This window comes from Diadema antillarum, unplaced genomic scaffold, assembly GCF_040938485.1.
Source record: "Diadema antillarum isolate AM-2024a unplaced genomic scaffold, OU_Dant_1.0 seq00001166_RagTag, whole genome shotgun sequence".
NCBI lineage: Eukaryota > Metazoa > Echinodermata > Echinoidea > Diadematoida > Diadematidae > Diadema > Diadema antillarum.
The window spans coordinates 486,109-558,197 of record NW_027271973.1 but is presented as its reverse complement, the minus strand read 5'-3'; the positions used below and the strand labels follow the sequence as shown (position 1 = coordinate 558,197).

The 72,089-nt window shown below is 37.9% G+C and overlaps 5 protein-coding genes across 6 annotated transcripts; 2 read left to right on the top strand and 3 right to left on the bottom strand.

The window, feature by feature from the left end:
* Positions 1-6,000: 6,000 nt before the first annotated feature.
* LOC139744400 (carbohydrate sulfotransferase 1-like) lies at positions 6,001-7,086 on the bottom strand. Its single transcript, XM_071654841.1, has one exon. The coding sequence runs from the start codon at positions 7,084-7,086 to the stop codon at positions 6,001-6,003; it is 1,086 nt and encodes a 361-aa protein (XP_071510942.1).
* A 7,903-nt stretch (positions 7,087-14,989) lies between these two features.
* Positions 14,990-19,209, top strand: LOC139744395 (uncharacterized). 2 transcript variants are annotated; one of them, XM_071654837.1, is made up of 2 exons: positions 14,990-15,194; positions 17,193-19,209. In XM_071654837.1, exon 2 carries the CDS (start codon positions 17,202-17,204, stop codon positions 19,053-19,055), a length of 1,854 nt encoding a protein of 617 aa, XP_071510938.1. In that variant the 5' UTR covers positions 14,990-15,194; positions 17,193-17,201; the 3' UTR covers positions 19,056-19,209. The 2 variants fall into 2 exon arrangements, with proteins under 2 accessions (XP_071510938.1, XP_071510937.1); XM_071654836.1 differs by having other exon boundaries at positions 17,189-19,209.
* Positions 19,210-30,411: 11,202 nt separating this feature from the next.
* On the top strand, positions 30,412-32,476 carry LOC139744393 (uncharacterized). The gene has a single exon (XM_071654835.1). It carries the CDS (start codon positions 30,521-30,523, stop codon positions 32,039-32,041), a length of 1,521 nt encoding a protein of 506 aa, XP_071510936.1. The 5' UTR covers positions 30,412-30,520; the 3' UTR covers positions 32,042-32,476.
* A 3,877-nt stretch (positions 32,477-36,353) lies between these two features.
* LOC139744399 (carbohydrate sulfotransferase 11-like) lies at positions 36,354-42,555 on the bottom strand. Its single transcript, XM_071654840.1, has 3 exons — positions 42,501-42,555; positions 39,281-39,348; positions 36,354-37,256 (listed from the first exon to the last, which is right to left on the bottom strand). The coding sequence occupies exons 1-3, from the start codon at positions 42,553-42,555 to the stop codon at positions 36,354-36,356; spliced, it is 1,026 nt and encodes a 341-aa protein (XP_071510941.1).
* A 12,368-nt stretch (positions 42,556-54,923) lies between these two features.
* LOC139744404 (uncharacterized) lies at positions 54,924-69,148 on the bottom strand. The gene is made up of 4 exons (XM_071654844.1): positions 68,987-69,148; positions 67,412-67,683; positions 63,403-63,481; positions 54,924-56,597 (listed from the first exon to the last, which is right to left on the bottom strand). Exons 1-4 carry the CDS (start codon positions 69,014-69,016, stop codon positions 56,577-56,579), a joined length of 402 nt encoding a protein of 133 aa, XP_071510945.1. The 5' UTR covers positions 69,017-69,148; the 3' UTR covers positions 54,924-56,576.
* Positions 69,149-72,089: the final 2,941 nt, after the last annotated feature.

The window sequence follows — 72,089 nt, the reverse complement described above, 5'->3', positions numbered from 1 at the left end:
TTGTCTTAAGGCCTAAAACTGTAAGAACCGGGGGAAAATTATATTTAGGATCCACTGTGTCTTGCAGGGTTCTGGATATCAATTGTTTTTAATAGACACTGCGGAAAATTATTATTATACTATAGGAAGATCGCCAATATTCAGCTTATACATACAAATTCCAACGTGATACAACTCATACAAATCAGATTTTTTTTTTTTTTTTTTGGTATGATCCAAAAATGTGCACGATTTATAATCCGCAAGGCCTTTTCTGAATAAAAAATAACGAATCAATTTCAGTCTTGGAGCAATTCCCCCAGGCCAAAATTCTGTAATTCAAGTAACGTAATAGAGTTGATTCATAGAAAGAATGCAATATTGGCTTTGGGCAGAGATATTTCAGTTTGTGAATAGAGTCCAACATTTTTACGCAATAATTAAATAATCGACATAAACCTTCCATGAAAGATTGCTATCAACAGAAATACATTAAAAAAAATGTTGAAACTATTTGGTTTAACTGCAATCCTTTCATTAGTACTAAACCTGGAAGAGACCTTGTTGTGTTACTTTAAAAAAAATAGTTTTATTTATATTGAGCGATAATTTTGTTCGCCTGAATCCACTCAAATGCCAATTGCAGCTCAGCATTCGAGGAATTGAGCAATACGTAAGGATCTGAGTGAGAATAAAAAAGACTTGTGTCATCTGCGAACAGAAGAAAGGACAGCAAAGGGGATAAGTTCCGGAAATCAATTTTCAATCAAGACAGTAAGCATATATACATATATTATATATATATGTTGATAAGGTAGTCCACGTGTTGGCAAGATAAAAAGATAAGTAACAAAGCTGCAACAAAGTTCATGCTGTATTCACCAACGGTTTATTTCTTCACACAAATTTTCGAGCGTCTCGCCGCCCTTTCTCAAGTGTTGATACTGAGAGAACAATAACAAAATTAAGCCATAACAATATATTGCAACCGTGTTACCAAGGATGCGCGCTTTAACGTATCAATTCTAGGCATCCTAACACCCAGCGCGCATCCTGGCAACAGTGCAATGTTACGTCATAATGAAATGACAATGAGTATGAAGCATACATGAAAAAACTTGGCACGACTGATACAGAAGTAATTCCTCTGAATACGCAGCTGCGGTGGTAATGTAAAAGCAGTGCATTATTTCTTTCAAAATTCAACATACACATAAATTAACTTTAATTCTAGTGTATAGATAATCTTTACATAATCTGAAATTATCAGTTCGATTCAGTTTGATTTTAAAAAATCGAATGTTTATATTAATCATGATAATTTCAGATTATGTAAAGATTATCTATACACTAGAATTAAAGTTGATTTATGTGTATGTTGAATTATTATTATTATTATAATTATTTTTATTTTTTTTGTAATAAAATTTTTGTAATCGTTGGATCCATGGCGTACTTGAGACTCTTTCTTCTAATAATTACAACATTCGAAGTCCAACACGTGGAAAATTCCAAGATGATATTATATATATATATATATATATATATATATATATCTGTATATATATATATATATATATATATATGTATATATAAGGATATAAGTTGTGTTAAATTATTAAACTGCGATAAATCATGTTATTTACATGTTGCACGATTGTCTTATTTGCTATTAAAACCGAGTAGCTGGAGGATGTGATGGGAGGGAGTATCCCCCTCATTATGAGAGAGCTATATCATTTGCATTATGAATTGAATTCAACAATCTGGTGCACACTTAGAATGGCGTGTTTGGAAAGTTTTCAATGTGAAAAAAAGGACGATACGTTCGTTGGAGTTTTTGTACTTAAATTGCAAACAGACACACACACACACATACACACAAACACAAACAAACGAAAAGCACCTTGAATTCTTTGCTCCATTGACACAAAACAAAACAATTGTTCAGCGGACTCTTCCCGTTATAGTTACATTATACAACGGCGTATAATAGACATTGCAGGTCCGCAGCCCTATAGGGGTATGATTTGAGGCGATCACAACGTTCTGATGTTCAAATAACAACAACAACAACAACAGCAACAACAATAAAACACACACACACACACACACACACACACATAAACACACACACACAACGGAAAAAGAAAAAAAAAAGGAAAAGTGGCAGCTCTCCAATTTATGTATAGGGGGTACAGATATATTAATTTCTATTGATATTTTGTGGGGAACACTCGAGCTATATAATAAGGCAGCGAAAAGAGCGAGCGGGGGACAGGGTGCGGGAGGGGGTATCCCTCTTCAGCACGAGAGAGATTTTGCATTTTCAGCACTGAATGCAATGATCTGGTGCACATCTTAGGGGCATTTTTTTTTTTCAAAATTCTCAATCGAATAGGAGGAGAAACTAATATTCCAGGACATTCAAATGTATTATTGTGGTATCTGTTATCCGCGTGTGTATCTTAAATTTGTACTATGGTATAAGTCTATGGGATATGGATCAAAGGGGAGGGTGTGGAGCCTTTGCGCTTTTAAAACTGAATTTCTACGATTTTGTGAACACTTTTGGGGAGGTCTGGAATATTGTCAATTGAAAAGTAGGAAAAATGAACATTCAAGGCAATGTACAAGGCCAATGTGGTATAATAATAATGATAATAATAATGCAGTGCCTATATAGCGCATAATAAATCAATTATCTTAATGTCTCTATGCGCTTTAAAGAGAGGCATGAAAATGGAAAAAGAAATGTATACAGTTCAATGTCCCGTACACCAAAACTCATTCATAATACTTTTGAAACAGAAATGTCTTGAGCACAGTTTTGAACTTTAGCACTGTGGAAGCTTCCTTTATATAACATGGAACAGTGTTCCACAGTGTGGGAGCAGCATGTAGCATAAGCAAAAGTTCGCTCACCATAAAACTTAGTTGTGATAACAGGACATTGGAGAATATTTTTCTGAACCGATCTGAGATTACGAGAGGGGGCGTACCTTACCAAGGATTCACTGAGATATTCTGGTGCCATTGAGTGCAGGCACTGGTGAGTCAGTAACAGTATCTTAAAAATTATGCGTGATTGGATGGGGAGCTAATGTAGCTGCTTCAAAATGGCACTCATTTATATGAGTCTATTCGGAAATGGAAAGAAGGGGAGGTATAGGAGGGGGTATCCCTCTCCCACAAGATGGAGCTTTTGCATTTTTAGAACTGAAAATTCAACGATATGAATGGTGCACACTGTTAGGGGAATTCAATATTTGGACATTTTTTTAATCAAGAACAAACAATTATATTTAAGGACATTGCCTAATAGCTAGATTATGGTATCTGTGACCTCTTTTTCTGTGTGTATTTTCATTTTGAACTGTGTTTATGGAGCTGGAACAAAGAGGAGGGTGTGGAGCTTTTTCATTTTCAAAGTGATCATTCAACGATCTGGTGCATAAGGGAAATAAATCGAAAATGTTCAATCGCAAGTAAGAAAACGTAATATTCATGGAGTGTGAATGACTAAATTTTGTGCGTCTTTTCACTATAAAGTATAGCCTATCCTAATAAGTCTTTTTGAGATGGTCAAAAGGAGGAGGATGTGGCAGGGGGCCTATCCCCTCCCATGATGGAGCTTTTTTATCTCGTAGAACTGAAATTAAATTATCTGGAGCATGCTTCAGGGGGAATATGAAAAAGAAAATTTTTAAATCAAAAGTTTGAGAAACAACTATTGAGGTCAATCAGACATGAATGACCTGATCAAATCTATACGTTTGCGTCTTTTCGCTATCACTGACTGTGTAAATAGTTAGTTTATGGCACTTGAACTATAGCGGGGGAAGGTGTGGGATGGAGTTCCACCTCCTTCTCGAGGGAGTTTTTAAATTTTTAGATTCAAAATTCAACGATCTGGTGCACTCTTCTGGTTGAAGTTTGGGAACATTTTCATCAGAAAAGTTAGACAAATATTACCGTAACCAAACGGCTCAATTTTGTGCAGTGCTCTTTAAAGGGCAAGCGTTGACGCGCCCCTCAACTTCGCTTACTATGTGCTATAGTTTAAAAGATTACAACACAAGTAACAATACAGATAGTAATGATAACAATAACAGGAAGATTTATGCATCAAGCTCCATCTCCATTATATACCAGTACGTCTCTTGATAAATATTTATTGACACCGTCCCAGAAGAGGTAGAAGAAAATTGTATTTAGGGATCAGGATGGAAATAAAGACGAAGCGACGATGACGAAGATGACGATGAGGATTGTAATAATGAAAACAATGATGATGATAATGATTATGATAATAATAATGACAATTATAATAACTAGAAATGTCGCTATGGCGACTGGTATGCCTCCGCCATAATGCATGATTCTCCTAATAGGTCTATAGTACATGTGGACAATGTGTGATTACATTTTCACAAAATTGGCAAAATATTAAAATGACAAATTCGTCACAAATGTGTTAAATGTTCACCTTCCTTGACCTAGTTTTAATTGGATGAATAGGAGAGCATGTATTTGGGAATTCAAGGACTTTAACTTGACTTTGACCCATTAGTAAGTTTATGCATTGAGTAATTTTCAAGGTAGGGAGAAAAAGTGCAATTTCTGTATTGAATAGTAAATTGTTACCATTTTCATCTGGTCTCTGACCCTAAGATTCATACAATAATCACCGTCAGGCAGAAGATGCATAAATATGTAGTAAGTTTCAAGATAACTTGAGCCACTTCCGAGATATGGAGGAAAAAGCTAGTTCTGCACTTTCACTTGATCTTTGACCTTTTCACCTTTGAGGCAAAAAAAGAAAAGAAAAAAAAAAGAACTTTCCAGAGAATCTCTATTAGGTTATACATGCATACACCAAGTGTAAAAAAAAATACACAATCCTGCTGGCATTGCATAAATGTGAGGGAAATAGTAACATTGTAAAAGTGTTGCCTTGGACCCATGACCTTTGACCCCATGAACCCTAAATTCTCTAGATAATCACTGTCAGTCAGTACATGTATATATACTATGTTCCATGAAGATACCTTGAACAATTTCCAAGATACGGAGAAAAAAAAGTGAAGTTTTAATATTTTTACTTGACCGTTTGAACTTTGACCTTTGACCTCATGACCCCAAACTTTCACCAGAGAATTTAAATTGGGTAATACATGTATACACTAAGTTTCAAGAAAATATCTTCAGGCATTGTATAGATATGGCGGAAATAAGGAAATTTTACATATTTGACCTTGACCTTTTGACCTTTGACCTTGAGCATGTGCATGTGCATCCAGAAGTGTATAGGCACAACTTCACCCCCTATACACATACATGCCAAGTGTCATTAAGATACCTCAAAAGGCTTTTAAGTTACGTTGTCCACAAAATTCATTACGGACGGACGGACGGACAACCCGAAAACATAATGCCTCCGGCACCACTTCGTGGCGGAGGCATAATAATAATAATAATGATAATGATAATTGATAATAATACAAATGATAACACGTACCGACCGATACTATCATTATTATCGTTATATCAATGATAACGGTATTGACGATAATGATAATAATGATAAAAAGAAAAGAGATAATCATAATCACGATAAAAAAGAATACCACTAATCACCTGAGGGGGGGGGGGGGAGGGAAGGATTGCACAATAATTGTCATCTCCCCACCTTGTGAGGTGGGGGGGGGGGAGATGCATACCCCTATTCACCCTTCCTCCTCCCGCTGTCTACCATGTCTACGCCCCTGCATGTACGCAGGAAATGACAGAATGGTACCAAAGGATATTCATAGGTGAATGTTTCGTTTCCTAATTTTTCGAATTGACATATGTTATATTTGTAAGTCATATTCAAGAAATTTGCTTGAGTAAGTTTCCTACTCTGCCTAATCGCCATGATGATATTGATTGTATATATCAATGGCAATGACAATAACGATATTGATATTGTATAATGCAGTCACCACAGAAAACGTTGGTCACACTCTGTCAAGAAGATCATGGAACATCGTACGAGAGTTTCCTCATAACGTCTCTGCACTTTTTTTCGACATCTTTTTTCACCAAAGTTGGAATGCTGTCTTTCCATGCTGTAAGCACCGCTGAAGTGTTTCTCTGGCGGGAAAACGGGCTCGCCTTCTTGGGACTTTGGTGCGTATTTTGCTCAATCCAATCAATCACGTCTTGGTGAATGGGAAGTCCGAGCGCAGAGTATATGCGTCTTGTCTCCTCCACTGGGTTGCTGGCAATGTCCTCAAATCGAACCATAATGTATTTCCCTTTTAGCCACGAGGGAGGATTGTCACGATACTTTAAATTTCGCGCCATGTGCTGACACAGATCTACAATTTCATCCGCGCCTTTGCCCTTTCGTCGTTCGAGGTCGCTGTTACCTTCCTTCAGTTTCCGACGGGAGTTCATTACTGCACGTGGGTCTCGAATGAGGTGGAGGATTTTTGCGTTTAGCGTTGGATCCTCCAAGAAGCTACGCAGCTCTTTTATATCCATGACCCTGATTGTTTTGAGCACCGTGAACGAATGATCCAAACACAACTGAGAAATGACATGGCCAACATTTTCAGGAGAAGCACTGTGTTTTTCGCACAGCGAGCTGGATCTGTTCAAAGCATTACTCGCAACACACAGGTTAAGTCCTCCATTCTTTACCCACTTGGTTGGTTTCGGATAAGATGTCGAATAATTGCATCGCAATATATGGTTCCAGATATTCAGGGATTCCTTCACGGCATTCTTCGGTGAGAGACGATGGTATAAAACATCAAATGTAATACTAAATAAAGGTTCGAACATGTAGAAAATCTCTGGATTGGAATTGAAGAGTTCTCCCACAAAGGAAGAACCGGACCGTTTAGTCGTAACTATGACAACTTGAGTTCGTGGCGGTGAGCTGCTATCAGTATCACGTAGATCATATTGAGCAGGTGGTGGTAGAGACTTATGTGTTTGAGACTCGACCTGTGAGACAGGATGTCTGGGTTGTAGAGACGATACTTCAATGATGAATTTGGAGGTGCCGTCATGTTCAGCTGCTGAAGTAAGTTTTCCAAAGATGGCACTCGACATTTTTCGATAAAGGCCTGAATTTGTTATCCCATCCTCGTCTGGCGTTACAGAATTCACGATGGTGCTATAATCTTGACAAGAATAAGAAAGAAAATAAGTGGAAAAAGATATGAAAATAAAATACACACTGTCGTTTGTATTCAATACATTGGGGAATTAATCATGATGATTTGTATCTTTAATTACAATTAAGTAATCACGAAAAGCATCAAACTCTTACAATGTTAATTTCCACCACCATTATTCTCCCACTGTATGTCTATGAGTCGGTTGCCTTACCATCAAAATTGAATAAACTACGTCCTGTTGAATCTGTCCATTTGACAAGCTTCAAACAAAGTGTGCATTCGTGGTAAAAACTTTACAAAATGAAAAAAAAATGAAATTAGATCACTTTATATACTTATTTTGTCAGCCACATTTGGAGAAAATTACTCTGCAATGTGAAACGTCATATATACGGAGTCAGATAAGGACAAAGTAGGCCTACTTGACAACCGAGGATCACTACCTAAAAATTGTGATTTTTCAGCCAAATGCTATAGCTTTCTTATCAGTCTCACCAGAAAACACTGAGACTCTGATATGAGAATAACCTTGTGACATTCTCCACATCACCTGATATGAACAGTACTGTATAAGCTTTCTCCCATATGAGTTGACAAAAGGGCTTGTAACTTTATTCCAGTGAGCATTCGAGGACGAGAAAGCAAAAGAAAGTTTGCTATGGTATAGCAAACCCATTTCACGCTTGGCGTGTGCTAAGGCGATGTCATTATACTTTCAGATGAAATAATAGTAATAATAGTAGTATATGATAATGATAACTGTAGTAATTTCAGATGAAATAATAGTAATAATAGTAGTGTATGATAATGATAACTGTAGTAATGATAATGATAACTGTAGTAATAATGGTGATAATAATAATAATATTATTATTATCATTATCATCATCATCATTATCATTAACAATAATTGCATTGATATGGCGCTTTATACGGGTGGTTCTATAAGTGCACTGGTGCTATTTATAAAAGAAAAGTAAATGGTTGATGTCCTGATGTAACCTTGTCTGAATTATTAAAATACATCAACATGAATATACGCAAACAACAAAAAATGCATGTACAGAAATTGTGGTCATAGTGCGGTACGAAAAAAAAAAATCTTTCGGTTGTATTTTCACTGCTTTTAATCGAGTTACAGGAAATAGGCAACGCTGGGTTGTATGGTACTGCATGTGTAAATAACTTACCATGCTGGTACAAGATGAAGTAGAAAGAGACAAAAAATCCAAGGATGATGACGGGTGGGAGGCAGCGCCCGATGAAGCCCCGTTCGGAACTCATGATTATAGCTCTTGAATGCTGATCATGTAACCATCCTCGCTCTGCAATGCAGTATAAATAGAACAAAATGATCAATGTCAGGTCAAAACAAAGTGTGGGAAGAAGTATTTAGGTGAAATTCAGAGCATTCATCCATGCAACTATAAGTGTGTAGTTATTACTGTTTTGACAACAGGAGGAATTTCATTTCGTCGATATCCTGGCGAGGGAGTGGCATGTTCACATACCTCTTTTGCTTCCTTCTCTGCCCCTTCTCCTTTCTCTTCGTTCTTCTTTGGGTTGTAATTTCGCTGTGGTATAGTCTTTGATCTTAATACAATTTTACGTCTTTTGTCCATGTATGTATATATATATATATATATATATATATATATATATATATATATAGTGTATTTGATATATATGTATATATATCATTTATATATTTTGTTTGGGTTTCTTGAGGAGGGAGGTGTATTTTAGCGTGACCAACTGTGTGTATTCTATTCATATTGTTGTTTTATTACCATAATTTCCTGGTGTATAATGCGCATGGCTCACCAAATAGTGTCTGTTATATCTCACTTTAAGTTTGTATTTCCTCTCTGTATACTTAAAAAAAAAAACATGTATCCTATGTATGCGATGTGCTTTTGTTTACGTAATGTGTCTTACTTTTGTTATCAAGAATGCACTTACTGCATATAGATAAATTCGGGATGCATGTGTTCTTTACGAGTGGCCAATGTCTAACAAACTCCGTTTTTCAGTGCATGGGTCTCTCTTTTCTATCGCCCTATTATGTACTTTTCTCACTATTGCAAAATATACGTTGTTTCTCTCATTATCTATCATACTAATTGGTATTATCGCACTTTATGACTTGTGTAATGCTTACAATTCGTTAAACATTACAATTTGTCAAAATGTATACTTGTTACCCTGGTGGATAGGAATAAAATATGATAGAATTGGCGTGAATCGAATTGGAATCTATGAGGTACCTCACCCTATGGATGCAGTATTATAATTACAGTGAAAGCGTATTTAAAGTGACAGTTATTCGCAAAGACATACACACACACACAATCCTCCTGTAAAATTGTAGAGCAGAAGAAAAATGGCATACGTCGCGTATACCAGAGTATTTTTCTTCACGAAACGAAACCCGGAGAATCGGCAAAATAAGTACCGTAGAACAATTTTGAAGCACTAAAGCTGGGGTTTTGTTTCATCTTCAAACGGTAAATAATGCCCTCAATACATATTACAGTACTAGTATACGTGAACGTAAACGGAATACAAATCAGCATGGATAAACAGCCATATCATATTTGTATATAGGCTACTGGACAGCAACATAAATGAACAGGTATGTCCATATGTGCTGAGCATGTCCACTATTTCACTTCTTCAAGACTTACCTTAGTTTTGAAATGACTCTAACCAACCCCAGTTTTCTGTACTTCACTCTGTGTCCTCACGAGGACAAAATAGTATGCAAATTGTATCCTTCAGTCTTCGTCAGGATATATAATAATATATGTGCTAAGAGAGAAAACTGTCTTAGTCCCAGATGTTTTCTTCTTGAGATGTTACTTTCTTAAACTAAGTCATTCTGTCACGTCTGGATCTTTCCGAATATAATGGTGGAAATGAATACGTGGCAGACGAGGAGATGGAAAGGTGTACCCTTCTATCGACCACAGTATACTTTCCACTGGTCTTATCGATCGATACTCGGTAGCAAGTTATTTCAACGTCTAGTATCAGATGACGAAAACACCCGTTAGCACCTAGGAACCCGAGAGGTTTTAATTGGAATTTTCATGTGATTTCGTAGCCTGTAATAGCATAAGAGACATTTGAGCTGCTTATAGGGTCTCTACACTTTTTGTGTGTACATTCAAACAATGATTTTGAACATAATATGCTCTTGTATGTTTAGTAAAATCTGCGCCATATATTATTATGTACCATGAGGGTGGAAACGTTGCCTTGATTAATATAGCGCTATTTTGCACTTTTTGTTCATTCAACAACAAGACTTGGGAATCATTTTCTTATGCCGATGTATAATATCTTTACGATATTAAACATAGTGTAAAAAATCATGATGCTCACAAGTGCAACTTCATAGAACCAGTTATTACCACTTTCAACACTTATAGGTAATCATAACAAATTGATATGAGAGATAACGTACTCGATAATGCAATATAATCATAGTGAAAGTATCAGTGATGATGGAAACACAAATACAAACCTTCAGTAACATCGTCAAGCAGAATAAAAAGTACATAGTAATACCTGTCAACTTCTACCGGAAACGAAACCAGGGAAACCAGCAAAGACGTACATAATATACATACATAACATTATACATACATACATACATACATACACATACGCAGCTACAATGCATGTCACTGTAGTCGACCTAGATGTACACACACAAACACACACACACACACACTCTTATACACACACACACACACACTAAAGTGAGTGACACGTGGTGAAATAAAATAAACTCAACTCAATTCAACTCAACACACACAAACATGAGTTACATGACTCTTATATGTTTTTAATATATACATCAACATGAATGAACATACATGCATGTGAACATAATTATTACGCCGTGTCAGTTGTTTACGCCTTACCTGTATTTTATGTGGCACACACCAAGCCCAATTTTCTCCAGTTTACTCTGTATGCGTCCTCGCCCCGTCACTGTCAGACAAAATGTTACAAACAATATCCAACAGTCGTCACAACATCAGAAGAAAATTATCTGTCCTAAAATTGATTACTGTCTCAGCCCCCAGATGTTTGTTCTTCATACTCTTCTTTCTCAGAAGGTATAACGGTGTTATCTCGTCAGCTCCGTATCACTCTTGATAAAGGGGTACGAATACGTGTATGGCACACGAGAAGATGAAAGGTGTTCTCTTCTATACCATGGGCTTGTCTTCCAGTGGTCTTAGCGATCGATGATAGGAAAGTATCGATTATCTGAACGTGCTCAAAAGGTGAAATTTGCGTACGGTTTCTTATAGCAGAGTTAGACAGTACTTTACGGATCTGTGCGGGAGAAAGCACACAGCTGGCCTGACTCCGGAATACTAAGTGAATTTCCGCCGGTTTTAATGGAATTTTCGTCTTATTGCGAGTTGAGTGATTGTTTTACCGATTCTGTGGCTGGCTGCAAAGACAAGCATGCTTAGATGACACAACATGAAGCTTTCAAACGGTTGATATTGTTATACAGAATATGTTTGGTCAGAAGTACAAATTCGTGATTGAGCTCGATGTTTGTTGTATACTTGGAGCAGATTAAGACAATCACCTAAACCTTTCTAGCGAAGAAGTTAACACTTAGACTGTTGGTAGACTCCTATAATCTTGACAGTGCTAATAAGGGTTTTTGTCAATCTTTGACCAAGTACTTTGGATCAGTTCCAAAGGGTTCAAACCACCACAAGAAGTCTTTCCACAAAAATACTTTGCTTAAAAGAAAAAAAAAGATATCCATCTATATACATCAGTCTTGGTTTCAGATGTATTTGCTTTATTGTCCCTGCCCATATTTCCTTGAGTGGTATAACATATGCTTGTGAGAACAGGTACTATAATACAATGTATACCTTCGTCAAGTCAACCTTATTTGCTGTATGAGGGGCCGTTGTAATTCAGTAGATGAGACCACGGTTTCTCAAACGTGAAGTCCCAGATTGGAGTCTGCATGGCACAAGCGGTTGTGCCCCGAAGTATGGCCTAGTCTCATTACCTGCATGGTCCGTCGGAGAGGATGTAAAGCCGCCGATCCTAGTCTGCTCAAAATAGTTCAGATGCTGTCTTGCTTGCCATACAAAATAAATCCAAAAGACACATCAACACACACATTAATAGATTACACTAATATCATTCTTCTTGTGCCGAATAAGTTCTTCGTGTTCATACACGGTGCAGCCCATCAGTTGCAATGTAACTCAGAATCCTTTTGATTTGATTTGATTTGATTTGACTTTATTTCAATATTCCACATCTCAAACACAAATAACATGATACAATCGATTGAACATAAGACCAGACATAGCGTCGTAATTCAAAAAGAAGACTAGAGAAGACAATTTATACAAACACGAAATGTGGGGGACCTATTAAACAGCACAGCTTGATGAAAATGTTCGTCTTGTTATAAACAAACAACCCAGTAACGAAAACTATGAAAGGAAGGAAAGGGACGTAAAGGAAATGAGAGCAAAAAGAGCAAGAGAAACAACTAACAAAATACATAAAAAAATAACGAGATAGCCACCTGTAATACGCTTACAAAAATCTTCGTCACCCGAGCAACAATGCGCAAGATGTACATGACACATAATAATTATTATTATTGATTATTATTTCTGAAGAAGCAAACAATAGAAAACCAAACCCTATATAAACTGTAAAGGTCGAAATTTTTAAGAAATGTGGACGTGCTGTTGAAAGGGATAGTATAGTTTCGGTTGAGACCTAACTTCAGGTTTTTAACATTAATTGGTGAGATAATGAGAAACCTGCAGAAAGCTGTAGCACTTTCCAAACTTGTGTTTTATTTTATATAACATATTATTGATTATGATAATTATGATGTAATTTGTATCAAATCCAGAAGCTCTGCCCCTAACCAAACTCCAAAATTCTAAACAATGAAGAATGTCTATTTTAGCAGACATATACGGGACCAATTTTATTTACAATTGAATTCTGTAACGTTCATGATTAGTGAGTGACAGTGACACATACTTTTTTTTCCCATGAATTGCTACTTGTGACCATTCCTCTTTACAATCACAGTTTATCAAGTTGACATGATTAGGATGAATGAAGGTCAAATTATTTATCATCTTTATTCGATCAGCCATCCTTTTAATTCTTTACTCACCTGTACCGCACGATCTGGCACTTATACCTCTTGTAACTTTTGGCACAACTGCTCTGTCGCCAAGTGCATCTTTCAGCACAATCACAGTTTCTTTTTATACATGTATTGCATTTGAGATACTCACTCTTAAGCAGACATATTGTATGTTTACTAATAAACGCTCGCTAGTCTGTCATCAAAAGAAATCGTTGGACGGATACAACCGGCTTGGCTAGTTGGTTTGTTTATTTTTAACGGTGTATTCTTCCAAATTATATGTTCGCTGGGCCAAAATATGGTACTTAGCCATTATTCGGGAATTTGTTTGTTTGTTTGTTTGTTTGTGTGTGTGTGTGTGTGTGTGTGTGTGTGTGTCTTGATACATATTACGGTTTGGTATGTCTGTGAATCTTAGTAGAATTTCACAATACACGTACTTTAGATATGATATACTGGCCAGATTTTAACACGTGTGCAGTACACTCGTCACCTAAGATTAATTGACACTTCAATTTCGCTGGTCACACAGGAATATTCAACACCGGCAAAACAGTGGTAATCAAATATGAAATACTTGAAAGCAAAGATTTTCTAATTCTATTCACTGCGTTATATATTTTATCTTATCTACGGACGAAGAAGGAAACATACAGAATGTGCAGTACGAAGCGTTTGAAATGTACGAGGGAAGTAATGTATTAAAAAGCACTTATGAAATATTATAGAGACTTAAAAACCTCCTCTACCATAACCGTGAGGGTTGAACATGATTATTTCCGATATTTTCATATTTTGAAATTGTCTCGAAGTATTGTTATGAAAACCGGTGTATACCGAATTATTTGGCAACTATTAAGCCGTTGTGTCATATATTGGCAAGATGCTTTCCATGTAAACAGTGCAATGAATGCACCATGTACAGACAATACGCACGTCCATTTCAATTGATGTTTGTTTGTTTGTTTATTTTTAACTGTTTTATATTCCACGTGTTAACAAATAAACCATGAACATAAAGCCCATGAAAAAAAGAAATTATCGTAATAGATATAAATTCAAAAAGTAAATTTGAGTTTATGTTATCAAAGTAACCATCGTAATTGTTATAATTTTCGAGAGCATTATAAAACGTGTTAAAAATCACTTTCGCTTTGATTCATTCTTATTTCATATCAGGGACTTAGAATTTGCACAGGCCTTCCAAGACATAATTTTCATGCAAGCTGAAAGAAAGCAAAATATTAATAATATATTTTTTAAAAAATCTGGTGTAAATCAGGTTGCTATAAATGAAGGCAAAGTCCAGAATTGATATTATGAATGGTGTATATATTAAATTAATACTCTTAACACAATCAAACGAAAATAGTTTTCTAAATGAGTTGATCTCAGTTTCCTACTGTGATGCCTGTCCTGATCGTTGCTGTACTCTTTTTACATAACGACGGTAACTAACAACCGTAATTCATAAATCGTTCTCTTTCCAATGAATTTGCAAAAGTCAATGTCCCCAGCGTACCTCGCTTTATACGAGGCGATACATTACATGATGGGCTCTGACTTTCAGGTAGAGACAAACAGTGGGGGAAAACCCGCTGCTATAATTATCATAAAGGTCACAGTGAAAAAGGTCATGATAAGCAGAGGTGCTCATTTCATAGCTTTGTAATGATATGTCCTCCGTTTCTCTAAACTCTAAATACTCTGTCCGGGTATTTAGAAAGTAAGACCACATTCAATCGAAGCTGTGCTCGCCTCCCTTCAGGCTGAACCGATTACAGGTTGTGATCTCATGCCTAGTTATACTTCAGAACCAGACATAAATCAGCAAGATCGAACCCGGAAGTACGGCATACTTGGTAAGCATAATCTAGATAAAACGATAGCCACACACGTACCCGTGTATACTTGTGCGTAACACGTATGGTTTTACAATGCATGAGATTACTAGATATAGGCTAAGAATTATTGATTCTTCCTTGTTTGTTGTTGCTAACATTTCTGTTATGGTTTTGCAGTTTGATTTAAAATGTTTAATCCCTCAACCTACATTATAATTTGTAATACATTTGTGAAACAGAAAAACTGGAACATTAGGCTTTCAAGTAAATACTATTTGAATAGAGATATTGCTCACTTTCTCCTTTGGAAATAAATCAATGTCTAACAATCTTATTACAAATCTATGCCAAAAAAGAGGTTAACGAATTAGGAGACACGAGTAGAACTTGGCACAAGTCAGAATTCTTTAGGACCTCCTTATTCTTTTCTTTTTACTGTGTTAACATTACGACCTGCTAAATCACTTTCTTTTCCTAACTTAGACTGAAGCACGCGAGAGAGATGACTATTCATGCTTGTATTTGGAACTCGATCGTAGTGTCTGCAGATAAAGAACAAAAGAAAAAACTTAGTCTGAATGATAATGTTGTTAGACACATTTTCTTTCCTAAAATGCACTTAAACGTTAGATAGCCTCTCAGAGGTTTTTAACATGACAGTGGAAAAATTAGGAAGGTTATAAACACAAGGCTGTTGATAATTTGTACACTACATAAAGCCAATGTAAGATAGCACATATTATTTCAGCTTGTATGGGGAAAATTGTTAATAGAGTTACATCTTGGGACGTTTATATCCATAGTGCTTAATGGCGATATCCATCTCTTCATCCTTATTCTCTTTCTGTGGGGACTTTGGTATCAAGGATGTAATTGCTTTATTCCTCAAAGAATAAATTGTGGAGATTTCATGACCTAAAAGAGAACATCAATTTGCTTCAGAAAGAGGAACAACAAGGATGTTGGGTGAGAGTGCCACTCTTTCCCTGCTCTGTCAATATTCTCCCCCCCCCTCTCTCTCTCTCTCTCTCTCTCTTTGCTCTTTTGTCGGGGGGGGGGGATGAGTCAACTTCTATTAAGATAAGTATATATTCTAATCACAAATGAAAGGATGCTCTCCTAGACCTTAATGACGTAAGCATCTCTTCATAAAGTTCGCACAAGACAGCACTAAGTGTTCAAGCACAAATAGGGTTATTTACCGATAATGGCTGCAAAGAGAAAAAAAAGAAGCTATGACGATCAAATTTTCACATAGTCTCATTTCTCTCGACGGCAAATAAAAATGGCATGTGCATAAACCTAGTTATGAAATTAAGTCCACAGTAACTATTGACCGCCTTCCTCTTCTCAGTCACTTTATTCTGTTTTTCTCTGCACCATTTGTTGATACAATTTCTTTAGTATCGAAGGCTGTTACACTTTCCTATGAAAATACTGCTTCCGGCTTTGTTTCTCAACTCGTATTTGTTTGATCCCGGGATATATTATTTATTCTGATATTCTCTTTGTACGTATATGGCGACTCGCTGGAGGACAAATATTGCGTTATACACAGGGTCATGATTAAATGAGCCATCCCTCAAATAGCAACTCAGATCACCTCATCACATTTTTGTGAGTGCATTTGTGAGGCTTTGCTTCTTGTTTGACTAATGCTCATTTCAGGTCTCAAATAGTGATACTAAATTATAGCATATTTCTAAAGTGGTACAATTGTATGACAGACTCACGGGATAGCTGGCTGTGGTCTCATGAGACATTGTGGGGTCCGCTTAAATTAGCAGACATAAATCAGCAATATTGACCCCGGCAATAAAGCATGGTTGGTACATGATAAATGGTATTCGCAAAAGTATCTTAATTTATTTTTCATTACTTTTTTCGGTCTTACGAATGCAAAATTCTGTCGACATGCCTCTCATTCACTTTCCTTTTCTTTTAATGCTGATATTATATTTCGGCTTGTCCTTGTTGATGTGTTTACCTCTTTGGGTTCTTGTTGCTGTTAGGCAGACAACGACCATGGCAATGTTTCATCAAATCAGCAGCCAGAATCTGGAGTGTCCTATCTGCCTGTCACTTTTCAACCAACCTAAATCACTGACATGTTCTCACACCTTCTGCAAAGACTGCCTGGAAAGTATCTTTCAAACTCGGCCAAACCAACAAACTATAGCATGCCCTGTGTGCAGGAGAGAAACGCCCTTACCCAGGGGAGGTGTGAGTAAGTTACAAACAAACGTACCCCTAAGTTCTCTCGTCGACGAAGTGAAAACCAAGAGTCCAACGTGCGCAGTTTGTGAGATGGACGAAAAGCCACCAGCTGTGTCATACTGTCAGGACTGTGGGAAATATATGTGTAAAGCCTGTGAGAAAAGCCACTCTACCTGGACACCGTTCTCCATCCACACAATAGTAGCCATGAGCGAGGTGCTCTCGGGAAAGTTTCCAATTAAGAGGCGACGGAAATGTAAGAAACATCCTAATGAGGATGAAGACTGTTTCTGCCCCAATTGCCGAGAGTACACGTGCAGTAAATGTTGGATGCTGATGCATTTGCAAGAGGGACATAAGCTTGAAGAGGCAGCTATCCATGAAGAGCGATTAATGAAAAATATCGAGGAATTGAAAGAAAGAACAACTTCAAAGAAAACAACCTTTGAAACCCATATCGAGTTCATAGAGACACAACGCAACGAAATAAACACTATGCTGAGAAAGCTCAATGATGACATCGACAAGACGTACGAGGAATACATGAAACTACTGTCAGCCAGAAGAGAGGCCTTGAAATGTCAAGTGAAACGATTGTCTGATAAATTTGAGAAGGAATTACAAGCTATGGAGGAAGAGAGTCGGCAATTAGTCTGTCAAATGGACGCTATGGAAGAGCTTGTTAGTAACGGCATAAAGGTACCGCTGGAGAAAGACGCGTTATTTGCGCACGACACGCTGTGCGAGAACTTGAAGAGCTTTCTTGGACGAGATGATCCTGACGACCAATCACCGAGAGGTGTGACAGAACGAGCTCAGAAGATTTCATTCTGTAGATACGTGAAGGTCAATGAACTTTTGCTTGGAGATCTGAAAAGGTGGGATGTCAGAGCAGACGTAGAGCTCCCAGTCAATAACAGCATGCTCTGTATGACTCGTGCACGAGACGGTAAGATGATGGTGGGATCGGTTGAAGGTGGAATCCATTTCTACTCCCCTGATGGCGAGTTACAGCAGACCGTGTTGAAGGATGTCAGTGTGGCTAGCATTGGATTCCTGTCTGATGGTCGAAGTGTTGTACGAGACTTAAAACACAAGCTGTCACTCTACACTGCACAGTGGAAGAAGCTGCACGTCACGTTTGAGAAGATGAGTTTCAATGAAGGAGGAATTGGTGGTCTTACTGTGGATAGAGATGATAATATCTACATAGGTTATGAGATGGCCAAGAAGGTGCAGGTATTTACCCCACAGGGAGGTAAGACAGTCAGGGAAATATCGTGTGATGGACACATGCCTTTGCAATTATTCTCCTGTCATACTACGGGGAAACTGATTCTGACAGACACATCAGAAGTCGTGTGCCTTGATGGTCAGGGGAAGAAGGAGAATGTCTTGAAGAAGAAGGAGGGTATGGTTGCCTGCCCAGCTGTTTGTCGAGATGATTCGGTCATTATAGCCTGGGTGAAGCACAAGGAGGGTCTCGTCAGTATCGATCGATACACGAAAGATTTGGCGCACAGGCACAATATCATCACTGATTTCAAGATACAAAAACCAGAAATAGGTTGGTACTTTCTACAAGAGTTTGAGAGTGGTGAGATAGCTCTCTGCACTCCAGATAGACTATACATATTTCAATCGCTATCATGTCAAATTTAAATCTCGCAATCGACGTTATTAATTTTGCTTCCACATTTCTTTGGAAGAAATAATCCATATAGAGATGACATATCTGAATGGTAATACATTAACACTCAAATTTTATGGCTATTGGTTTTACATGTACCCCACCTACCTTCATGAATGATCATTCATATATATTTTTCATACTGTTGCTAGGTATTTCGAGAGGTACAAGTAATGATAGGATGATTAATATTTCCAGAAGTCAATATTTAGTAACATCTCATGTTTCCTGATGTAATTTCTCATTACATAAAGCTATAATTCTTTTTTTCCCCCGGGCATGACATTGTTTTGTTTTGTTTTTATTCAACATGTAATAGGGTATATGTCTGTTTTATGCCATGCTGAAGTATGAATACAAACTGTGAAATTATGGAATGGTGTATACAGACCACATTGACATGTACATTATATGGTATAATGAAATATATATATATATATATATATATATATATATATAATGAATAAGGTTTGTAAAAGATGCTCTAAAACATGAATGTACAAATTTTCTTTACATTACGATGTTGAACGTAGCGTTTCCTCCCTTTAAGTAGGCATATCTTTCAAAGGGATCGTATAGTTTTGGTTGAGAATTAACTTCAGATTTTTATTATTTTGTGGTGATAGTGGAAACCTCTTATGAAATATGAAAGAGCATGTAATTCCATTAGGATTTCAACGTTCATTTGATGAAAATTGAATTTGAAATGGCTGAGATATAAAAAAAAACCCAAAAGAGAGTGATCCTAATAAAGTGTGGGACCCACATTTTAATTTTTATTACGATCGTTTTGTTTTAGTTTGTTTTTGGATGTTTAGGCTATTCCAAACCCGATTTTCATCAAATTAACTTTGAATTCCTCTTTAATTATGCTATGTATTATTTCATTTTTTTTTATCTTGCAAAAAACAAAAAAAAAAAAAAACAGTTAAAGCCCAGTTATCATCTCCACCAATACTGTACCATTCTTAGTTGAGGAATTTCGTAGCAGAAATTTCCATTGTGTCATGCTGGCTATATGCTGGCAGTTTTATAAAGAACGTTTGTATCCCACCTCCCTCCCCCCCCCCCCCCCCCACCTCCCTCTCTCTCTCTCTCTCTCTCTCTCCGTCTCTCTCTCTCTCTCTCTCTCTGTTGTCACTTGTTCATGTATATAATTGTGTGTGAATTTTGAGAGTGAACTTATGTTTTCGCAAAACACAGTGTCTGAGAAATTGTACTTGCATTTCAAGCCTTTTATTCGATACTAAAATACACACAGTGTACTACAAGTACGCACACCCATCAGTAATAATGTCGAGGTTTACCATGTACTTAAAGGACCAGTTGACCTTTGGGAACATTGATTTATAAAAAAAGTTCAAGATATCACATTTGATGCATATGTGTAGGTTTGTTTTATCACAAAACATCTTACCACGTAAAAGTTATGCAATGAAGCCTAAAATGTAAGGAGATATCAGTATTTTTCTCATTAACCGTAACTGTAGACTGTTAAGTCTGGAAGCATATCTTTATAACCATTGTTCACATTTTGTACATTTAACAATACATAGCATCGATTATACAGATTCAAATATTTACAGTGGTTGTTTCTATCCTTAACTCACATTTTAGAACTATTTTAAAGCAGTAATGCGTGGTTTTTGTTTCTTCTGCAAATGGTAAATTATGCCTTTAACAAGCTCTATACGGTGGACCGTTGACGTTAACTATTGTACCAATTATTGTATAAGTTCCAAAGTAGCCACCATTAGAAGGATTTCAGTGTCTACACCATGTAGACGTGTCATTTCGTGAAATACAAGGTAATATTATGCAATAATAATAATAATAACGAGACATGAAAACTCGTCACATTGAGGACGAGTTAGGTGATACGCTTGTGGTCATCAGATGACAGTCATCTGTGATCGACAAAGAAAAGAATGTGATATAGGCACCTTGAAGTTATATTGAGCGTGCATGCGAAACCGTTTCTGTAACCACTCGGCCACGGGTCATCCACGGAAATGGTAAGACAAAAAAAAAAAAACAATGTATAGATATAACAGGGGGAAAGTCAATGCCCACTCAACTAACGTGGCCGTGTGAACATCTATTGCATTGCTAGACGGAAAAGCGGCCTTGTAACGACTGAGGTCGCTATGCCATTTCTGGCAACTTGGGAAAAATACGTCCCGCAGACATAAAACCTATAATCGGCTGGTTTTGATACCTTGCCTTTAATCACAATTTTCAGTGTAATGACGTCATCAAATTACAAAACAATGACATCGTCTTGAAAGACAATTGTTCAAAGTACAACACCTCAGTCGTCGTCATTACATACTATGATCGGTTTGACAAAGTCAACCTGCAAAATGTTGCTGCAGTCGAAGCAATGTGGTCTCCAACACACAAAAAAGAGGGATATGGCGTGTGTGTGTGTCTGTGTGTGTGTATAGGTGCGTTTATATACGAACGTGATTTCTACATGGACGAATATATAATACAAATTGAAGAAAAAAAAGTAAAATAAAAAAAAATTGTTTCGTGATCTTGTGGGGTTCGAACCCGCAACCTCACGTCTCTGAGACGGCGCCTTTAACCACTCGGCCATACGTCTCGACGAGAAAATATGGGGAACGTAAACTTATGTATATGAAAGATACATGAGGAATCGTTTTGTCCACATTCCATTTTCATTTTCAGTTTTAAACTGCAAAATTGTCAATCTGATGAGGAGATTTCAAAGAATAAAATGCATGATTACTGCAGCTTATTGTCTCAGCTACAACATACTAAAGTTTCAGAGGAAATGAAGCAAAATCAGCTGAGATAAAGGTGCTTAAACGTTGTTAAGTCAATGCATGCTTTTAAAAAAAATCACCTCCCATAGACATAACACGTAAACTTGTCCGATTTTGCATCTTTACTTTTAATCACAATTTAAAGTATGATGACGTCATCAAATTTCAAAACCATGACATGGACTTGAAAGGCAAATGTTTAAAGGACAACATATGTGAATTTGGGATAATATTGAGCTTAAACAACAGAGATACGAGCAAATGAATGTCAGAAACAGTACCTCAAAAAAATCAATTCCACTTTTTTTATTCAAAATGACGATATGATCACTTCATCGCGTTTTCCTGGCAATATTGATACTAGGAATGTTATTTACAATTCATATGCTTTTGTAATATGCAATCGAAATATCGGGTCAACGGACGATTTAAAGAGCTATGGCGAAATAAACAAAGACATGTTTTTTCACTATATTTGCAGAAAGACGCGCGCGCGGAATTTCAACTTTGACGCCAGTGCATTCCTTTGTTATAGGTCAACATCGATCGGAAATCAGTGGATATTGTTACTCAAAGTATCAGGAATCCAAATCAGTCAAAAAAATTGCATTTTCATGTTGGTTACGCCCTCTGCGCGTGAAATTGCGCGGACGGACGCGCACGCGAGAAAATGTTTGAAACGCTTAAAATTGTCTGAAACTTCGAGATTTCCCATTGGGAAGTCGTTTTGAGCCTTTTAAAATTTTGACGCGCGCGTAGGCGCGCGTAATGAAGACCTGGGTAACTAGCGTTAAAAAGTAAGATAGAGCGTGACCTGAACTTTATGTCCACCGAAAATGATGCAGAAATGACATCTAGTTATGAAGTTATGATCGATCATGTGACAAGGTCCGAAAATCACAAAATGGCGCCTAGATGACGTCATAGATATGTTACTGTCATGAAAACCTTATTGTGGCTAGATATTGTTATGAGACATGTTGACTGAAAATTTCATGTCATTCCGTAATGTCATTGTTGAGATATTGACGACACAAAATTGTCCAGAAAGAAAGAAGAATAAAAAAAAATAAAGAGAGATTTTGACAATCACAATAGGTGATACGCTGATAGCGTATCACCTAATAATGAAAAGGTCTCATTCACCCAGGGCATAGCCTCTTCAGTGTTGCCAGTGCTCTGCCAGAGGGTTCTGCTATTATTATCATCCTAGTTGTGTTCCACCCCGGGTACCCATTTATACACCTGGGTCGAGAGGGACGTGGTGGGTAAAGATATCTTGTCCAAGGACGTAGGCACTACGCGGAAATCGAACTCGGTTTCTTCGAACGGGAGTCGGGAGCCCTATCTACTATGCAACAGCGCAATGATAGTAACAGCTCTACCGTAATACGAAAGGACTACGCGTATCTCCACCTCATAGTGAATCGATTGGAAAGGTGAAATCTTCATTTATGAAGTTCGATTCATTAATGACGAGTGTCATTACTTTGTTCATCATGGTAAAAATTTTAAGATACATTGTATAACATTTGCAGTGTTCGATTAATAAAACCATATGAAGAATACCCGAGGAAATACAATGCTATACTTTTCTCTCTCTGTCCGAACGGTACAACACCACAAAGAAAATGGTGTCAAACATATACTTTAGTGACGTCGCATAATTATTTTGTAAGCTACTCATACTCTTCCTCATCTTGAGGACGATGGAAAATGCCTCGTTCATTGTTACACAAAAACGTGAGAAAAGATATAGTTATAGAATGGAACTTTTTTGATGTTCACTGTTTGTTTGCATATTTCTCGTGTAAAACACAGAAAGAGAATTGAAATGAAACATTTATCTTTTTGTTTTAAGTCAGTGTATTGAAAGAGAAGTGTCCATTAATTCCATACTTCTCGTATTACATGGTGTGGGGAGAGCTACTCAAAACGAGAATGTAGTATAAAAGGATGTGGGTTGAACATGATTATTTCTGATATTTACATATTTTGAAAATGTCTCGAAATATTGTAATGGCAACCGGTGTATACCGAATTATTTGGGAACTATTAAGCCGTTGTGTCACATTGGCAAGATGTTCTCCATGTAAACAATGAATGCACCATGTACAGACAATACATTAGACAAGTACTCCCACTTCTTAAAGGCCGTGTCACACCAGCCTTGCGTGCGACTTGCAAAGAACAATTTTGACTACCCGCAGGTCCCCGTAAATGATCCGCACATGACAGTACCTAGCATGTATCTCAAAAGTAGTCGCCCGGAGGTGCGCACGCATATTTTTTTACCCGCAACCGTGTTTAGGCCCTGTCACACCTTTCCGGGCAAGCCACTCGGGCTTGTTGCGTGTAGGGATTTTCTAGCATATCGGATATTCCTGAGGGCGGAAAAGGATTTGTGCGAGTCAGCGCATGTGTCTTACTTGCTGGACGCGTTATACTTGCGAGTATACTGTGTGACCTTTGTATACCAGTCGCGTGGGGGCTAACAACTCAGTGAAGGAATTCCTCTCATGGAATGGCTGAAATCTCACAGAATTTCATTATCTTGGCTGCATACGGGACTGCGAAGTACCTGCGTGGGAATTGCCTGGGAAGTACTGCCGCTAAGGGTCTCCTACTGGCGTTCTGCATGGACCTCTACGGGCATTCCCTCGACTCACCCGGAAAAAGTTTTGGTCATGCTCAAAACTTGGCTGCGGTTAAATCGGACTTGCGTGAGCACCTCCGGGCAACTACGCGCTAGATACTGTCAGGTGCGGACCAACTGCGGAGAGCTCCGGGGAGTATTTTTGTTTCCCCGCAAGTCAAGCCGCAGAAATTCCCCGTACGGTATGACAAGGCATGAATGAAAATTGCAAACATTCTTGTTCGCCCGCTGAAAATCTTCTACGTGCTGGAAACTACCTCCTCGCCACAAGCCCGCGTAGCTTGCCCGGAATGGTGTGACACGGCCTTAAGGCCGTGTCACACTGCCTTAAGGCCTTACGTGCCTTACGTGCCTTAAGGCCGTGTCACACCTTTCCGGGCAAGCCTTGCGTGCGACTTATGAAGAACAATTTTGACTACCCGGAGGTCCCCGGAATGAGCCGCACGTGACAGTACCTAGCACGTATCTCACTCGTAGTCACCCGGAGGTTGCACGCAAATCTTTTTACCCGCAACCATGTTTAATTTGTATGATGTACTTAAACTAGAAAGACTTAGTGTGCGTTGGAGAAAACACTCAGCATGCATTATGTACCAGATAACCCATAATTTTTGTCCGTCATATTAAAAGCAGTATGTTTCATGTGCGTGAAACCCCATATGTAACGAGATCTGGCAAACATAAACTCAAACTCCCCAACCCAAAACTAATTAAGGTATACGATCTTTGATCTATCGTGGCGCAAAATTATGGAATGACGTAGATATATATGGTAAATTTGTTTCAGTTGAGAGTTTTAAACGTTACTTGAAGACCATTCCAATTGCGTGGGATGCTTTACATTATTGAGTTTATGGCATTTTGATTTGGTATAATGTACGAGATATTATTTTTGTTTAGCTTTTTTTTTTTCTCTCTCTCTTCTTTTTTTTTTTCCTCCCTACCTCTGATTTTTTCCCCTTATTGTTTGAGTTCGTTTTTTCCTTATTATGTACCTCGCGTATACTTATATTTGTTTACTGTTTCAGCTAAATTTGTGTATTTCTTGTACAGTCATTTTTTTCATTTGTTGTTGTTTTTTTTTTTTTTACAACTCTCCCCTATTGAATGTTTTGTGTGTTATTTTTACTTTGGTTGGACCCAAAAACAGCAATTTGCTGAAAGGGCTATCCATCCCACAAGTGGTAAATAAATAAATACAAATACAAAATACTCGCAAGCATAATTTAAGTAGAACGCGTCCAGCAAGTAAGACACATGCGCTGACTCGCTCAAATCCTTTTCCGCCCTCAGGAATGTCCGGTATGCTAGGAAATCCCTACACGTAACAAGCCCGAGTAGCTTGCCCTGAAAGGTGTGACAGGTTGCTGGTAAAAAATATGCGTGCGCACCTCCGGGCGACTACGGTTGAGATACATGCTAGGTACTGTCATGTGCGGATCATCTACGGGGACCTCCGGGTAGTCAAAATTGTTCTTTGCAAGTCGCACGCAAGGCTTGCCCGGAAAGGTGTGACACGGCCTTCAGGCCCTGTCACACCTTTCCGGGCAAGCTATGCAGACTTGTTGCGTGTAGGGATTTTCCAGCATACCGGAAATTTATGAGGGCAAACAAGGATTTGCGCGAGTCAATGTATATATCTTACTTGCTGAACGCGTTCTATTCTAATCGCGGGTATACTGTGTGACCTTTGTACCAGTTGCGTGGGGGCTGACAACTCAGTGAAGGAATTCCTCTGAAGGAATGGCAGAAGTCCCACGGAATGTCATTATCTTGGCTGCATACGGGGACTGCGAAGTACCTGCGTGGTAGCTGCCTGAGAAGTGCTGCCGCTAAGGGCCTCCTACTGGCGTTCTGCGTAGACCTCTCCGGGCATCCCCGCGACTCACTCGGAAAAAGTTTTGGTCATGCTCATAACTTGGCTGCGGTTAAATCGGACTTGCGTGAGCACCTCCGGGCAACTACGCGCTAGGTACTGTCAGGTGCGGACCAACTGGGGAGAGATCCGGGTAGCAAATTTGTTTCCCCTCTAGTCAAGCCGCAAAACTTCCCCGTCAAATACGGTATGACAAGGCCTTGAGCATGTTCAAAACTTATTCCGAGTGAGTCGTGGGGTTCGCTCGCAGAGGTACACACAGAACACCAGTAGGAGACCCTTACCGGCAGCACCTCACAGGCTACTCCAACGCAGGTACTTCTCAGTACCCATAAGTCGCTCGTAACAGAAAACGGATCGGTTTCAAAGCTCTCAAGCAGGTCACATGTAATGCACGCAATTAGAAGCTAAGTAGCACGCGTCTAGTAGGTAAGAAACAAGTGCGAAAATTGCAAACATTCTTGTTCTCCCGCGGAAAATCTCATCTGGATACTATATACCTCCTCGCAACAAGTCCGCGTAGCTTGCCCGGAAAGGTGTGACACGGCCTTTAATTAATTATTAATTTTAATTGATTTTTTTTTTTTACTGTTCTATATTCCACGTTTCAACAAATAAACCATTAACATGACAAGAAACTCCATGAATGAATCGTCGAATGCAACAAGTAAGATAATTAAGACATGTGAAATATGAGGAATCTATACATAAGCATTGCTTGTAGGGTGTAGACTTCCAGAAGCTCAATAATAAGGATGAATTCTTATAGGAAATTCATAGTTGAAAGGAATGACATAATTGTTATGAAAGAAGTGCAAAGTATGCACAAGTATAGAAAACCCACGGAAATAGAAATTATCGTTATAGATGTAGATTTAGAAAGTAAATTTTAGTTTATGTTATTAAAGTAACCATAGTAATTGTTATGATTTTCGAGAGCATTATAAAACGTGTTGAAAATAACTTTCGCTTTGATTTATTCTTATTTGTATTTCATATCAGGGACTTAGAATTTGCACAGGCCTTATGAGACATAATTTTCACGCAAGCTGAAAAAAAAGCAAATAATTAAAAAAAAAATTCTGGAGTAAATCAGGTTGCTATAAACGAAGGCAAAGTCCAAAATTGATGTTATGAACGGTGTGTGAACGACCTAGGACGCCATATTACATTCATACTCTAAACACAATCAAACGAAAATAGTTTTCTAAATGAGTTGATCTCAGTTTCCTACTGTGATATACCTTTCCTGATCGTTGCTGTACTCTTTTTACATAACGACGATAACTAACAACCGTAATTCATATGTCGTTCTCTTTCCAATGAATTTGCCAAAGTTACTGTCGCAAGCGTACCTCGCTTTACGAGGCGATACATTACATGATGGACTGTGAGTTTCAGATAGACACTGCACAGTGGGGGAAAACCCGCTGCTATAATATCAGTATAAAGGTCACAGTGACTCTAAAAGGTCATGATAAGCAGAGGTGCTCATTTCATAGCTCCAGACCGTTTTGGGGGTGCTTTGTAATGATATGTCCTCCGTTTCTCTAAACTCTAAATACTCTGTCCGGGTATTTAGAAAGTAAGACCACGTTCAATCGAAGCTGTGCTCGCCTCCCTTCGGGCTGAACCGATTACAGGTTGTGATCTCATGCCCAGATGTACTTCAGAACCAGACATAAATCAGCAAGATCGAACCCGGAAGTACGGCATAATTATTACTTGGTAAGCATAATCTATATAGATAAAACGATAGCCACCCATGCACGTACCCATGTATACTTGTGCGTAACACGTATGGTTTTTGCAATGCATGAGCACTAAATATATTAGGCTTAGAATTGATTCTTCCTTGTTTGTTGTTGCTAACATTTCTGTTATGGTTTTGCTGCTTGATTTAAAATGTTTAATCCCTCAACCTATATAATAATTTGTAATACATTTGTGAAAGAGAAAAACTGGAACATTAGGCTTTCAAGTAAATGCTATTTGAATAGAGATATTGCTCACCTTCTCCTTTGGAAATAAATCATTGTCTAACAATCTTGTTACAAATCAATGCCAAAAAAAAAGAGGTTAACGAATTAGGAGACACGAGTAGAACTTGGCACAAGTCAGAAAACTTCAGGACCTCCTTTTTCTTTTCTTTTTACTGTGTTTACAGTTCGACCTATTAAATCACTTTCTTTTCCTAACTTAGACTGCAGCACGCGAGAGAGATGACTATTCATCCTTGTATTAAACAGAACTCGATCGTAGTGTCTGCAGATAAAGAACAAAATTAGTCTAAAAGATAATGCTGTTAGACACATTTCCTTTCCTCAAATGCACTTTAGCGCTGGATAGCCTCTTAGAAGTTTTTAACATGACAGTGAAAAAATTAGGAAGATTATAAACACAAGGCTGTTGATAATTTGTACACTATATAGCCAATGTAAGATAGCACATTATTATTTCAGCTCGTATGGGGAAAATTGTTAGTAGAGTTACATCTTGGGACGTTTATATCCATAGTGCTTAATGGTAATATCCGTCCCTTCTTCCTTGTTCATTTTCTATGGGGACTTTGGTATCAAGGATGTAATTGCTTTATTCCTCAAAGAATAAATTGTGGAGATTTCATGACCTAAAAGAGAACATTTGCTCAGAAAGAGGAACAACAAGGATGTTGGGTGAGAGCGCCACTCTTTCCCTGCTCTGTCAATATTCTTTCCCCCCCCCCCTCTCTCTCTCTCTCTCTATCTCTCTCTCTCTCTCTCTCTCTTTGCTCTTTTGTCGGGGGGGGGGGGGTGAGTCAACTTCTTATAGATAAGTGTATACTCTAATCACAAATGAAAGGATGCTATCCTAGACCTAAATGACGTAAGCATCTCTTTATAAAGTTAGCACAAGACAGCACTAAGTATTCAAGCACAAATAGGGTTATTCACCGATAATGGCTGCACAGAGAAAAAAAAAAGAAGCTATGACGATCAAATCTTTCAAATAGTCTCATTTCTCTCGACACCAAATAAAAATGGCATGTGCATAAACCTAATTATGAGATTAAGTCCACAGTAACTACTTAGGTCACAACTGACTGCCTTCTTCTCTTCTCAGTTACTTTATTCGGTTTTTCTCTGCACCATTTGTTGATACAATTTCTTTAATATCGAAGGCTTTTACACTTTCCTATGAAAATACTGCTTCCGGCTTTGTTTCTCAACTCGTATTTGATTGATCCCGGGATATATTATATTCTGATATTCTCTTTGTACGTGTATGGCAACTCGCTGGAGGACAAAATTTGCGTTATACATAGGGTCATGATTAAATGAGCCATCCCTCAAGAATGGCAGCTCAGATCACCTCATCACATTTTTGTGAGTGCATGGCTATGCTTCTTGTTTGCATCTTTGACTAATGCTCATTTCAGATCTCAAATAGTGATACTAAATTATAGCATATTTCTAAAGTGGTACCATCGTATGACAGACTCACGGGATAACTAGCTGTGGTCTCCTATATATGACGTTGTTGGTTCCACTTAAATGAGCAGGCATAATCAGCAATATTGAACGCTACAAGAAAGCATATTTGGTACATGATAAACGGTATTCGCAAAAGTATCTTAATTTATATTTCATTACCTTGTTCGGTCTTACGAATGCAAAATTCTTTCGACACGCCTCTCATTCACTTTCCTTTTCTATTAATACTGATATTATATTTCAACTAGTCCTTGTTGATGTGTGTTTACCTCTATGTGTTCTTGTTGCTGTTAGGCAGACAACGACCATGGCAATGTTTCATCAAATCAGCAGCGAGAATCTGGAGTGTCCTATCTGCCTGGCACTTTTCAACCAACCTAAATCACTGATATGTTCTCACACCTTCTGCAAGGACTGTCTGGAAAGTATCTTTCAAACTCTGCCAAACCAACAAACTATAGCATGCCCTGTGTGCAGGGGGGAAACGCCCTTACCCAGTGGAGGTGTGAGTAAGTTACAAACAAACGTACCCCTAATTTCTCTCGTGGACGAAGTGAAAGCCAAAAGTCCAACGTGCACAGTTTGTGAGACGGACGAAAAGCCACTAGCTGTGTCATACTGTCAGGACTGTGGGAAATATATGTGTAAAGCCTGTGAGAAAAGCCACTCTACCTGGACACCGTTCTCCATCCACACAATAGTAGCCATGAGCGAGGTGCTCTCAGGAAAAGTTCCAATCAAGAGGCGACGGAAATGTAAGAAACACCCTCATGAGGATGAAGACTGTTTCTGCCCCAATTGCCGGGAGTACACGTGCAGTAAATGTTGGATGCTGAAGCATTTGCAAGAGGGACACAAGCTGGAAGAGGCAGCTATCCATGAAGAGAAATTAATGAAAAATATCGAGGAATTGAAAGAAAGAACAACTTCAAAGAAAACAACCGTTGAAACCCATATCGAGTTCATAGAGACACAACGCAATGAAATAAACACTATGCTGAGAAAGCTCAATGATGACATCGACAAGACGTACGATGAATACATGAAACTACTGTCAGCCAGAAGAGAGGCCCTGAAATGTCAAGTGAAACGATTGTCTGAAAAATTTGAGAAGGAATTACAAACTATGGAGGAAGAGAGTCGACAATCAGTCAGTCAAATGGACGCTATGGAAGAGCTGGTTAATAACGGCATAAAGGTACCGCTGGAGAAAGACGCGTTATTTGCGCACGACACGCTGTGCGAGAACTTGAAGAGCTTTCTTGGACGAGATGATCCTGACGACCAATCACCGAGAGGTGTGACAGAACGAGCTCAGAAGATTTCATTCTGTAGATACGTGAAGGTCAATGAACTTTTGCTTGGAGATCTGAAAAGGTGGGATGTCAGAGCAGACGTAGAGCTCCCAGTCAATAACAGCATGCTCTGTATGACTCGTGCACGAGACGGTAAGATGATGGTGGGATCGGTTGAAGGTGGAATCCATTTCTACTCCCCTGATGGCGAGTTACAGCAGACCGTGTTGAAGGATGTCAGTGTGGCTAGCATTGGATTCCTGTCTGATGGTCGAAGTGTTGTACGAGACTTAAAACACAAGCTGTCACTCTACACTGCACAGTGGAAGAAGCTGCACGTCACGTTTGAGAAGATGAGTTTCAATGAAGGAGGAATTGGTGGTCTTACTGTGGATAGAGATGATAATATCTACATAGGTTATGAGATGGCCAAGAAGGTGCAGGTATTTACCCCACAGGGAGGTAAGACAGTCAGGGAAATATCGTGTGATGGACACATGCCTTTGCAATTATTCTCCTGTCATACTACGGGGAAACTGATTCTGACAGACACATCAGAAGTCGTGTGCCTTGATGGTCAGGGGAAGAAGGAGAATGTCTTGAAGAAGAAGGAGGGTATGGTTGCCTGCCCAGCTGTTTGTCGAGATGATTCGGTCATTATAGCCTGGGTGAAGCACAAGGAGGGTCTCGTCAGTATCGATCGATACACGAAAGATTTGGCGCACAGGCACAATATCATCACTGATTTCAAGATACAAAAACCAGAAATAGGTTGGTACTTTCTACAAGAGTTTGAGAGTGGTGAGATAGCTCTCTGCACTCCAGATAGACTTTACATATTTCAATCGCTATCACGCCAAATTTAAATCTCGCAATCGACGTTACTAATTTTGTTTCCACATTTTCTTTGGAAGAAATAATCTGTATAGAGATGATTTGTCTGAATGGTAATACATTATCATGCAAATTTTATGGTTATTGGTTTTACATGTACCGCGCCTACATACATGAATAATCATTTCGAAAGGTATAAATAATGATAGGATGATTGATCTTTCCAGAAGTCAAGATTCAGTAACATCGCGTTTTTCCTGATGTCATTTTTCATTACATAAAGCTATTTTTTTTTTCTGGGCATGACACTGTTTTGTTTCGTTTTATTCAACATGTATATAGGGTATACAGTGTATGTCACTTTCCATGCCGTGCTGAAGTATGAATACGAACTGTGAAATTATGGAATGGTGTATGAAGACCACATTGACATGTACGTTATGGTATAATGATATATATATATATATATATATATATATATATATATATATATAATATTATATAAGGTGAAGCGGGCATGGCCTCGTACGTTGTGGGTGCTGCGTTATCTTAATTTGTATATGATATGGACACGCCTTTGTAATAAGGTTTATAAAAGATGCTCTAAATCATAAATGTACAAATTCTTTCTTTAAAGTGTTGAACACAAGGTTTCCTCCCTTAAATAGGCATATCTTTTAAGCTATTGATACGGGATTTCGTAGCAGAAATTTCCAGTGTGTTATGCTGGCTATGCTGGCAGTTTTATTCTCTCTCTCCCTGTTTCTCTCTCTCTCTCTCTCTCTCTCTCATTCTCTGTTGTCACTTGTTCATGTATATGATTGTGTCTGTATTTTGAGAATGAAATTATGTTTTCGCAAAACACAGTGTCTGAGAGATTGCACTTGCATTTAAAATCTTTTATTCGATGATAAAATACCCACAATGTACTATACAAGTACGCACGATCAATTACCTATCATCAAATCAGTAATATTGTCGAGGTTTACCGTGTACTTAATCACTGGGCAGCATATACGAGCTCTACGGTGGACCGTTGACGCTTACTAACTTGTACTAATTGCATAAGTTCTCATTGTCACTGAAGGATATTGATAATCGCTCATGCCATACTACAAAGTAGCCACTATTAGAATATTTTCATTGTCTACATCGTGCAGGCGTGTCATTTCATAAAATAATAGCAATGATAATTAGTAACAGCTATACGAATGGGTTAAGCGTAGCTCCGCCTCATGCTCTAGTGAATCAATAAAAAGGTGAAATCTTCACTTATCATTGCTTATCAAGCCTCAATTATATATATCGAGTATCTTTACTTTGTTCATCATAATAAGAATTATAAGATATAACATGAATAGTATTCGATGAATGAAACTAGATGAAGAAGTCACGAAGAAATACGATGCTATACATTTCTCTCTCTGGATTAGCGGCATAACACCACAAAGAAAATGGTGTCAAACATAACGATGGAAAATGCCTCGTTCATTGTTACACAAAAAGATAAGTTTGACCTCTTGAATTTGATGTTCACTGTTTGTTTTCATATTCCCCGTGTAAAGCACAGACAGAGAATAATTAAATGAAACATACTATCTGTTTGTCTTACAAACAGTTTAAACGAAGTCATAGAGAAGTATCCATGGCACAATGTGAGGACTCCTCCACAGGAAAATGTATTAAACTTCGGATTCCTGATTTAGTTCTCACTGTTTAACTAATCTTGCTTAACCACTCTTTAACGTGTAATACACCAAGACAAGTTTAATAACAGAGACAAAACAGTACCTGCTAAAATGCCATTGATATTCCATGCTTTGAAGCCGGTTTCTTTCAACTGGTGAAATTCAACTTAAGGGCTATACCTCAGGTTGATGTAATGAAGGAGTTGCACCAACAATACAATTCAGCATCATGAAAATACGATTATAAAGTTTATCTTATTGAATAATATAGCATAGACTGTCAACTTCAAGCGCATTATCGAATACCCTCTCTGATGTCTGGCTCCTTTGTATATAGTATGTCTTCTTGAAGAATTTAACATAAGCTGCCTTACTGAAGAAGACAGCACAGTCAGTAAGATTAACGGCTCTTTAACACAAAAAGTGTTTGATTGAAAACAAAACTGCAACAGGGAAAAGCTATATGCCTTGGCAGTATACTGGTATAAGCATACTTGTGTATGTCAAGGAATTGGTTAGAACTCAATTCAAAATGCAGCATTCTCAATTTTTACGAAACTACTTAAAGACATGCATAACAACATAAAACACCTCAATCTCGTTATGGAATGTCATATAGTTCGAAACCTATCCAAGTTCTGTCAAAAGTAACTCTAACATGCCGTTTATACAGTTCATTCAGAGCGCTACATTCGTTAGGAGCGCTCCTGAACCCATCTAAAAGCTCTGAGCTCCGGAGCACTCCTGAACCGCCCTAAATTCTGTATGAAATGGTCACCAACGCTCCAGAAGTGGTATGCGTCTCGGCAGTGAATAGAGTTTACAAGTAATATCGTCATGTTCATAATCATTAGAACAGTTATGCCCCTCTCAGCTGCTTCGCGTGTGTGTTTGTCGGATAAGATACAGAGTTTTTCTATGATGCCCCATTAATTAGTTATCGCGTGTCTATTCATGTGACAATTAGAACGCTCGAGGAGGGCACCCTATTGGGGAGTGGCACTTGTTATCCCCTCTAGTAGTCGAATAGCATGCCCAGTTTCCAGTTGGACCATGGAGGTTTCAAGAACACTTTTTTCCTATAAGACACGGATTGTCCATATCCTCCAAAGTATCTTACACCCAGTAACTTCTCTTACCAGCAGCTTGTTCGATACCTCAAATTTAACTATGCAAATGAGCAAAAACGATACTGTCGTCTCTCATTTACCTCTTTCCGGTGGGAAAATTGAAATGCTTTTACACATACTTTTCATTACTTTACCCGAATTGACTGTGTTGAGGCTTCGCTCATCAAGAAAATATACTGGAGTATAAGTGACGCTTATTACAGTTACTATTATGAAGATGTGTTATTCCATTTCTAATTTGATATAGTATAATTACATTATTACATTATTAATGTCCAAAACGATGTATTAATATAGACATGCATATAAAGTTACACAACTCTCGGATAGTCTACCATTTTTTCCTCAAAAGGACAAAGCAAGATAATGGCAAATAAATTGATATAGCGTCAAATCACGTTCCTATAGCGGAGTATAAGTTTTAAATAAACATGTCAGAAAATTCCTCAATCACCTCAACTGATTTTTTTTTTGCCAGGAATGTTCTTCCCTTAAATATATTGCACGCTGAAAATTACTGGAACTATAGAGTTTTGAATTTAGACGAGAATTCACCATGCATTAAGAAAGGGCAAAAGACTCTTCACTTTTCCATATGGTCAATCACAAGGTTTACTATCACATGCAAAACCTTTTCTCCTTCTTCCCTTCAGTTGCAGGTGCAAGGATTAGCACGTATGTTTTATGTGCTCAAGATGTTAAAAATGGCTCCATTGCTTTCCATAAATTCTAGTTGGCCATTGAGTCTTCATCCACTAAAATTCCGAAGCATTTCAGACCTTTTGTCCCGAACAAAATCTGACCCTCACTTTGTCAAAAGTGTCGGTGAAAGTTAAATTTTCCATTTAGGACCATTGTGATAACACAATGACATTAAAAGCAATGATTGGCTAGATCACTTTAGAATTTCAATAATGTTTACTCGAGTCGAGCACGAAAAATTATGTGCACAATGTCACCGTTGTCAACAATACCGAACTTTACCTTTGTTGCCTGTGTATTATAACTGTGTGACAAAATTGTCTGTTGGTATAAACTTAAATCCATCAACATGATAATTGTGTACCTGACAAGTCGTTAGACTAAAAAGTCGTAGAATAGTCAAGGTTTACATCTCAAGGATAACATTCCCAAATTCCAGATAGGTCTATATGATAATGATATTATCTGTGATCCTTATAGTATAAGTATCAATGTCAGGTGTACTGATTAAACTTAAATCGAAGTTTTAGATCCCTATGACTTTGAAAAGCAAAACTACATTGCTGAAAATCGTTAAGAATATAGTTACTGACAAAACATACCTTGGCTCTTTATATGAGACCGTAAAGTGAAAGATCACAACATTAAAACGTTCTTCATTTATTTCAAGGTACTAAACTAATCTGTCAAACTCTATTTTCCTTGTTATGGAAGACAACAATTTTCAGTTTTTCAGTTGGAGAACAAGTTAAGATGAAGCACAATGGTTAATTTCGAACACTTCTAATTCATTTCGTTCCCTGTCATTTAGGATTGATATCTTATTAAGTGTTCACTTTAGAAAACATTTCAGCGGAGTATCCAAATAGTTTGAAATCCATGAAGTATTTGTCCCAGTACAGGCGTTTCATATCAGTCGTCGACACAGTGTCGAAATATGCTTTGACAATGTCGGGAACAGAACTGTTCGTGCTAAGACGCGTTCCCGGCCTGGGCAGAGGGATAGAAATGCCAAGCGCTTTCAAGATGTACGTCGAATCACTTTCAAGCATCTCATATTTGCCGATGAAGTCGTAGTCGATGTCGCATGGGAGGCAAAGGTCGTGTACTCGCATCCAGTGTCTGTCGTAGTCTCTCGACTCCGCCTGCACAAGATAGTGGACAAAATCTGCCAAAGTCATGTTGTAGCGAGACATGTTCCGGCTCATTTCTGTTGCCCTCGCATCCCCGTACAAATCGCGTGTGATTTGGAGTGCCACGGCTGTGTACATGTCGTCTCTACCTACTAAAGCTCTTCGGGATTCGGGAGAGAGTTTGTTACGGAAAGCTGAAAGCAAGCGAGTGAACGGATGGCGGACAAAGAGGAACTTTTTGTAATGTTGGAGAACGTAACGTCGATGCGTCACATTTGTGTACTTATGAACGTAATTGAGAAGCATTTTCCCGCTTTTACTGACTCCGAGATGACTAAGCGTCTGATTGTGAAGCATGTCGTAGCCGGCGAGGGTGAGAAAGAGGCTTTTCCAGCTGGAGCAGCCCACCTTAGGCACGTTGCAATATATAACTTTGTACTTTTCGTCGACGATAAGAAACTGGCTTGGATCCTGCGCCACGTCCCGCGGCCTGCGGGATTTCGGGCCATACCGATTGCACGCCGATTTCACTAGATCGAGTCGCGAGCGATACCTTTGCAACAACCTCTCCGTTTGGTCCTCATTCTCTGTAAGCTGCATGAAGAAAAAGAAACAATAAATGTTTGATAATATATTGTAAAATTAACTGCAGCAAGCTAATCGCAAGGGCGAAAACGATGTTGTGCCACCAGTGAAGTTGCACACTAATCTGAGCCGGCATGTCTTGTGTTGTTGTAATTGGATAAGAAGAGGGACAGTCTGAAAGCTTGGAAATACTTTCCCTGGAGCTGTGGTTTACTCCCCATATTTAACACACAGAAGCTAGGATTGTCTGCTTGAATTCAAGTTAAGATATACCCCTCTCCTTTAAAAACTTAAGAAACCACTTTGTATTGCCGTGCTTGAGTATTGTACTATGTTCATAATAAAGACGGTTTGCTGACATTACCCTGCTTTGGATATGTATTCGAATAGGAGGGTAATGTAAGTATATAGAGATAGGCTGAAACAATCCTATGGTGGCGCCTAATGGAGTTTTCAAAATATCCCGCTTATGATATAGACCCCCACATGCTTTGAAAGATATAAGACGTTTTTGTTCGGTTGAGACAAAATCCTATTTCAGAAACCTATATTAAGAATTTTGGCTTAGAGCAAGAAGTATTCTCTCATTTACCCCCCTAAGTAAAAACTCTCAATCACAGATTTGTTGTATGTTGTAATAAGCATGCCTACAAAGAATGCGTAAATCCGGAATATAGCTCCAAAATGGCAGTTTTGAGTCATCCTCTAAAAATAACTAAATATTACTCTCTTCTCTGAATATTATATATTCTCCCTCTCGCTTTTCATCTTTTTTTTAACCTATGAGGTGTCAATCTGTTGAACATTGCCTTTTGTTGGCTGGTTAACGGTCCGTCTTCCGTGCATAGTGAGGAAGGTAGGATGGTTGGTGAACGCTGCCTGTTTAACCATGGAGCTATACAGTTAATCTGGTTGCACTGGCGAAGACTGGCGGTTTGCTAAGAGGGCTTCCGAAGAGTTTGGTTAAAGTACTTCCATGGTTTGTTGTTCCTTGAAGGAGGTAAAGTTAGCATGGCGTAGTAAATGTCAGGGTAAAGATTTCACTTCTTCTGACAGACGGAAAGTTATCCTATTCGAGATCCTAAGCTCTCTGTACTCTTCCTCTCTTCCACTTTACAGTCTTTTTTTAGGACTCCTCGAGAGAGAATGCTCTCTAGGCTTTACTTTCTGCTTCTACTTCTACCTCTTCTCCTCATATCTTCTCATCCACCTTATTCTGCCTTTCCTCCATCTAACAGACCTGGGTCCCATTTTACAAAATCTGATATGATAGCAACTCTTGCTGGACACTGGAATGACAATCGTCATGGTAACGACAATAATCCTCAAGGTTCCTGATTGGTTGTTGCTACGAGGTGTTGCTATTCTAGAAAGAGTTGTTATCCTAGCATCTTTAATGAAATGGGCCCCTGAGCATAATATATTTCTTATGACTTCCAAGAAAGAATTCTTCCTTCATTTTCTCCCTCTTCTCCTCCCCTCTACCTTTCTTCCGTCTTCCACAATTATTCCTCATCTCTTTCTCTCTTTTCATTACCCTTTTTTCTGTTACCTTTTATATCTTCTTCTTATTTCTCTTTCTCTATACCCAAACAGACCTTTTCAGATCTACACCCATGACGAACCGTAAACTCTAAATACATTTACCTTAACATTAATTACGCCATGCAAACTAACTCCTTCAAAGAATTTGACTTGTCACAGAGAAATGCTTAGATGTAACATGCTAAAGTAATCAGCATTAGGAGTTTGTAAAATACGGCGACTGGTCGAATTTCTGCCGAGGTTGCTTTGATAATTCAAAGCAAGAGTTATTTCGTCTGAACAAAAAGGCTAGATATCGATATGAATTAATAACTATACTAGCGAAGAAAACCTCACCAATCAATATCAACAAATAAGTTATGACATTATGCTCATTTTCTTTTAAAGAGTACATGAAACGAAAAATCTTATTCATGCTGATAAGAATATTGCAATTTGTAAAGCAGCGTATCGATCTGTCATTGTGACGTCATTGTGATTCCACTTACTGGAGCGTGTCGGCTAACGTGGACTACAGGTTGAACTTGAGAGTTCTCCGTGGAAAATGATTTTGTGACTGTGGACAAAAGAGAACATACAAATTAGTATACCGCAGTAAGTGAGGACATACATTCTTGTAACGGTGAATAGAACGTTATCATCTAAGTTTAGACGGGAGTACTTATAATGGGTATAATATGCAGACTTTTCATGGTACCTTCAAATTTGTTCAAGATTTATAGGGTTAAATATATATATATATACATTATACATACAATGTATATATACATATACATAATTATGACGAAAATAACGTCTCATGTACTAAGCGACAATGGTACATTAAACCATGATAATAGAGCGAAGGGCAATAATACCGAATATGTCCAAAACATATCTAGGAAATGGGAAACTCTGTAAAACAAATATGAGGTCAATTAAGCAGTCATTATCAAATACCAAGTGTACCAACTTGTATGGTACACATCACAAACTGATGTTCTTTGTTTTCATATAACTGCAGTCTACGCTTTCATATCAAGAAGTGCTGCTATATCATACATCGATGTGTGACGAGGTTGTCACAGTTATAACACATTTACTCCTTTTACTGTATACAGTTACATATAACACTTTTATTTTTACTCCTTTTACACAATCTGCGTATCCTGAACAAGGATGAATCAAAGCTCTTAAAATCTTCTTGTTTTCGTCTTTAGTCGAACGACCGATAGTCTATCAATCTTCCCCTCCCCTGCCTATCCTGTCGTTTTTATCTCTGAATAGTTATCAACGGAACTGCACAAGAACGATTGCAGCGACGCGTCGCTCCAAATGCGAGGGAGCGCTTTTCACCTCACGCCGCGCGGCGGCGCCGTGTCGCCCCAATACTGTACATTGTGGAAGGTTATGTCTCACGAGGCTGCCAGATACCGTTACCTGTACGATAGCAATGTACGAATCCTGGAGCTGGCCACGTAGCTCATAGTAGTCTTTAATAGCACGACTTGTTATGAAATACAAAGATTTCTGTAATGCTCTTAGCCTTATGTAAACCTTCGTGCCGCAGCGTTGGGGATGTTCTGCTTTTGCTTATAGGCCTACGCGTGGTAAAGCAAAACAGCAACAGACAAACTTGACGAAACGAGAGGCAATAAAATCATATTATTTCGTAATTGCTTGGCTTCCATTGCATGTCTTCCTTATCTGATCTATTTAGACATTTCAGTGAATGCCGATGCACGTGTCTGTGTGTTTATTTGTGTGTCTCTGTGTGTCGGAGTCTCTGTGTGTAAAGGTACAATGCTTGATATCAATACTGCATTTATGCACTTTATTTTTGTTGTATATATTATACTCCATATACATCAAAGTATAAAGCACAGTGTGCTCAATGTCAAATCAAACTGGTTAGAGGTCATAATATCATTACTTTATTTATGGGAATCTAACTCACACGATTGCCTTGTTAAGACGTGTTACACTTAAAAAATATATTTTGCTGTGCTGTTGACTTCACTCATCTCATCAAATTCAACGCGAAATCAGAGCGGAGTAGGAGAAGATAAAAGGTATAAAGGAGGGCTAGAATCAGATAGATGCAAGATTTTTCTTTCTAGTATATCGTTTTACTCACTTTATCTGGTTTACTTGAAAGCAATTGTTTTCCAAGATTCAGTTAGGTATAAGTTGACGAGTTATTGTTTATTTGAAGCACGTACTGGAGGTATAGTGTGTAAAGCCAATTAGTTTGTGTGATCACTATGTGTTGCTGGTTTTTTAGATGTGAATGATGACAATGTTTTATTATTTATTCACACAGTATAATTGTCATCTATTCAATATTTATTATTGAATTAATTTCAATTTTCAATTTTCAATTCAATTCAGTTTATTCGATGCATGTGGGAAGCGGTCATTTCAAATTACTGAAATGATAATAAATACATGTGTAAAACGCAGAACCTGATAGGACGCATATTTTGCGCTGCAAAACCTGATGATAACCCCCAAGGGGAATTCCAGACGATTTTCGTAAGTTCACATCATGTGCCGGTAGTACATTGTACATAAATCGATAGTTTCCTGTATAAAATTGTAAAATTTATTGCAGTTCTTGAGCAGATAAAACAATACTCTTAAAAAACCCAAAACAAATTACAATGAGCAAAGGCTGATGAGATAAAGGAGGTTCACATATTCGAGGATAATGCAGCAATGTAATTCCACTATAAAAGCATTTGCTTATAACAAGTTCACCAGTGTAGAATTTATGTATACTTTCCTTTTTTTTCCTACTTCCATGGGCACCCAATCATGCATTCTGATGTGAAGCTGCCGTGTCATCATCCTTGTGCACTGTGATTTGTTATGAATTCTGAAAACATTCCTATTTCTTATCCCATGCAATCACTATAAATTCTGTATCTGTAGTCGATCAACATAACTTCTATGAAAATATACAAATGCAAAAGATTGAATATCACTCGGAATTCTCCTTGAAGCAATCGTGAACATTAAAATGAAGATATTTCATCAAAGTCTATAGATACCGAATATAGATAAAAATACTCACGACTGCTTCTCTGTGAAATTGTTATATCAAACATGGTAAAGGTGTATAGAGCGATGAGGAGGCATGATGAGAAGATCATTCCGCCGACAAACACTTTACTCTTTTTCACATTCATGACGTCAGACCAGTCAGTCACCCCGATAGTGCCTTATGACCAACTGTTTATCTGTATAAAAAACAAACATGATGATAATAAAAAAAATCAAAATGCACAGAAAAAAAATATAGTTATGCACTCCAAAACATATCAACAGTTACTCAATTTTCTACAATCAATGCTTGCCAACTTTATAGCAGCTATACGGCACACTCCCTTCTCGTGTAAGCTACTCTACATTCACCTTTGATCTAACTTAAAAATGAGACATTAAGACATGAGAAATTAGACAAAACGAATAAACGGTAAGGAAATTTTGCCTGTTTTGTTATAAAAGATTAGATGTTGCCGCAAGACGATGGAAAAGCTCGACTGAATAATTACAAACTTTAATGAATAACAAATTTACTGCGAACGTGTCGCATTTGTGGCTGGACGGTTTCTTGACCATGTTTTAGCTTTCATACTCGGCAGCTTCCGTTTAAAGTTGGGTTTCACTTATTAGCGCAAGTAAAATCCATAGACGGCAATTATTTGCGTGTCCACTAATTCTTACCCTTGGCAGGTTTCACTGCATCAGACTCAAAGCCGCAAGATTGTCCAAGAAACATGCCTACAAAGGTGACCTTGCACGGAAAGATTAGGGATTACGCAGAAAGATTTAAAGCACCAGGACCTTTCCACAAGGACTGTTGGATGATGATTCAAGTAGATTAAGTGAGAAGCCACATGACCTCGCGTAACCACGCCTGATTGGCTGGTTCTGTTCTTATCCCTATTGCGATTCCTTAATCTCTCCCAAACCCAAGGCCCTAAGGACAAGTCTTTCACTTTAGGCTACCCACTCAAAGACAGATTACTTGTTGTCTCTCTGTCTTTCTGTTTCTCTCTTTCTCGAGTGTCTTGTCGATAATCCTTTACTCAGCTTCAGTACATGCTAACGTATCATCAAATTCAAAATCGCGTAATTTTACCTTTTCGTCATCCTTCATAACATGGGAAAGAAAGCACAATTGAACTTAACATTTTAAACAAGTCATCAATCATATTAAGTTGGATATCAACATAATAGCTAATTCAATGATTGCCTCTCAAAACTTACTATGTTTCACACACACACACACACACATACACACACACACACACACACACACACACACACACACATGGATTCTAAACCTGTGAACATGCACTTGTCACAGCATGCAACCTCCTATGACTGTAGACGAATGGGAAGATTTGGCAACACGTTTGTAGATCCATTCGAAACATTTCGACAATTTTCTTCTTAGACAATAATAACTTCTAATTATAGCTTAAATTACCGAAAGGTTGGATCGGTATTTGCCATTTATTTAATGGTTTGTTACACTGCGGATTTTATGTAAACATCTATTTTGACGTGTAATCTAGACTTATTCACTGTTGATTCAGTTCAAAACTACATTTTTAGTTAATCTAATAAATTTTTGAAAACCGAAATGAAGCCAGAATGTTAACAGTTTAATGGAAGAATGCGTGAAATGAGAAAGTGTATCACAGTTTTAATAACATGCCACACATACTCCAAGATAGGTCACTAACCAGGAGTCTGGAATTTGCAATGAATGTATTAAAGGGGATAATATTGTGCAAGTATGATGGCTTAAGGTAAGTTTCAACTGACAATCAGGAATATACTGGAGGCTGCAATATTGCGATAGCATAATTACTTTTAGTATAGCGTTTCTGATATTTCTTCTGCAGGGGCAACAGAACTATAATGTTGGCTCTTACAACCAAGCACGCCTTTCAAAGTTGATTACCAAAATCTGTTATCAACAAAACAATACAAAAAGACGACACTTAATATCTGTCCTTTGTTGCTTTTAATTATCTCCCATTTGTCGCAGTGTATCGACTGATAAGTATTTCATAGGTCAAGAAAGACAGATTCGATTTTTTACAAGGGTTTGCCGAAACAAGAGCATTTTCGATCGACGATGACCAGAGGGGAAAAAACAAAAACAAAAACAAAAGCAAGCAAACAAACAAGCAGAGGGAAATATTTGATCAAATTGCCTCCTCGTGAAATTTGGAAGACAGTGTCGTTAAAGCGGAATAGCTGTGAAAATGAATCAATAATGAAAATAATGGTAATCACTCGATCATTTTGAAGTGTTTTTGGTATGTCTTTGTTGATCATAATGTATCATTTTTTACACACGTTAATTGACACACCATCCTTAGTAATGTGGGTTTGAATTATATGTTGTTGAGTATCATACTATTAATGCAGAATTTTGGTCACATGTTTTAGTTGTTTCCATCCACAATATTACTCTATGTCTACGATGACACATACAATGGTATGTTGTAAGCTCAATTTCAACGCGTGTAAGGACGGTGAACACCGTTAAGCACTGTTGAACGTTCTACATGAAGGCGATTGTTTTTATTTCATTCTATTAGTTTCGGAATAGGTCTATTTAATAGCAGCAAAGAAGATTTTGACTTGATGGTATATCAAATATGTTGCAACGAAATTTGTTGTTGATATCATTTATCATCTTTTATTGTAAAGATTCTCGATCTACATTTTGCGAACAAGGTGGTATAACGAAACCATGATCCTGTATAGCCTAATAGTAATAGCCTTAGTATTCATTTTCAAATGTTTGAATCGGTGTACAGTGATTTTTCTCATACCGAATTTTTGAATTGCAAGTTTCATCATGAACACTATATCTTACTTGTTAACTTTATCGGATTATTTGCTGCTTGTAACAGCTTTCTTCTTCTTCTTTTAATCTATCGCTTTCTCTAGAATGACATTACTAACGTCGTGAGTTTTGTTAAAGGACTGAATCCTGAGATCTCTGAAATATTCCTTCGTCTAGACGTGAAGACTTAAGCATTTTCCCGCCGCGCGAGTACCCTCACATTGCTCTGTTTACATTTCACGATTCCCACGAACGAACATTTTATGCTTCCATGTTGTACTGTTTCGCTTGCTATGACGTTTACAAAGTCCTCATGCATGTTCGCTTTTATATCAACCTTCGATACTAAGAACATGTTTCACTGCGAAGTGTATCAGATCGCAGCGTCGTTCCAGTTAAAACGCGTCCATCTAATACCAAACCATGGCTGTTATATTCCATCACAATATCTTTGCGCTACATCTCCGTAAACAGTGAAAGAAGGCATCTACACGACTGGCATGAATAGTCCAATGTCTGGGCTATCAATGTGAAAGAACTTACCACCGCTGAATTTAATATCCAAAGTCTTTGATAATGGTCGTTGTATAGTCGCAGTACAGCATATTTTTTCCAAAGGGGCATCATCACTATCACAGCGCATATCACAAAATGTGTCGCATCATTAGGGTACACCACTCATTCCTTGGTCCACGGATAACATGCTTTCGTCACCTCCCGCTTCGTCTTTGGAGGAGATGTTCTCGAGGTTTGTCCCTTCGTCTCCTTTTTTCTGTCTGTCATTCTCTTCTCTATACACGAGCCTTTGGGCAATAGATAATCATCTGGGAATAGATGAATACCCTCGGGATATACGCATTGACAAGAACCAGTTTAAGCGGATGTGGATCATCGCTAGGCAACCGACTGACGATGAGAATGGAAGTACATGAATAGAGCAATAACTGGCAGGCGACTCACAAAGCCGCATCAACCGCGTCCTACGTGCAGGTGTGGGTTGCGTAATGGCATGAGACCTCTGAGCTCAAGTAAAGACGCCTCCAGCTTAGAGCTCTCTCTCCAGAGGGGATTATCCCCTCTTAAACGTTGTAGAGTGTGTGAACGAGTTCGAGCAAGGGTAAAGAAATTGGCCCAACATATCTGGTTCAATGAATCATCACTAAACACACTAATATCTTGAGCACAGTTATAGTCATCGCCAGTTCTCAATCGGTCAATGGGAAATCAGCCATGCCAAGCATTTAAAAAGTTCGGATTGAGGGGAAACACCCATAGTGCCATCAACACAACTAACGGCAACAAATTAATGAAAAGGCTAACAATTAATAAATGGAACAAAAATCTTCACTCGACAATCTCATCTGTCCTCCTTTAATTATATCATCACCCAGGGCTACCAACTTCTATATTGAATTGAGGAAGATTCAAAAGAGTTATCAGGGAGACGCTTTTGTGTCAGACCTACGTGCATCTCTATGGGAAAATAAGATATATATAGCGCAAATCAGAGAGACTTTCTATATTTTCCTGTATGGACGTAACGGGACATGACAAGGTATTTCAGATTTCAGGGAAGCCTCTAGTAGAATCAGAGAGACTATATAGGCGGCTCTGTATCACCGTGTTACAGTGATTTGAAAACAACAACAAAAACAACAACAAAAACAACAACAACAACAACAGCAACAACAACTAACAACTTAATCACCATAATGTTATCCTGATGATTTCACATCAGTTTAAAAATACAAGTGTGACACTTTAACTAATTAACTACACCTTTAGCCCAAATTCTGGGAGAGCTCTGGAATTCGAAACTTCTTTCATTCCACGAAGAATGTTATTACTATATAGATAAAGAAAAGAATACTACAATTTGAAATTTACGCAATTCTATTTGATTGCTCATCTCGAATACGCTTGACTGTATGCGTCTAAACCTATCAGTTATAGATGGCCGGATTCCTGATGGCGGTTCTGGGCCAGATTATTAGAAATTAGAGTGTGCCAACATTGTACATTTTTTTTATTAGAAAGCTTGCAGTCTAAGAAAAAAATAATGTTAAAATTAGGAAATTGATAAAAGATGACTTTATCACGTTTTCGTGGTGACTATATAGGATACAAGATAATCAGGGAAAATATACTCACATGCTTTTTTTCCTTAAAAATTTTATTTTTGTCCCTTGTTTGTATACTCATAAAGTTATTGTCTTTTTCTATAGTCTTCTGTGTCTGTGTAGTGTCTATATGTTAACGTCAGCGTCTGTAACCGCGTGTGTCTGCATGATGTGTCTGTGTATGTCAGTGTCATTGAAATCTGTGTCTCTTTGAACTCGCTTTCTCTGTCTACTCAAATCTGCGCATACATGGAAAGGATTTGTACACACATGCACGCGTCCGAAGGCACGAGCGCTTCCTATTCAAACCATCTCATTTTCACACATTAGTTCATACATTTACTTGTCGAAACACAATCGAATTTACAGAAAATACAGAAACGTTGGATTTTAAAAAGCAGGTCGAATAGACGCCACTATAGATATCTAGCAAATTAAACTTTTGGAGGCAGAGAGTAACCAAAAAAAAAAAAAAAAAAAAAAAAACCCTCCACCTAAACTAAACAGAAACAAACAAAACAAAACAAATGAAAATATCCTCCATTTGCGAATGTAGAGAGTAAAATGTTTTTGTATGTCATGTGTATCAATACTCTTAGCGCCTTTCATCATAACTACTCTGTCCAATCAAGAATCATTTTTTCCACCTTTACAGCTTTGTCTCTCTCAACCGTGGTGGAGGGGAATGGCGCCCGGCGCCCATCAGTAGGCCAGCAGGGTGAAGCCAATCACATGCTCCGAAACGGGTATTTGATGACAATTATATTACGTTTGCAATTTTATATATATATTGGGGGGGGGGTGGTGGTGGGGTGGGGGGGGGGCTCATGGCTTCTAGAACAATGCCAACTAGTAGGATATCGATAAAAAAAAAGGGGCGGATCTAGGAATTCCGTAAAGGGAGGCGCCTTTACAAAATTAAAAAGAGGGGGCGCACGCTCCCCCCCCCCCCATTTTTTTTCTTTTGTTTTGATAAAGAATAAAGAGGGGGCGCGCACCCGATGCGCCCCCTCCGGATCCGTACTGCATATATTTATTTTTGGAATGCTTTTAAGTGTGTTTGTTCCCCAACTCAGAACATGGTATAGCTGAAAAATTTATGACGCAAAAGGTGATGAAATCGACTTTTTCATCGAATGGACAGCGTCCAAGCTTTGAAGTAAATGTCTATTATTTGTATAAATTTTTGTTTTTAAATCACACAACGCATAGATTAACTGGTCTAAAGTTCACGGAAAGTTCGTTATCACCTGAAAAATTTTCATTCGTGAAAGTGAAAAGCTAATACTGGATTCAGCCAGTCAAAATTAGGTATTGCTTAGACTCCTCTTTGATTTCCATTGTTTATTATATAAATTTGTATAAGTACGTGTATAATGCTAAGATGCCGTAGCTTCACGTTGATACTTGATTCAGCTGCCACCTATGACCACTTTTCAATGTAGAGTCAGTGTATCAAGGGATGTGGGAAGAGGCCCGACTTCTAATAAACAAACACAAAACAAAACAAAACAAAACACAAAACAAAACAAAACAACACAACACAAAACAAAAACTCTGCCGTAAGAGGGCGTCATCAAGTTTTGACTGGGAGTATAGACTGAAATCATTACGGCTCATGTCATTCGTTCTCCGTCACAAAATGTGTCAGGCTTACCTGTAAAGTGTGGTCAACTTTGTTTGGCCCGTTAGTCTTCACTGGAATCAAATTATACAGTGCTCAAATCAATGACACAAAAAAACCCAAACCCCAACAAAAGCACTGATTAATTCAGTGTTTATTTATGTCGATGTAGAGCATATTTGTCAATCAGTTTCAATGCGTCATACATCGTGTCTATCTACTAAGTAACTATCATAGTTCTGGGGTTTGCCAGTCAATTTTTCTGTTTCATTAATAAGTCTTCGACCCCCAAACTAGACGGGGGTATAAAGGTCTAGGTAGGCTCTACATTATGAAGACTTAGACCTGCATATCAATTATTCAATTCGATTTAATTCAATTTTTGTTATCCATTCGTGGGGTGGAACACCCTCGTCAGCCAAAGGCTGGTTTTCAGAGGGGTACACTCGGGTTAAAAATACAAACATAACTTTGTATTTTGTAATATAGTAAGTTATACTATGCTGGTAAAATCTAGGGCGTTGCATTTTATTTCGGACCTCTGAGCGGAGTTTGAGAAAAACAAAAATAATGATAATAAAAAAAGGAAAAATTAAAATAAAAATTTCAGGAATATAATGAAATAATTTGGTATACTTAGAAACTAAATACAAAATACACTGCATCTTTCGTGTAATCTATATGATATGATTGACACTCACCAAAGATGGCGCTATACACGAAAGGGCTCCAGAGCCTTCTTAGAAGGCTCAGAATGGCTCTGAAAGACACGATGATAAAAAGCACTCTGTAATCTCGAGATCAGAAGAATTCTGCTGCGGATTAAAAAAATGTTTCAGTTATTACACAGCTCGAGTGGATGGGAATATGGTGTAAACGCATCTTTACTTTTATGATTGTCCAAGAGTAAAAACTATTGTAAACTGATTGTGGCAGGAAGTAATTAAGCCTAAACTAATATATATGAAAGGGGAAGTGGCAGTATCGATTGGGAATCTATTTATTACGGGAATATCTCGCAAAAACTGTTGGAGTGTATGTAATAAATTCTCTTGTAATTTTAGAAGACAAGGCACTCTGCCATACTCACAAAAACTAATAGACAAATGAAAGACATGAAGAATATAAAATAGGCAACAAAGGGGGAAAACTGTATGTGTATTTGCAAAATGGGAAAAATCGGTGTGTGTGTGTGTGTGTATGTGTGTGTGTATGTGTGCGTGCGTGTGTGTGTGTGTGTGTGTGTGTGTGTGCGTGCGTGTGTGTGTGTGCGTGCGTGTGTGTGTGTGTGTGTGTGTGTGTGTGTGTGTTCGGTTCTTCAGTGTGTGTGTAGGGGGTGGGGGTCCATAGGTAAATGGTGAAGTGAGGGAGCCGTGAGAGACGCATATACCTCCCTTAGTTGCTGTAACAGTTAGAGTGAGGAAATATAATTTCATACCTTCCTTTATTTTGATTATAAGCTGTCTTGATTTGAAAAAAAGAAAGAAACAAGAGTGATATAATCTCGGAAATATTTTTTTTTTACATAATTGACTACAATAATCTGATATAGCTGGGATGTTTAGCATGCAGGAGGAAGAATACAAAATATATACATGTATTTCAAATAAAAACTCTATGAGAAACTCCCCCTGAGTATGTGATGAGGTGGGGCAATATACTCAATATATTCCTTCCTAAAAGGGGATGGCTAGTAACTGATCAGTGGGAATCGGTGGGAATGCTGGGGGATGATTGTTCCGATTCTTGTGGGATTCATTTCAGAGTACATCATATGTCTATTGTTGTGTGAAAATCATTTGCTTCAGAAGGTCTCATATTCAAGTAATGTGCAGTTTAATGGTTCCAGGCTAGCATGCCTGTACAGTGACGGGACACAAGAATTGGAACAATAGTCCGCCAGCATTTCCACTGATTCCCACTGATCAGTTACTAGCCATCCCCTTTAATCATTTTTACTTTGGATTTTGTTAAAAGTATATTACTTCTGTATAATGTGATTCTTTTAAATAGTATTGAAACAACTAATGAATTGAATGTATCTTGTATCGATGATCTCATCTATATGTTGCAGTTATTTCTGTGTTGTTTCTGTGTTCTGTGTTGTATGACATGTATTATTTTGTGTATTCTGAAGAAGTACAGAAGGAAATAAATATATCCTTTGAAACAAAATGACAATGGAAAATGAAATAATTGTTGAATGAAAAGTCAAATTTTCCTCAAATATCATTGATGCTTTCTACTGATATTTCTGCATGCACCAAATCCACATGTATCTTTGGGGTGAAATTCCCTTTAAAGACTGGTGACAAGGCTATCCACACTTGTTTTCTACCCAGACATTATGCATGCATGTATAAACACCACACAAAACACCACACACACACACACACACACACACACACACACACACACACACACACACTCTCTCTCTCTCTCTCTTTCTCTCTCTCTCTCTCTCTCTCCATACAATTTATTGGTCAAAGGTTTATTTTCATCTGGGTTTTTTTTTTTCTTTCTTTATCATCAAGTGTTGGCAATCTAATCCTATAAAAATTATCCGTTTCATAGTACTGTTTATTCTTGTTGATATTCAAATAATTTACTAAGTGATGCATTTTGTCTGTAGAGCACACTAACACTCCCCATGATATGTGGTGTGGTATTATACAATCACTAAGTAATCATTACTATAGTGAGTATTCTGATTAATGAGATGGGCAGTAAATTATGAATGAACGATTGGTCATAGAATGAAAACTAGTTGCATAAACACAAGTGACGAACTTGATGTGGGTAATTGGCATCAATTGTACAAGGTATAAAATCTATTTCCGTGGTAAACCAATGCATCATTGTACAGAGAAAGCATACTACAGTGTATAATGGCATTGTGTGTAAATATGATTATGTGAATATGGACTTGGTAACCTCACAGTGTGATATCCAAATCTCTGTAATGAGATTTTCCAGATCGCACGACTTGCGTGTTCAAACTTTGTGCGTGTACTTGAACAATACTTTGGACTTTGGTCTCTCTCTCTCTCTTTATCCCACCACTCCCTGTCTAAGAAAGACCTCCTGGAGACAGCTACATTGTATAATAATTTCACGACTGTTGATCCATTTCTAGACTATTGTACCTATAAACAAATCCCATGTGTACTGATGCATCTGTTATTGAAAAATATTTTGAGGTCAAAGCATTGCGGTGAAATAAGAACATAATACAAAACACATACATTTCCATGTTTCTCTCGGTCTCTCTTTCAGTACATTTCTATTGCCTACATTGTATTTTATATTGAATTCCTTAAATACTTTTTGTCTCTCTATTATGAAGATATCAAATACCACGAACCTTCAGGGCCCCATTTCATAAAGAGTTGATATGATAGCAACTCTTACTGGAATGTCAATTGTCTTGGTAATGACAAGAATCCAGCTTCCTGATTGGCTGTTGCTATGGGAAATTGCCATTCTAGCAAGAGTTGCTATCCTAACATCTTTTATGAAATGGGGTCCAGATTGTATTCACTACATGTACATTGTAACAGATTCTGGTACAAACCGACCATACATTTGCACATTACATATAATATACATGTAAACATAAGTGGTCATGAATTGTGCATGCAATATACGGCCTAAAAAAGGAAATGGTTGCATTAGGAAAAACTACCAGTTCTAAAGCAAGCGTGTTCAAATTTAGTTATTTCCCCCCCCCCCCCAAAAAAAAAAAAAAAGACACACACACACACACACACACAAACAAACAAACTAATAGTAGAAACTACATGAAGTTTCATGAAGTTGTAGCACTTAGGTCCCTCTGGAAAAAAAAATGGACAGAGAGAAAAACAAAATAAGTACAAGTGTACAATGCACAGATTGTACATTACACACACAGGTACAGACATACACATCCTCTTCAGTCATGAGGACAGAATAATGACATAACATTATAAACGATTCTAGACGAGTTTAGAGATATTTATTTGTAATTCTTACATTACAGATTTCAAACACGATCGTTCATAAATCTATTCATTGTTCAGAGTCATTCCTGAATTATACAAAAACAAAAAAAAACATCATTAGCAATGAAATGCACAATAATTTTCAGGTGAGCTTCACTTAAGTTTTGTCATCGGCTTTTGATTCTATTTTAGATGTTACTATTAGTTGGTAAAACTACACATACACATACTATCTATTTTCAGTGATTATTCACGAAAGGCAAGACAATATTCTACTTCAATATTACACAGTACAAACTTTAATCATACAAGCATTGCTGTTGTAAATAAAGCTGAACCATGTTTTTGTTTGCTATGTTTATATTCTATTCTCAGGAGGGTGTCAAGACTGTGTCTCAATGACACCAAGAGCTGCCAAAATTACATGATCTTTTATTTTGTTCTCCAACTACAATAATGTGGGTACATCGAGGTAAAGATAAGAACTGAGAATATGAAGCTACAAACTCATACAACACTATGCCACCTGAATGCTCCAGGGAGAACATTTTGCATTCAATCTTGCCGGTGTTATAGTGATAGTACACAGCTGACACCTGAATGGGGCAACATTTACTGAGATAAGAACAATAATAGTAAAAAAAAAACCTGTAAAAGACGATAATGCATTACCAAGTCCTGCTGTTACTTCAAGTTTCATGATCCTACACAATTTCATTTTTTTTTCAGAAATATACATGTGTTGCAAGATTTAGTAAAAAATGAACAAACTGTCTATATTGACATGTACATTTTGTACATGATATGTACAGCGGAAAAATTATTGTTCGTTTTCTTTGACCTCCTTTTTTCCCTGAATACTCTGCTGTTGATGCCTTGTGCATGAATAGATGAACTTCTTGGGAGAATTTTCATGGGATTGATCAACAATTATCTAATTTGACAAATGAGATCGAGAATAACTTGGTTTGTAGACGCATGATGAAAATATGCGTACTATGACTCCAAAATCAAGTTACTTCACCAGTTTCACCACACAGCCTCTTTTGGTAGTAAAAATTCTTGCAAGATTAAGTCCCTGATACTCTACCACAAACTGATCAGTTATGAATTCACTACATTATCTGTTTGCCACAGCTGTGGCAACAGAATTTTTCATCTTCTCATAGGGTACGGGTATTTGATGACAAAAAGGGAAATCATATAAGCAATGGCGTCATTATCCATGATCAAGCTAAACAAGCATTAGTTTCACTTCCTCTTAATCCATTGCACAAATTGCGAATGGTCATGAGTTTGCAGCCCATTTGTTCCTAAGAATCTATCAAAAGACAGGGTACAGTAAGTACTGCAACACACAGACTACGGACTGTAGATGAACATCATTGGCAAATAATCTTCTATAAATCACACAGCATACATTCAGTTTGTGCAAAATACAAACAACAATATGATCAAATCTGGACTGAAGTCCCTGAATTTCTTCACATTATCATTACCATATTTGTTGCTAAAGCAAAGTATCTTAATATTAAATCTCACATTTGAAAAAAATATATATTTACTTAATGTAAAAACATCTCTACTTTGTCCATATCACAATACATGCTGTAGTACATGTGGTCTAGCACTGTATGCATCATTATCACACAGTCTAGGTGAGTAGGGTTTGTTTTCTTCATTCATTGCATAAGAGTGTTAAGATCTGGCTCAAGGAATGAAAAATAATGATACTAATGAAAAGAAAGAAAAAGTTCCATAACCTTCACTGAGGAATTAAAGGCCTTTACTGAAAGACTTTGGCATAACATACCAATAGGAGGACCTTATGAGACAAGCTTAGCATTTACACGGACTAGACAAAGACTTTGAATCATTCTTGAACATTACCTCTTCAAACAGTTCCCATATCCAAATGTAATATGACTTTGAAGCAATACTGTAAAAGTGGACATTTTCGCGGTGTTGAAATTTTCGCGCATTTCGCGCATCCACAAAGTAGCGCGAAAATAAAAGCACGCGAATATTTTTGCTTGCCATATGTTCCTGTGCGTGATGTCTTGATTCCGCGGAATTAAAAACACGCGAAACTCTTACCCGGCCAAGCGCGAAAATTAGTTGCGCGAAAATATCCACTTAAACAGTACATAATCTTCTTTCACAAAGCATACCTTAGTTTGCATCATACGCACAGAATCCATCTTTGGTTCTTGACTTTGGTTTAATTACCTTACAATGGACTGCTGCTATGTCACAAAAAAAATCATTCTTATCTGATGTGATTGTATAGATGAATGCTATTTCCAGTTGTTCAAAACTATAACCATCTTTCTTGCCCTTCAAAAGTGCATAAAGCACGGAATGTGACATAACATTCTACTTCTTGATATACACATATAGAAAAGTAGATATAAAATGCAATCAACTGGTAGCTTTTGCAGGGCTTTATCCTAAAATGCAAATTTAATGCATAAACATGAGTTCACTGGTATCCTGATTCTGACAGTCAAACAAACAGAAGTTACTAATGTAGGTGGGGGGGGGGGGGGGGGGGGGGGGATAAAACTGGACAGAGAAATCTTCATACGGCAAAATGAAATACATGTATTGAAGACTTGGTAGCTTGAGGCTCTGCACTGTGATAGGCAATGAAGCTATCTCTGTACACTGATGTTTAGGTTCCTTTAATACCAGCATTTCAACAGACACTGATGGCTGTATACACATACATGGTACATTTATGTATGTGTCCTTAGACAGGATACAGTGCACTCCCTCTATAACCGTTATAACAAAATTCCACTTACAACAAAGTAAAAATTCAGGCCGCAACATCATCCGCTCTATGGTTTTTACTGTTTTTTTTTTTTGTTCAGTTATATGAAATTTTGATATAACGAAAGAAAACTGCTGGTCATAAAGACTTCGCTATATATATCAGGAGTCCACTGTACTATACAAATTGCTTGTGCTATCTGTTCATGTGCCCTACAATGCACAAAAATGCTGAAAACAGAGAAACCACACTTGAGATGAAAGCCTACCTAAGTCTCCGCTATTGCCATGTTATCAAATTACTCTGCATTTTCACTGAACTACCAGGAACTTTTTTACTGTCATATCATGCAGAAATACCAATGATTGACAAGTGAGTGTAATCAAGAGTTTCTCTAAGTGTCTATGACATAGCAAAGAGATATTGTAGAGTGCCTCATTAAGTGAAATCATGAAGCTGGTAAAATGATATATGAAACCTCAACAGAATGCTTTCCTGGTTTACATTTCATCACATGTTCGAAAAGATTCCGGTTTGCTAAGAATGGTATTCGCATTTATTCCACAGAACACTGAGAATAATGCAGAGCAGAATGTTCCCCGTTGTCAGGGTTAAGCCTCAGTTCACTATTAAACATGTGTATCCTTCAGCCTCCAATTTGTTCTTGCTTGAAAATATTTGCCTTCTAACCCAAATACACACAACATCTTAGTTCTAGACAACATTTCTTCTCTATCATCAGAAGTACTGTTCCAAGGCCTTCCTTCACATGCCTTTATCATACAATACATATCATCAAAAGCAGCCTCTTCACGCTATCATATTTCACTTCAGCAGGGTTCAGTTGTACAGCCGACTCATTTGGACACACAAAGTAAAAACAAGCAAAGACATCATTTCAGTGTGTGTCAAAAAAAATTAAATTAAACAAAAACAAAACAAAACATTTAGCACTCTTTATATGTAGCAATAGCTTTTCAGCTTTTTCGTCACCAAGTTGGTTTATCAGACTCTCAATTGTCATTAACACCATAAATTTTCATTCTAAAACTGACATCAACTGCAACAAAATCTTAACTGCATAGTGCGATATACAGCAGAAATATTTATACTCCTTCAATGCAAAATCTCCTGTTTCACTTTGAAGGAAATCTACCATTAGTAGTGTCACTTCGCTGCAAGGGTTTCCTAAAACATCAGAGAGTATTGCAATAAATTCAGAGAGAAGAGTTCAAGTTACTCAAGTTAGAGCACAAATTGAATCTAAACAAAAGAGAGTCATACAGTATACGACACACCTGGGTAAATGGAATATATGTCTGTTAGACCCAAGAACATATAAGAGTTGTAAGGCTTGTACAGTACTCAAGGTCCTTCCAATAGTTTGTCACCTGTCTGTCTCTTTGTCACGGCGTGAATCTCCCACTTTATGCCCCCTCGGTGATGCACTGTATGAGAAGAGATCACAGGGGAAAAATACATAATCATGTCATATCAGGGGCTGCTGAACATTTTTCAAAGTGGAGAGACTGTGGACCCAGGGGTGGGCAAGGATTACAGACGTTCCAAAAAGCCCCTACAGGTTCCACACCCCCTTGATACTGTATAAGCTCAGTTAGCTGTTATTTTCGTGAGGGTTCAATTTTTGCGACTTTCGCGAATCACAATTGGATCGTGAATATAACAGCATGCGAAAATGTTGCCATGCGGGAGGGTAATGATGCATTTACGTTAGCGTCGGAGTCAATTCACAAAAACAATGTCTCGCGAAAATGTCTGCGACCTTGTCATTCGCAAAAATATCTGTACACGAAAATAAAAGCTTATACAGTATTATGTGTTTTAACAAAGCTATGTTCATATGGAATAAGGGGTTTACCCCTACAATGGTTTTCTAATTACTTGTTAAATAGAAAACAATATGTGGTGGTTGATGGTGTCGAATCCATGCAATGAGAGGTAAACATCGGTGTACCTCATGGCTCTGTGCTGGGGCCACTGTTATTTTTAGTATATGTTAATGATATTGTAAATTGTTCAGAAATATTGAAATTTTCTCTTTTTGCTGATGACACTGTAGTATCATACTCTCACAGAAATGTAAACACACTTATATTTACCCTGAATAATGAATTACAAATGTTGAATGAATGGTTTAAATGTAATAAGTTATTTTCGAATTTTACAAAAACAAAATATGTTTTATTTCATTCTAAGAGAAAGAAAATTTCTGTAAATTCTGATTTGATTAAGATTGAAAATGTAATCATTGAAATAACTCAAATTATAAAATAAATTTTCTAGGTATTTCTATTCATGAATCTCTTGAGTGGAAACACCACTTAGAAAATATATCTTCGAGAACATCAAAATGTGTTGGAGTGTTATCTAAATTGGTAGATTTTGAACCTAGAAAAATTTTACTTTATATATACAATGCAATAATATTACCACATTTTAACTATTGTAATGAAATATGGGGTAAGACACATTAAACTCATTTTGAGAAATTATATGTTACAAAAGCGTGCGATAAGATTGATTTCTAAGACCAATTCTCCCAGTTCAAGTTTATCAATCTTTGTCAAGTTAAAAATTCTACCCATTCATGAACTTGTTCGATTTAATATATTAGTGTTTATGTTTAAGTATCATAAAGGTATTCTCCCAATTTTGTTTCATGATATGTTTCAATGTAATTTGTGTTTTCATGATTATTCTACTCGGGAAAGATATAGCCTGAGAATGCCATTAGCCCATTTAACAGTTAGAACCCATTTAATTCGTTTTAAAGGTGTAAATGAATGGAATTCAATTAGTCCAGATTTCAAGTCCAGCACTACACTTTCTCGCTTCAGAACATTATTCAAACAACATACTTTTAAGTAACTGTTATCCATGTCTGAGTAGACTGCTTGCTACCAAATTTCTTCTACTGTTCACTTCTTTGATCCTGACAAATTGCTACTGAATGAGTGTGTTGGGTGTGTGCTGCATGCATGTGTGCAAGTGATAAGAATGTGGTATGTGTGTGCATAGTGTAGGGCTGATAAGTTGTTTTTTTTTGTGTGTGTTGTTTTTTTTTTTCATTTTCATTTTTGCACAATATGCCATTTAGCAACTGTATTTTGTATCATTTTGTTTTGGGCCCCAACAACAAGCACCAGATGCTTCAAAGGGGTCACGGCATTAATTTCCATAATATGTGCATGTATGTTTATACACATTGCTTTTGTTTTTATTGTGTACATAATGTATTTTTGATTTATTTTGTGCTGAATAAATTGAATTGAATTGAATTTAATTGTATTCAGCATACACTCTCTGCCTTTATATTTTGTCTGATCTTGAATTAGTTATAAATATCACAGGTTTAACAGCATTTTTAAGCTGTAAATCCTGCAATTGCTTTGTACAAAATATATCATGTTAGTTTATTCTGATAAAACCAATTTTCCAAATGTGAGTTTCAGAGCTACCAAGTCTCATGCATTCTGAGTGAGACTCACGCATTTATGATCAGTCTCACGATCTCACGCATGGCACCCATTTTTCTCACGCATCGAGACATACGTGTAAAGCTCAAAGGATTATGTGATAGTTGCAATTGAAGGTATATTTTCCTTCTGGCTTTCAAAATAAGTAAAAAACAGTCACGTATGCACCAGATCACACTCATCAACCCTCCTACAGTACCTATAATATACATACAGTGGAAATTCAGTATAACCAGGCGCGGCGATACGGTGTAATTAACTCACCAAAAGCACATGACCTCGAAGCCTCATTTGCATAAAGTAAACAGCTTGTGTACGCAAAACCGCTGGGGAAGTGTTGCAGGAAAATCGCGATATCTCACCTCAGAAACCATCAAATGATTAAATCTATACAGCAAACTGAAAGTGGGGGGGGGGGGGCATTTCAGACTTCTGGTGCCACTTCCGGGTTTCATCAGCTAACAAATTAAACAAAAACAAAAACAAAAAGGTCTTTGGGTCTGTAGGGTGCCCACTTCCGGTTTTCTTCAGCTGACAAGCAAAGAAGAAGCAGAAAAAAAAAAAAGGGTCTTCAGCACAAAAACAAAGCCTTACGTTACAGCTGTAGACCGCGCCCTACTTCAAGGTTTCTATCTATCACCTGCCCTGTTAGAAGTCAATAAACAATAACCAACAAAGGAAAAAAATTCATTGGGACCAGAGCAATTATTTTATTATATCAGTTTATTGTTACATCTGTATATCAGATCTTTTTATATTGAGTTTCCACTGTACTTCTTACATTTAGCTGCCCAAAAATTTACTTAAGCATGCCCATGTCTTGACCGAAAGATCGGTCTGTATCTGTCCGTCAAGGAATGTTCCGCGGAGACTGCGTCTGGCTTCACGGATCCCCTCCGTATACAGACCGAAGTCAATGATGCCAGCTACTGTGTGGCAGTAGCGCACAGATAAAACGTTACTATAAACCAAATTACAGGCAGCTTTTTTACATTCAAACAAGTTTTACATGATATGACACATTATGCAGCAATATTTGGGGTTAATTTCTCACAGTTTGCAATCGAAATACTCACAGTAACGCGGTTATAATGCAGAAATTTTATCCATATCGCAACATCGCCGTTCGCAAGCTGTAAGTCGCCATTTTGAATCTGTAAACCAATCACATGCGAGGTACTTTAGTAAGTAAAAAAAACACGTAGAAACTACCTCGCATGTGATTGGCTAGTAGATTCATACTGTATGTTTCTGCAGTTTGAACGTGACGACGCGACGGGCTGGTTGATGTGTGTTTTGCGTTGAAAATTCGACCGAAATATTGGATTATTCATTAATCTGGTGAGAGTAGTCTATTCTTGAATAGTTGATTTAACTATTCAAGCTTAAATTTGCCGACCTAGGGCCGTGAATTAGACGCAATCGAGAAGGGTGAGGTACCTCACCCAATTTTCCATAGAGACAGTGGTTAAGAACATCCACACAGCAATGGGTACTACAACCTTCCGTCTGTCTACGGAGGACGACGTTAATGGCAAAATACAAAAGAGTCCTCCGGACAGACGGATCTTTCTGTCTAGCCCATGTCATACGCACTGCACTATAGACAGACTTTTATGTATTGACACAATTTACTGTGATTTGAATATACTGTAATCCTTTTGGCCTCTCCACCCCATCCAACCCATGCACAATTACGAGGAGCAAAGATGGCAGCACTACGACACTACAGATGCCAACACACATGCACACAAATACTTAACACACACACACAAAGATCTGTCCTTTATACAGATGAGCTTCCTCTTTGGGCAATTACTGTTGATATTATAATTGTGCCTTTAGAGGCCACTGCAACCAGCTTTCTCTTTGTGTAATTCTGTAGTGACACCACAGACCTATTGTATTCTGGGTGTTGCTGGTACATAGTAAATCATCCCTGACATTCAAAAAGATATTTGTATTGCAATTACGGATATGGGATACAATATTATGTACTGTAAGTGTAAAAGTGGATATTTTTGCGATAACAATTTTTTACACTCTACCAAGTAAGATGAGTTTTGCATGTTTTCAGACTTCTATGATTACGTTTTTGCTTTGTTTTATTTTTGGTTTACAAAACTATGTAAGCACCGACACCTTTGTAGCTAATGAGATTGCTCATAGCAAATGTTATTTTGTAACCTTATGAGCACATGACTGCGTAAGTCACATTGTGTAGTAAGTTGACCAATTTCCTACACAGGCATGTCAGTTTATGTGAGATTTACTGTGTACCTTTACTCATGTGAACAATAGAAAAGTTTTTGTTTTTTTTTTTCATTACCACACACAGATTACCACAGGTACACACACAGACATGTTTGTACTTGTCTGTACAATCTTCAATCTTTGAATGAAGGAAAGGAATTATTTTAGAAAATGAATTTTAGCCTGTGAGTGCTGTCTAAACATAGATTAATGTACGACATCAACAAACATCCAATACAAATGCGACTCTTCATTAGGTATATATGATGTTCATGTTTAAAGTTCACAACATACTGTAAAAGTGGTTTCTTTCGCGTACAGATACTTTTACGGTTTCCATCGGTGCCGACTTTTTCGTGTGTGTTTAAATTCGCGGTCGGCAAAATCTGTGAATTCACAGTCAGCAAAAACTGTTCTATTTTGCATATAATGAAAACCCAAGCTATAATCCAATTATTCTTTTATTTATTAAATAGAAATTAAAATCAAATGCAGGCTTACCTGAAATCCCGTTTCTCGAGTACAACATGCTTGTACACTACATTGCGCGGTATCGCTGTGTGTGTGTTGACCATCAATACACTCAATGCGCGGAATCTTCTTGTGTGCATGTGCGCAATAGCGTTGTAACAATTTGCGGCGATTTCAAGACATTTCCTTGCGTGGTTAATTTCGTGTGACTTTTCAAAACATTTTCGCGTGATGTTAAATTCGCAATTCAACCTCAAAATGCGAAAAGCGCAAAAATAAAACCACTGCGAAAGAAACCACTTTTACAGTACTTCAAGGCACTGTATTACCAGTAAAAACATAAAATTCAGTGATTACTCCTGAGACAAAGACTACCAGGCAGACTTTGTGCCTGATTGTTACAGACTACAAGCAGCAATCGCTCAGTATTAAAGTTTTTGAAAGGGAATGAAGCTGGGAATCCCCATCAGATCAGTTCAGCTGGAGCCATGACTTCTACTTTAATACACTGTATAATAGCTTTTATTCATGGTGCTATTGTGGGCTAATTTCAGGGTGCAAGGTCCACTTGAAGCTTTCAACAATCTTTTGAAACTACAGCCACTATGGGTACAGTACCTCTGTATGAGAGTACATCATTGTTGTGAACGAAAGTATGTAAGCCTAATATTTATTCTAATCTTGCTGCTCTGCTTCTATACTCTAGATAGGGGCACATATAACAACAGAAATGAGCAATTTCGGCTGGGATGCCTTTCCTCTAGCAATCACTATCCTATTGTATAGGCTACATATTTTGAGGGTATAAAAGATTTTGGAAATTTAGACTTCTAACACAATTTTGAGAGAGGTGGGGTTCACGACTGAGAATCGCATTGACAGTTCCTAATAAGAATGAAGTGTCATCTCCTATTAAACAAGAGAAATGTTAGAAAAATAACATTGGAGACGATTTGCAAAGCATATTTTTGTGAATTGTTAATTTCTCGCCTCTTGGTCAACTAGTGAAATAAAAAAAAAATAAAAACACCACAAAATTTACTGTGCTTACTGTATAAATATGTCATAAGTATGTTTGTATATGGCTCTTCTTGATACTTGACGAGAAAGTCACATGACAACTCTTGCTGGGATGGTGCCAAGTCAAGTGTCTTGGAAGAGTGCCATGAGTTGGTGTACAGTATACTGAGCAAAATTTTTTTTTTGCAACTGATTTGACAAATTGCCCTGCATTGACTGTAAATAAGCACTGAATTGATTAGTGTTTTAGTAGTAGCCATGATAAAAGAAATCATAGGCATACGTTCTCGAGCAGGATTCAAAGCTACAACCCTCTGATCTCCGGAAAGGCGTCATCTCCACTAGACCACCGAGCTTCCGACCGACAGCAAGTGCTGGTTCTAATCCTTAAAGCATGCAGCAGGGACTGCATAATTATTCAAATTCATGAAATTCTTCCATCACGATGTTTTTGTTGCAACTGATTGACAAATTGCCCTACATCGATATAAACACAGAAGAATTTTCATGAAATTGAGCAAAAGTCTTTAATAGACTTTGCATGGGTGCTACGAAAATTGAACTCCACTGACTGAAGGATGTACATGTAGGAGCAAACATGAGGATGCATGGCTCTCAATGCTGATACAGCTGCCTCCTCAAAAGTATCAATTCCTGTAGTAATTTCAGCATTTTATTTACTTACATTTTGATGAAACTTGTTGACCTCTGCCACTGACAATGGACTGACCTTAAAATCAAAGGAAGCATCAATTCATTCATACACCGCATACTGTACCTCGCAATTCTCCTGAATTCACAAGTATGCTTTTCATCTAACTTTGGGATTAAATTCTTCCTTAATCTGCAGACTGACCGCACTATACAGGAAGAGTCGAATTATTGAAAAGTATGAATGATTTACTTTGCAGCTGAAGGCGTTTCCATGCTTCCCTAGCCTACGAGGATTTGAAATAAAAAACCCCACAAAACCATAACAACAATGACTTCTTATGATATTATACCAACTTACCAGACAAATCCAGACAAAAATCCAGGGCCAGAAAAGTAGGGATATGATGCAGTGAAGCAGATGGTTGACTCCAGGTTGTCTAAGGCACAGAAAAAAAGGGAGAGGGGAGGGAAGAAAACTTGATGATTGATATCATGAGACACTGTCACCTAACACATCAACAAACACACCAACGAGAGCTTTGAATACACTGTTAGTGTGAAACTTAAACATTTTAGCGTGCTGCAAGGAAGAAAAGAGAGTTTGATATTCTTTGATATGGCATGTTAACATTGCAAACTGCACACTATGAGTTTCTAGGGGTTCATGACCCAATCAAGGGCCTTTGAAGTACTCTAGAACTCTAGATGCATTCTGGTGCCATCTATAGTCTTTCTCTAAAATCACTCATCCAGCCTCCAGTATATTTGTGGACACATTTCACTCATTAGAAAATACCTCATCATTTTATCAATTTTGCCATGATGCTATAGAACATTGCATTCTCCTCTGAAAGAATATTATGCAAAACATTTAACATGTTGCTGTGAAAGGCTGAAGTGCCTTGTGGACAACTCTGCATTCATATTCAGAGGGAACATTATAAAGTGCACTTCTGCACAGTTAAAATGAAATACTTGTTACAGCGGGATAAGAATTCATGTCTAAAAGCTATGATCTATTTCTTCATATGCTTTACTGTTCAGTTATTACAAAATCTTGATACAACAAAAGAAAATCACCGGTCCTTATAACAGGAGTGTACATGCCACTATGTGGCAATCCAAAAGCTTATTGTAGGAGTACACCTGTACATGTAATCCTTACAGAAGAATGAATTGGTGAATGAAAGCCACAACTGAAGAAAAGGAACCGTCAATGAAATATGTGCACGCATCAGTGAGCTCATCACACACTTGAGCCCATGTAGGGAAAAATGAGAAGTGGAGATTTTCCATTCCATTTGATTTCAAAGGAAAGAAAAAGAATAATGGATCTAAAATAATCAAAACCTACGCAATTTCAACCTTGATGCAACTCCTGCTAGCGTTTCCAAATGGAATATCATTACCTACAATGTAACTATACCTTCATAAAATGCATGAATAGTACCTACATGTAGATACAAAATACAGTTAGCACTGCTAGCTCAACATTGCACAGGTCGATCCAATCAAAAAGTCTTTATTGTTGCTGGGGCAACAAGACCTCGTACCGGGTACTTACAAAATGTCAAATGTTCAGGAGGGCAAAACAACATGGCATGACATGCTGTGGTGGCTTCATTTATGGGTTAACACATGTAGGATTTGGACAGGACGTCACTTGCCTGATTATCTGACCATTAATCCAAAAAAGTCATTTTCACCAAAATTGCAGATACAAGGTCTTGTCACCCCAGCGACGTTATATTTTTGCATGTATGCTACTTTTCTTGTAAGTTGACATCTACACTGTAGTGTACAATACTGTAGAATTTTGACAATTTCAGCTTTATTGATGCGATTTATTGGTGTCAACTGGGAAACCTGACACATTTACGAAAGCCTTTACCTTATTGTGTTCTAAAACTAACAATAAATGGTGTACATGACAAGACTGCTCTATCATCTGCAATGTGGTACAGACCAGTTCGTAATTCCACTTTGCGCATGAGCAGAAAAAGGTCATTTGAACCAACAGGCATTCTGGTTTGTAAATTCACTGAGATAAGCATCTGTGATGAGATGATTATTCACGTTCTCCTTATCGAAATGGTGCTTACTAGCACGTCCACCTGACAGCGAGAATGGTATTTCGCAATATAAAAGGAAATAGGCTGTTATTGGATTCACTACAAAACAATGAAATGGATGCCTGCTAAATTGTCAACTCATGGAGTATTCTGATCACCTGCTCTAAACGTAAGCTCATTCTTTGTTTGAACATGAATTCCATAAATTTTACGTCGGGCAAGCTTATGCATTATGCCGCTTTAGGCGTTTTCACATCAGCCCGATAAAAATCCAAGCTAGAGATATTTTTCGCGATCGCAAATTAGCGCCCTATTTCATTTCCTATTCACATCAGCCCGAACATTATCAAATAGTTCGCATTTAATCCTGCTATTTCGGAAATTTCCGGAGTTGGACTCCAGAGACTCCAACCCCAAGCACCTTCTGATCTGGAGATTCTCCCGCCTGAAACCCCCAGCAAACGGGAGAGTGCGACTTGATGTGTGCAAAGTTCCTTGTGGCCGGGGTGCAGCTCTAGGGTTCTAGACGCTATTTCATGCTATCTACGACTTATTTTTCAACATACGATGACACAAAGTAAGAAATCATTTCAAGAGGGAGAAATTAAATCTCAAGCGGGCTTTCGGCGGGAGAGTTGGAGTCTCTGGGACTCGAGAAATTTTCTCGATCAATTAGCGCGCTAATTTGTATTCACCTTTAATATCAAATAGCGCGCTATTTCGTGATCGACTTAATTCACAAGTCAGAAAATAGCGCGCTATTTCGAAACATCGGGCTGATGTGAAAACGCCTTTTGAAAATGAGTGAAGTGTCTAACCAACTGAGAAAAAAGAAAGATCATCATTTGTACCAATGTGTACATGAGCTAATTACGAACTGGCTTAAGGTGGGATTTCACGGAGCACGCGAACGATTTGCGAAGGACGCGAATGACAAAATCCAACGTTCGGAAAAGTTTTTCTCCGAATGTTTTCCGACAATGAAGCCGAAAACTATTCTTGCGCAATTTGTGCGAAGTTTTCACGACGTATGTGCGAATGTCGTGTGTATCATTGCTAAAGTACAGCATGTTACGTACACGAAGAACATGCGACGGAAATGCGAACAACGAAAAATTTTCAATAATCATGGGAGAAAATGTACCCAAGGAGAGGTGGAAGCTGTCTTGAGTTGAATTTTTTTCTTTCCTCTATTTCTCCTTTCTTTTTCTCGTCATTTTTCTATTGTGTGCTTGCCTACATTTTTTTTTCCTGGGACGTATCTCCACTAGTAAAGCATATGATCTTCTTTTTTTTTACACATAATCTTTATACTTCAAATGAAATTTCACATACTTTAGATTAATTTTAATTGTATTCTGCGATTTTTTTTTTTGTATTTCAAACATTTCTTTCTCTTTGCTAGTCTTTAATTTCTTTTGTTACTATAGTTGTTAATAATTGTTTGATGTTTAGGTGTATGCTACGATTTTTATTTGTAGAAAACGTATAGGTCATACATCCCCCAAACGTGCGCCAAACATTCGCGAGAATGTCTCAAAAGGTACGCGAACAGTTTGCGATTACGTCATAAAATGATCGCAAAAACTTCGCAGATTTCGCGTAACATACGCGAGACATTCTCCAAAGTTTCGGAGTCTGTTTGGGGTTTCACGAACATTTTGCGAACATCACGCGTGTCTTGCGAAGGTCTTACGCATATGACGAGGTTTTTAAAGACACTTTCGAGAACAATTCACGAGCAAATCACGACCACATGTGCGGAAAAGGTTCGCAGAAAATTTCAAACTTTTTTGAAATTCTCGCCGAAGTAAAAACGACATTCGCGAATAATTGACGACGCTTCCGAACCCTCACGTTCGTTTGGCGATCTTTTGCAGACCAAAATGCGAATGCTGGATTTTGCCATTCGCGTCCTTCGCAAATCGTTCGCGTGCTCCGTGAAATCCCACCCCTATTGACATGTACACCTAGAGTTATGTGTGTGATCATGTCAAATACAAGTGAGCAAGTGTTTGTGTGTGTGTGGTGTGTGTGTGTGTATGATACTCTGTGACAAGCACTGCATGATCAGCTGTTCATGGGCATGTTTACAATGTGTGTTTAACTTCTTTTTTTGTTGTTGCCATAATCAGCTTTTTGAGATGTGATACGTGCAAAACATGGTTGCATCCCAATTAACTTTCAAAAATTCTCCCTTCTAGGCCTAGACAAGACATGCAGTACTTACTTCAGCTTATATACATGTATTTGTGTGTTGTGGTCACGGAGATCAGATGGCATGGGAGGACTTACCGCTGTTGGTGGACTACGACTGTACTCTGCTGCACAGCTGGCTGAGTAACCACCACAGTACTAGGCTGTTGGGGAGCATAACCAGGCTGAGGGGCATAACCAGGCTGAGGGGGGTATCCTGGCTGGGGGGCATACCCCGGCTGCGGAGGAGGATACCCTGGTTGGGGGGCATACCCCGGCTGTGGCGGATAGGCTGGCTGTGGAGGGTAGCCCGGCTGTGCTGGTGGATAGCCTTGCTGTGGTGGTGGGTAGCCTGGCTGAGCTGCCATGCTCTATTCATTCAAGGAGGGGGGGGGGGGGGGGGGAGGATAATGGGAGGAGAAGATGATATTAGGGGACAAATGAATCTTACACTTTAGGGAATAATAGTAACATACTGTATCAAACAACCAGAATAAACTGAAAATATCTAAATTAAATCATGTAATCCAAATCAACAAATGGAATGAACAAAACTGACTTTAAACTTTAATAATTGTACAATGAATGTTGTAGATCTATAAACAAGAAAATTTCAGGCAAGCATGGATGTACTTTCATTCTGCAAACTCAGAATATCCATGTAGTATCTTTCAAAAAGGGTTAATTGATGTATAAATTACTAACCCCCCCCCCCCCCAAAAAAAAAAAAGTTATTTGGAATTAAAACAAAGTTTCTTCCAATCCTTCCAACACATGCAACAGAACAGCCCAAAATGACCATGAGTTGTACATCCCAAGATTTTCTTAATACTAGCCTTGGTAAAATGTACCTCACACTCTAGGACTAGATAGAATAATCCCATATCTCATTTTTTGTATTTTTTCTATGTATAATGTAATTGTCTGCATGTGGATTGTCCCAGGAGACATGTTGGAATGCCCTACATGTACATATTTGTAATAACACAGTGAATATCAAACTGATACATAATTAGGTTCTTTTACAAGTAATGAAGTATGACACAAAAAGAAAAAGGAGAAGACATGAAATGGAAGTTACAACAACAAGGTAGTACAACTATAGATGCAAGAGAAACCACTACTCTAGAATCTAGAGATGTAGACTCCAGACACATAGTATATATTGTACCGTAGTAGATATCTTCTCTTGTATGTGACAGTCCTTATCATACAATTGAAATAAAATCCTAACAATATCCATGACCATGGCAATATGTCACATATGCCAGGAAATTCTTATCCCCCCCCCCCCGAAAATTAAGCCTCAAAGGTAAATGAAAGCAATCATAATATACCTAAGTGTTTAAGGCTTACTGGCTCTAACATTTTGGAAGGGAACTTCAACTTCATATTATTATTATGCTGACATACGCATGGTGAGCTTCTGTATTGTCACTCATAGTCATACGACCCTGACCAGATGCCATGCCCATGCGAAGCTACATCCTAGCAGCGCTCGCCCCGCGCATAGCGATCCTACATTAAGGTACACCACATAATCCACACAATTTTATAGACGAATTTGGTGTGTTTCAATCCTCTTATTTACCGTGAAAGCAACTATAACCATCGATTCACGATTCACTATGTTAATGTTAGCACTGATTTATGCAGATCGGGTAGAGAACTTACCGGATTGTAAGGCGGCGGTTTATCGCTCATTTCGGAGATATAATTGACACGGGTAAAAGCCAATATTCCAAGTATTTATGTTGAAATCTCTACTCTAGCTAGCTAGCTCTGTGTATTCCAAAGAGGTTCTGTGTATTCAGACTGCAGACGTCCTCTCTCGCGCGTTTACCCACATGCATAGGCCCTAAATACACACTCATCTGCTGCTCGGCCGCGAGTGTTCCGTGGGGGGTGCGATATCCTGAATGTGGTGGTGGTGGTGGTGGTGGGGAAGGGGGGGGGGGGGGGGGGGAGGTAATGGTACGGTACTTTTTGTCGGATCACTGACAAACGAGTACTTATGTACTGTACTTCGCTTTGATGAGAATTCAGTGCCAGAGAAGTAGAAGTATCACAGAAGTAGACATACGAAATACGAAGTATACTAGGAGTAAGCAGAAGTGAAAGAAGAAGTATTAGAAGCAGAATCGCGAGCTGGACCGGTCTATTAATGTTCTACTTTGAGTCTACATGCGAGTTTCATGATAAACCAACCATATCCGGGAAGGGCTCTTGAGGGTCTAATAGGCACAGACAGAGAGGAAGTGGGGTCCATTCAAAGAAAATGATCGATTCTTCAATAGAATCTCTTGAGTCATTGACAGTTTCATCCTGTTGTGATCAGGGAGCTAGCTAGAGATGTGGGGGGGGGGGGATGTGACGAAAGATTTATGATGCGGCGCTAAAGCCGCCGTCTTTCTGAGCAATCTGAATTGCTTGTTAGTACATGCGTTTTGCTTGTTTATTCATTAAGTGAATGAATTCATGTAATGATAACATATGGGACCTATGTGAAAAAACAACAACACCAAGCAAACAAACAAACAAACAAACAAACAAACGATCAAAATATCAAACATGTCCCGAAAATGAGTGCATACTCTCTAAAAAAAATCGAGTGAAAATTTTCACTCTGAAAAGAGTGAATACAAAAAAGAGTGAATTTCGAGTGAAATTGAAGTGAATTTTGAGTGAAAATGCTCATTTTCACTCATTTTGGAGTGACGTCAGGGATCACTCGAAGATTTTGGAGTGATCCCTGACGTCACTCCAAAATGAGTGAAAATGAGCATTTTCACTCAAAATTCACTCCAATTTCACTCGAAATTCACTCTTTTTTGTATTCAATCTTTTTAGAGTGAAAATTTTCACTCGATTTTTTTTAGAGAATAAGCAAATCACAGCTCTCTTCAGTGTGTAAAGTGTTCGAGGAATTTAATCGGAAAAGTGATAATTTTTCATTACTTTTCCGATTAATTCCGACAAAATAAAATCAAACCGATATGGCATATATTCGAGTATAATTTGTCTTTATTATAAAATGATCTGTGAGATTAGTGGCCGGACATACAGTAGTCTATTGATTATGATTTTCTTTTGTTTCATCAATCTTTGTGTGTTATGACGTGTGTGTGTATGTGTGTATGTGTGTGTGTGTGTGTGTTTGTGTGTGTGTACGTTCGTGCGTGTGTGAGTGTGTCTGTATAATAGGCCCTATATAATATTCGCGCATCCCCGTGTCTATGCACGCATCGCTCAGTCTTCCATAATATGGCGAAAAGTGTATTGGATCGACAGTACCATTACAAAGACGTATAATAAAAAGGGTTTTTATACACTCGTATCATTATCTTCCCTAGAGAGTGGCGGGCTGTTGGTCAACATGCAAATAGATAGAAACTATTAAATTGTCTTCCTAACTTGTGAGGCAGATGCAATTTGACATATATTTTAGCGGCAACATCAATGGTTTGTGGAAAGTGTTGTGACTTTTGTATCTTGCCTATAACGATAAAGGAGGCTATAGTAATATAGCTGGGGCCCGTTGCATAAAATAATCCAAGAATGGTAACTTCCATGGAATTCTTGATTTTGATTGGCTGCTGAGTATTGTTGCCATGGTACCATGGGATGGCAAAGTTACCATGATTGTAACTTTTTTATGCAACGGGCCCCTGGTAACATACCTGGTTGAGGGCATTAAAGTTATACAGAACTTATTTGGCCATCTATACTCCATTCTGGATGCGGTAACTATAACAGACCAATGTTTGTTTGTTTGTTTGTTTTTTGTGCTTTGGGGTTTATTGAGAAAATGGGAATGACGTTTACTGCTCAGGATTATATTTGTCCCTTTTTGTCTTCCATACTTTCTCCAAGTAAGATTTGACAGCTGAGTTGTGTGCTGTTTACCATATAATCCGGGAGATTATTCCATTCAGCGATAATTATAATGCAATGTGAAAAAACATTAACTTGAACGCTTTCGAGTTTTACGTCTGTTCGATTTGGTCACTTTGTATACTGTTCTGTTGTCTGTTCTCAAGTTTAAAAAAAAAATGCCTTGTCGAATATCTTTCAATCGGTTCATAATCTTGGATTTTTGGATCACGGATCTGCTCGATGTCGGTGGTAACTTATAGGAAGGTAATTTTAGTTCTGCTAGTACTTCCGGATTGAGATTCCAGAGGTTCGACTTGGTTGCTCATCTTTGCACCTTCTCGATCTCCCGTGTAAAGATTCTTTTCAACGTATCTAAGGGTGCCATATCTGGGAGCAATATTCGAGTGATACATGATATAATGAATAGTTTATGTTATATTTACAACAACTATTATTACCTATACGAAGTAGTTTTGCGAGGCAATTGCAGTTGGTATTTTGCAGGGTCGTGGAGTTCAGCAGGCGACATTATCACGAGCATCCGGGGTTTTACATAATATACAGTGGACTCCTGTTATAACGAAGTCCTCGGGACCGCCAGTTTTCTTTCGTTATGTCGGAATTTCGTTATAACCGAACAAATAAGCAATAGAAATACATAGAGGGGATGACATTGCAGCCCAAATTTTTACTTCGTTATAACCGGAATTTCGTTATAACCGTGTTCGTTATAACTGGAGTGCATGCACTGTAAACATCCTGGTCTCGCCACCAATTACTTTACATGTAAACATTCCGGTCGACCACAAAGTGAAGACATTCAAGGACGTCGCTGCGTGTCGGTTACACGCACCGCAAAAGAACGCCAATAAATCAACTCATACAAGGTCCACCACTTCCA

What these genes read in the sequence shown, in the direction of transcription:
- LOC139744400 (XM_071654841.1), bottom strand. Translation starts at nt 7,086, where the DNA reads ATGTCGAGTGCCATCTTTGGAAAACTTACTTCAGCAGCTGAACATGAC.
- LOC139744395 (XM_071654837.1), top strand. Translation starts at nt 17,202, where the DNA reads ATGGCAATGTTTCATCAAATCAGCAGCCAGAATCTGGAGTGTCCTATC.
- LOC139744393 (XM_071654835.1), top strand. Translation starts at nt 30,521, where the DNA reads ATGTGTAAAGCCTGTGAGAAAAGCCACTCTACCTGGACACCGTTCTCC.
- LOC139744399 (XM_071654840.1), bottom strand. Translation starts at nt 42,555, where the DNA reads ATGTTTCTTGGACAATCTTGCGGCTTTGAGTCTGATGCAGTGAAACCT. An exon ending in TGCAGTGAAACCTGCCAAGG is followed by an intron (nt 39,349 to 42,500) that starts GTAAGAATTAGT and finishes TTTTGTCCACAG; the next exon opens with TCACAAAATCATTTTCCACG. An exon ending in ACGTTAGCCGACACGCTCCA is followed by an intron (nt 37,257 to 39,280) that starts GTAAGTGGAATC and finishes TTCTTCATGCAG; the next exon opens with CTTACAGAGAATGAGGACCA.
- LOC139744404 (XM_071654844.1), bottom strand. Translation starts at nt 69,016, where the DNA reads ATGAGCGATAAACCGCCGCCTTACAATCCG. An exon ending in AACCGCCGCCTTACAATCCG is followed by an intron (nt 67,684 to 68,986) that starts GTAAGTTCTCTA and finishes TTGAATGAATAG; the next exon opens with AGCATGGCAGCTCAGCCAGG. An exon ending in GTCGTAGTCCACCAACAGCG is followed by an intron (nt 63,482 to 67,411) that starts GTAAGTCCTCCC and finishes TCTGTGCCTTAG; the next exon opens with ACAACCTGGAGTCAACCATC.